We start from the raw sequence: 72,089 nt of genomic DNA, 5'->3' as shown, positions 1-72,089 counted from the left end.
TATATGTCAAGAATTCAGATAATTATGAAATAAAAATATAATTCTTAATAGTATTCTATTTTTAATTAGACAAAATATCATTTCATATCATCCATGCCCAGATGCCACGACCTTTTGTCCATATTTTAAAAATATAAGAATCATTTATGCTCTTCAATTATAATTTATTTAAGATTATGATGTAAAATAATTTGTTAGCAAAAAAAATGCTATAAATGTGTTATATTTAAGAAATAATATTTTAAAATATGGCATCAATTTGAGATGCCTATTATTTTAATTTTAATTTAAAGATACCATTTTAAATGAAATGAAAATGAGTAATTTCATGGTTATGATTAATGTTATTGCATCTAACGGTGTAAATAATGTCACATTATTAAAAAAAAATTAAATACTATGCCAACATATTTATCACATTACATCATCTATGTTGTTAAATACAACGGCATTAAATTTCCACCATAAAATAAATTTTCTCATTTTCATTTAAAAATGAGAGGATCCATTGTCTTCTTGAAGGAGAAAAATAATAATAACAATTAAAAAAAAAAAAAAAAACCCGAGATCAAATTATAAAGGCTACTACAGTAATTGACTTGACAAATCATTGGGTGTGTTTGGCAAGCAACACATGATTTCCTTCCTTTATTTTTTATTTTTCTCAAAAACAATCTACTTCAAAAAATCTATAACTTTTTTCATTTTTTATATTACATCAATAATTTTTTATAATTATTCAAATAAAAAAAAAATCACCACATGAATACAAATTTTTTTATTTTTTCATACAAATTATTTCTACTTCACATCACATTATTCACAGACCTTCTAACCTTTGGAAAGCCCCAAAGGAAAATCACTTTCAGTGCTCGTGAACGGTAGCTCGCTTGGTTGTTTATATATTATATTTATTGATGAATAAGGTTAGAAATTACTTTTATTTATTTATTTTATAATTATTTTACAATATTGATGTTGCAATCTTAATTAATTTTTAGATTAGTTTGAATTGTCATATTAGTATTGTGAGATAGTTATGAGATAAAAATATGGTATATAATATTACTATTTATTTATTTTTCTTTTTCAATACAAAGTGACTAAGGTGTTAAAATTTTTATTTTCTACCTTTCATTTTCTCTTCTCAAAACAAAAATATTAACAAACAATCAAAACACAAAATACTCTTACAATACAATAGAATCACGCAAGAATATTATCCTTAAAGATTTATTTGTGTCTCTTGGAGTATATAATTCGGTGCAATTGGATTTCCTGTTACGCAACCTCTTAATATTAGATTATAGCATCTACCTTCATTAACTACGTACTTTCAAATACAAAGTTCAAATGAATAATTCTTTGATTTGCTTGATAAAAAACCGCAAAGAGAAAATACAAGGAATAAAAGACACTTGATGAATTTTTTTAATTAGTTATATGCTGTAACTTCAAAAAAATCCGTAAACTAAAGAAAAATAAAAAAGAAATAACATTGAAATCTATTTTCATAGACCTAGCTAGAATAGGACCAAAAAAAAGAAATGATCCTTATACTCATTTCTCACAACAGCCCCACAACAAGCTGACGTGGCTGGTAATATTTTATTATTTTTTTACAAAAAGAAAAGAAAAAAATAATAAAATATTACCAGCCACATTAGTTTGTTGTGGGACTGTTGTGAAAAATGAGTTGTGAGAAATGAGTGTAGGGATCATTTCTCCCAAAAAAAAAAAAAAAAAAAAAAAAAAAAAATAGAATATAATGCATATATCTTTTAAAATACTCGTAGGTGAGCTCTTTTATAGAGATCATGAGTGAGCTAATCGGTTTCTAAAAGCCATAAAAAATAAATAAATAAATAATGACCAAACGGTCATAACGGTTAAAGAAGAATCTAATGCATATATCTTTTAAAATACTAGTAGGTGAGCTCCTTTATAGAAATCATGAGTAAGCTAATGGGATTCTAAAAGCCATAAAAAATAATAAAAAAAATAAAAAATAATGACCAAACGGTCATAACGGTTAAAGAATTAAAAGTCATAAAACTTATTAAAGTCTAACAGTCAAAACCGTAAAACTATTTAAAGTAGATTTAAGGCCCCGTTTAATAACACATTCTTCTTTACCTCTCTTTATTTTTATCTCTCCCAAAAAACATCAATTTCAAAACATTTTTAACAATTTTTACTTTTTATATCACATCAACAATTTTTTATTTTTTTTAAATAAAAAAATTCACTACAATACAAATTTTTTTTACTTTTCCATATAAATTATTTCACATTTATATTACATTAATCACTTTTTACTTTCACTCAACAAAAAAATTCTCCCATAAAGGAAGGGGAGAGGAGTGGAGGGGGTTTATTAAACGGGGCTCAAACTAATGAAGACATTTTTATCAAACAAAATAAAAACGTTTGAAGCAATTTTAATTACCAACGTTTAAAATTTGTTTGTAACAATACAACAATTCTTTGGTGTATTTTTTTTTTTTTTTTTTAAATAAGTCTAAAATTTACTTAAGTAGGCATATGGTGGATGCTAGTAAACATTTTTATACAACCAAGTTTTAAATCTATTATTAAATTTGTGTGACCCAATTTGTATCATTTCTCAACGCCATATATAAATAATATAAATACATTTCTTACATATGTTACTATCAACTTTATCTTTCCTTCTTTAAGGTTCCAACCAAGGAAGAAATCTTGGAACTTCCATTGACATGTCTTATTTATTAATATATTATAATAGTTATGTTTGTTAATATGAATTTTTTTTTTTTTTTTTATCAAAATGGTCCAACAAGCCAATGGCTTATGGCGGCAGAACAATAAAGATGAGCATATAATCGTACCAACCTTCATACAACACGGCATGTCGGCATCGGTAAGGGGCCATAGTTGCTAATTGGACCAAATGGATGGCATGGAGCCAAACACGGTGAAGGGATTCCCTTCATCAAATCTTAATGGACAAATCCACAACTCCATCATGGGGAGGAACTAAATATCAGTAACAAGGACACATTCTTTTCTTTTCTTTCCTTTTCTTTTTTGTTTGACATGTTCATATCAGAGGAAATGAGAAATTTAAGTTAGTAATATCTACTTTATAGGGCATGGTCTCAGGAAGTAATTAAATTTGCTTACCTAACCATTTTTATTTTTTATTTTTATTTAGAAAGCAAAATACCAATTAACGTGGCTGTTATTATGCTCAGCCATAGTGCCATGTCATCAACTTTCGCTGACCAGCAATTTTGAAGGACTCTTTAAGGAAAATGATATAAAATACAGTACAGGGAAATGGGACGTAGAAGATATCAAATCTATTATTGCAAGTGTTCTATCTTTTATGTATGTGTATCAAAGTAAATGCGTAAGAAATGTGTGTATTATTTCTCTTAAATACAATTAAGGGATAATTTCATTTAAGGGTATTGAGCTTTCACCTTTTTTGAAAAAAAAATACCTGAATTTCAAACCGTCTCAATTTAGAGTATCCATTTTTCAGAAAGTTTCAATTAGGGGTCATTCGTTAGGATTTTTCGTTAAATCCTATCAAAATTTTCAAAATAACCCTGTGTTTATTTATTTATTTTTAAAAAAAAATTATAAAATTTTTCAAACATTCTAGCATGGGTATTTTTGCAAATTTCGTTAAATTATAACCGACACCTAAATCCTAGCAATTTCTTTTCTTTACTTTTTCCTAAAAAAAAAAAAAAAAGAATGGTATTTTTAAAATGTTGATAGGATTTAACCGAAAATCTTAACGGAAGACCCCTGATTGAGACTTTCCAAAAAATGAATACCCTAAATTGAGACGGTTTGAAGTTCAGGTATCTTCTTTCAAAAATTGTGAAAATTCAATACCCTTAAGTGAAGTTCTCCTTATAATTAATGTTTATACTTCTGCTTCTCAGATGTAAAGAACACCCTAGTGTCGTTGTCTTTAGAATTTAAATGTAAAGCTTTATAAATAGCATTACATTGACTTGGTTCGGGTTAGGTTTTTTTTTTTTTTTTTGAACAAAAATTCCATCGTCATTCGAATAGAAAACCCTAAATGGTTAAATTACAGTGAACGAAAAGACTTTTAAAAAAAGACTCCATAAACACAAAGCCAGAAACTGACTTGGGAGCAGTTACCAAAACAAATACAAAGACTACAAATACAACAATAGAGAACCAGTCTTCACAATGAAGCTCACTAAAAAACTAAGAGAGGGCAAATCTAAGATAAAAAAAGCCATAAAAACCAGCAATCCTTGAACATGCAACAGGCAAACTGCAAGATCTAACCTAAAAAAGCAAAAAACAAGACAATAATAAAACCTAACAACAGAGGTCCGGTTAATGGAGGGGAGGGGGTGTCGCCATCAAGAAAACGTCGGATCTGCCAAAAGATGCCGCCAGCCAAGGTGGGGGGAAGACGGGAAGGTGGCGCATGACTGCCACGTGCCATAACAGATCCTGGCGCATGCGTGCCAAGCGCTGGTGTGCCAGGGTTGGTTGGGGGCACGATGGCCAACAGAAGACTTGGAGGAGTATGGCGAACCCAATGGTGAGGCCCGTGTTGTGAGATAATTGAGAAGGAAGCGTAAATTTAGATCCAAATATTTTGACTTAACAACCCTCTAAAAAATCGCACAAAACATCGTGAAAAAATGAGACCATCAGTGAGCTCATTGTTGGGAAGGGAAGAGGAGCCTCCGAAGAGGCGGTTGGTACAAAAAGATGGGGGAGGGAAGCTTGCCCTCCCATGGCCGAAAACCAGTGGAGTCCTAGAGATTCTTCTCTCTCTAATACAATATTACATAAGTTTTCTTGATATCAGAGCCATACACTAACGCATCAATCTTTTCAGTGTCTTTTATTTGGCTGAATGTAGCTCTACTTCTACTGTTTTCAATCCTCCAAACTTTGCCCAACTAATCTAATGTCAAATTAGATGAGACAAATTATTTGAATTAGGTTTCTCAATTTGAGTGAGTTCTTCACAGCAACACTACAAAAAAAAAAAAAAAAAAACAATATTTAATGCCTTTTTTTTTAATGACGTTTTAGGCTATGTAAATGGCACTAAATACTTAATGTCGTTTAATTAATGTCGCTTCTCAAACGGCATTAATGTAGCAGTTTTAAATTAATTTAATGCCACTTAGGACGCAAACGGCGCTAATTTATGCCTTTTTTGAGAAGCGGCATTAAATGTATAAATGTTGTGCTTGGTAAAATTTTTACTTGATTTTTGGATCAGTTTTTATTTTTATTTTTTTTTAAAAAAAAATAATTGATAAACACTACGACAACAGTTCAATAGAAAAAAGAAAAAGAGAGTAGTATTTAACAATAAATTTACTATTTTGCATAATAACAAAAGCGTTTTGAAAAGTATCGAGACTGATAATCTTCACCAGTCTAACTCGCATATGAAAATGAAGTGAATACACACTCTTTTCATGGATGATGGTTCCTTGTTTTGTAATTTTTATTTTTTTTTCCCTAAGCATCCTTGTTTGGTATTTATAGTCCACTCCTTGTACAAACAATTCAACGTTTCGCATGCATATAGCCTTTAATTAGGGCATAATTGTTCCCAGAAAAAAAAATTAAAATAAAATAAAATAAAATTTGGCAACATCAAAGTTATATGCATGATAAATAAACTTATATTAATCTCCAAGGTCTGATAACAATAAGCAAATTACAATAGAATAACCTTTTTAACTAATGGTGATCATTCTATAAGGTATTTTTAATTGGATTAATTTGGTTTAGTGTATGTACTATGTACTTACTACATTGCATCCTACCAGTCTACTTAATTGGATTTTGGTTTAGTTCTGTGATATTCAGCCAAGGCCCGTGGCCCAGAAAACAAATGGGATACAAAAAATTTAGGATAAAGTCCACGTACCTTCTTAAACTACTACTCAATTGACAATGTCCTCTCAAACTTTCAATTTTGACAATTTCCTTCCAAATAGGGGTGAAGCCAGCATTTAGAATTTGGGGGGTAAAATTGAAAGAAAAAAAATTGGGAGAGGCAAAACTTTTTTAAAAAAATATATATATTAGGAATTTTTGAATTTTTTTTCAAAAAGCTTGGGACGGGGGGGGGGGGGGGGGGGGGGGGGGAACTTGGGGCTTGAATTTATAGGGGTATTTTTGTTTTATTAAAAAAATTATAAAGTCATTTTAGTCTTTTTGCTGGCGTTGGAGGGTACATTGACAATGTTTTGGTAGTTTGGGAGACATTGTCTCAATTAAAAGTTTGGGAGGTACATTGTCAATTAGGTGGTAGTTTGAAAGAGTACCTAGACTTTTTCCTACCTTTTTTTTTTTTAAAAAAAAAAAAAAAACAATTATTTCCTACCTTTGATACAATAATTGTTAGCATAGTTTTCTCTTTAATGTTTCACAAAAAAAAAAAATTAAAGCTAAGATCGGATGTCACATTTAATTAATATAAATCAACTAATGAACAATAGCTTCTGTGGGCATATATAATTCTAACATGGAGGCACCATCGGCCTCAGAGATGGTTTAAAATCAGTTCTTAAACGCTAACACATCTGTTTAATTTCTCACTTTGTTCATGTCTCGCCAACTCAAGGCCCGCATAACATCCCAAACATACTTGTGAAACATGAAGGCTTGGGTTGGGTAGTTGGGTCCATGTATTGGATCTCGGTGAGCTGAGTGAACTAGTAAGTCAGCTCTACAAATAATAATAGGAGACGAGATACAATGGATAACTGCTCTGCTACTTCATTCCTATCAACCATTTATTCTCATTGGGAAAATAAGCAACGTCCCTAGTTGGTAAGTTGGAATGAAATTTTACCCAACAACACATAATGGTCGTAGCCCTAAAATAGGTAAGGAATTTGGCGCCTCAATCAGTCAGGACTGCACTCCTTCAGCAAGCAACACTTGACCAATGGAATGCCTGGCTAGGAGACACGGATTAGACATTATGTTTAGCCAGGATCATACCCTATCATCCAACGACATCTAACCGAGACCGTACACCATTCACAGCCCCTCACACAAGAAGAGGCATGTAGCCCATGTAGGTACGCATATACTGAACGATTCATAAGTGATTTTTCCATCTAAGTTATTCGTTATATACAGGGTCATCAAGAACTTTTATTAACTTAAGCATCAAATATATTTTCTGTCAACACTGTTGACAAGTCTCTAATCTTATTTTCTATCAATTTTGCAAGCATTTATGGTATGGGGTCTGCAGTGCAATCAACCGCAACTTGAACAATTCATTCCTTTTGATTACATGTTAGTTGATAATCAACTATGATTATTAAAATTGACTATTTTTGCTCCATTGACACAAATGCATGCTCTAGTTGCAATAATAATATTTGCCTAAGAAAATGGAACCAACCTATTATGCATTGTAAATATTTTAAGGTTCCTCCTCTTTATGGTCTACAAACACATGCAACCTCTTCCTGTGACCATTTATGATCCCAGTTATCATATTTTCATAATCTTTGTTTGAATTTAGACCGTGTATATCTTCGTTGCTTTGATCGTCGTACTTGTAGTACATTGCCGGTATGTCATTGTATCGGTACTTTAAGTACCATTCTAGTACATTTGTAATGTCCCAACTGACAAACTTGTTTGCATCCAGTTGTTGAATTTCTATAATGTCCCCTCCTATATACTACATCCTGTGTTCGGACAGGGACCCATGATGGTAAATGATTAGATCAAACATTGTATCCATTTTTGCACAAAGTACAAAAATTATGTTATGGAGAATTAAAGCAGCACTAAGTTAACAAGTAATTAGCACACTTTTATACAATAAATACAATCTAGGACAAGGACAATGAGATAAATACATAAACAGTTCATTCCGCAGCAATTTAACAATGTCCTAACAAGTTTCAATGTTTTGAAAAATTATAGTCTCCCAATTATCAAAAAGTTGGAAGTTAATGAGCATATTCCAATTGCAGTACCAGGCAACAAGTTAGCACACCATATTGCACAAAACATCTGGCATCCATTATTTAACAAGTGCTACTTAGTATTGAATGTGTGGATGAGCATCCAATTAATTAATAGAATTTGTATTCTTGGGCACTTAACTCTAACAAATTGAACCTAGTAACCAAAATATCACTCATTCCTCACTACTCACTTCTCATTATTTACTTCTCTTTCAGAAATATTGATAAAATTAAACAACTAAACTAAGAGTAAAAAAGCATAAACTTGCAATCATTTTCACTCACAAAAACAACAGAGTGACTCCTCTGTTCCAAAAGAAAAGAAAAAAAAAAAGAAAAAAAAAAAGCCAGATTCGAATGAGATTTGTCCTAAATAGCCTGTCAACCAATAATAACATGTGATATATATACTCTCTTTATTTTAATCTTAAGTGTAAAGTAATGGCAAGATTGGGATGCTAATCTAACACAGTACATTGGGGACCATATGACATACGAATTTAAGACCTTTTATTCTAATCTAACACAGTGCACTGGAGACCACAAAACACATACGAATTCAAGACTTTTTAAGAAACATAATGTTAAACCTACCATACCCACATTGTCAAAACTAGCATCAATGAGTGGGGACCTTTTAGAGTCTCTCACTCAACTACATTCAACTTTTTGGAAGTTGGAAGACGTAAAAATTTAAAGCCCAGAATCCAATTCTTTACATATCGTTCCCAACAACATTCAGACAAGAACATGACAGAAAATGGCAAAAGCTACAATCGACAAAAACACATAAAACACAGTGCATTGGGGACCCTACATAAAGCTCGACACTTTATGCTTTGCCCACAAAACCAAACTCATATATATATAAATTACTTTACCTAACAACCAACCCCAACACAAAAAATGTATATAAAGCTCTTTGGGTTTCCGCATATCACAAAGAAAGTTCACACAAAGCATCAAGAAATATCACATTCGGGTCTCAGAAATACCTTATGTCTTTTGTTGGTACTCTGTCGCAAGTGGGTTTTGAGAAGGTTAGCCAAGTGGGTTCCTGAAAAATCTAATTGCTGCATCCGACAACAAATTCGGCCTAAATGCTGGAACTAGCTTTGGGGGGAGATTGAATGGGGCGAGAAGGAACAAAAGAGATTTGGGGGAGAAAGACGAACTTTGAGGATTTAGAGCTATAAATTATCGGAAGTTAAGAAAAATGGTACTCTCTGCATCGAAAAGAAATATTTTTACTCTTTGTTTTTTTGAAAAGTCCCAATTTTTTTGAAAATTCCCTCTTAAGTGATGTGGCAGTGGAGAGAGGCTGACATGGATGTCTCTCTCACGCTGAGGTGTGCACGGAGACAGGTGTCGGCGCATGTACGCCGACACCTGCAGGATGACGTGGCTGGACGTTAGTTTTAGACAAAAAATTGGACGGAAGTACCATTTCCGTCTTTTCATATACCACATTTATCAAATTTGATAAAAAGTAAAACTGATGGGGCAAAAAATAAATGTTGTAAAACACAGGGGGCAAATATATATTTAACCCTTCAGTAAATCAATTTTGTTAATTGAAGATAGACTTGAAGTAGCTGACATTTAATGCTTAGTAAATTGTCTTCCCCTTTTTGAATAAGAAGGCTTTGGGTTTGAGAGAGACCTTCTAACCTTTGGAATGCCCCAAAGGAAAATCACTTTCAGTTCTCGTGAACGGTAGCTCGCTTGATTGTTTATATATTATATTTATTAATGAATAAGGTTAGAAATTACTTTTTTTTTTATTTTCTAATTATTTTACAATATTGGTGTTACAATCTTAATTAATTATTATATTAGTTTGAACTGCCACATTAGTATTGTGAGATAGTTATAAGATAAAAATATGGTATATAGTATTACTATTTATTTATTTTTCTTTTTTAGTACAAAGTGACTAAGGTGTTAAAATTTTTATTTTATCTTCTCAAAACAAAAATATTAACAAATAATCAAAACACAAAATACTCTTACAATACAATAGAATCATGCAAGAATATTATCCTTAAAGATTTATTTGTGTCTCTTAGAGTATATAATTCGGTGCAATTGAATTTCTTAATACGCAACCTCTCAATATTAGACTATAACATTTACCTTCGTTAAATACGTACTTTCAAATACGAAATTCAAATAAAAAATGCTTTGATTAGCTTGATAAAAAACCGTAAAGAGAAAATACAAGGAATAAAAGACACTTGATGAATTTTATCCGTAAACTAAAGAAAAATAAAAATGAAATAGCATTGAAATCTATTTTTATAGACATAGAATAGGACCCAAAAAAATAGAATATAATGCATATATTTTTTAAAATACTCGTAGGTGAGTTCTTTTATAGAGATCACGAGTGAGCTAATCGGTTTCTAAAAGCCATAAAAAAAAAAAAATAAATAAATAATGACCAAACGGCCATAACGGTTAAAGAAGAATATAATGCATATATCTTTTAAAATACTCGTAGGTGAGCTCTTTTATAGAAATCGTGAGTGAGCTAATGGGTTTCTAAAAGTCATTAAAATAATAATAATAATAAATAATGACCAAACGTTCATTAGAATTAAAAGTCATACAACTTATTAAAGTCTGACAGTCAAACAATGAAGACATTTTACTATCAAACAAAATAAAAACGTTTGAAGCAATTTTAATTACCAACGTTTAAAATTTGTTTGTAACAATATAACAATTCTTTGGTGTAATTTTTTAATTTTTTTAAGAAGTCTAAAATCTACCAAAGTAGGCATACCATGGACGCTAGTAAACATTTTTATACAACCAAATTTTAAATCTATTATTAAATTTGTGTAACCCAATTTATATCATTTTTCAATACTTTATATAAATAATATAAATACATTCCTTACATATCTTACTATCAACTTTATCTTTCCTTTTTATAAGGTTCCAATCAAGGAAGAAATCTTGGAACTTCCATTGACATGTCTTATTAATATATTATAATAGTTATGTTTGTTAATATGAATGTTTTTATTTTTGTTCTGTCCCATTGCATTCACATAGAAAAAAATAATATATATATATATAAGCTACGTACTAAACTAATCAAAATGGTCCAATAATTAAGCCGACGGCATATGGCGGCAGAACAATAAAGATGAGCATATAATCGTACCAACCTTGATACAACACGGCATCGGTAAAGGGCCATAATTGCTAATTGGACCAAATGGATGGCATGGAGCCAAACACGGTGAAGGGATTTCCTTCATAAAATCTTAATGGACGAATCCAGAATTCCATCATGGGAACTAAATATCAGTAACAAGGACATATTCTTTTCTTTTAATGCAATTATATTTGCTTCCCTGACTTTTTTTTTTTTTTTTTTTTTTTTTTTTTTTTTTTTTTTTAAAGGAGGTAATTACCTTTTCCCTCGTGAACTACCAAAAAATGCGTGATGCACCATAAACTACCAACTCGACCAAAATAAAGCATTCAACTACCAAAGACAACCATTTTCTCCCCTTCTGTCAGTCAAAGTGGTTAAAACAAACGGTCAACATGGCACGTGACCGTCACATGCCGTTTTACCCTCATTTTCTTCCTCTTTTTCTCCCATGAATTACCACTATTTTCCTATTTTTCTCCATGAATTACCACCATCTTCCAACATGCCCCCATGTAAAACGGCACTTGACCCGTTGACTGTTTCTTTTAACCCCTCTAACTGACGGAATGGGGAAAATGGTTGTCTTTGGTAGTTGAATGCTTTATTTTGGTCGAGTTGGTAGTTCATGAGGGTATCGCGCATTTTTTGGTAGTTCATGGGGAAAAGGTAATTAAAAAAAATAAAATAATAATAATAATAATTTAGAAAGCAAAATACCAATTAACGTGGCTGTTGTTATGCTCAACCACAGTGCCATGTCATCAAATTTTGGTGACCTGCAATTTTGAAGGACTACTTAAGGAAAATGATATAAAATACAATACAGGGAAATGTGACATAGAAGATATCAAATCTATTATTGCAAGTGTTCTATCTTTAATGTATGTGTATCAAAGTGAATGCGTAAGAAATGTGTGTATTATTTTTCTTAAATACAATTAAGGGATAATTTCATTTAAGGGTACTGAACTTTCACTTTTTCTTAAAAGAAGATACCTGAAATTTAAACCGTTTCAATTTAGGGTATCTATTTTTCGGAAAGTCTCAATTATGGGTCTTCCATTAGGATTTTCTGTTAAATTTTATCAAAATTTTCAAAATACTACTGTGTTCATTTTTTTAAAAAAAATTATAATTTTTTTTAAAGACTCTGGCATGAGTATTTTTGCAAATTCTGTTACATTCTAACCAACATCGTATGTTCAAAATGTTGATAGGATTTAACCGAAAATCCTAATGGAAGACCTCTAATTAAGACTTTCTAAAAAATAAATACCCTAAATTGAGATGGTTTAAAGTTTATGTATCTTCTTTAAAAAATGGTAAAAATTCAATACTCTTAAGTGAAGTTCTCCCTATAATTAATGTTTATACTTTTGCTTATCAGATGTAAAGAACACACTAGTGTCGTTGTCTTTAAAATGTAAATGTAAAGCTTTATAAATAACAATACATTGACTTGGTTTTGGTTAAGTTTTTTCTTTTTTTTTGAACATAAATTCCATCATCATTCGAACAAAAAACCCCAAAGAGCCAAATTACAGTTAACAGAAAGACTTCTAAAAAAGGACTCTCTAAACACAAAGCTGGAAGCTGACTTGAGAGCAGTTACCAAAACAAATACAAGGATTACAAGTACAACAATAAAGAACCTCTCTTCATAACAAAGCTCACTAAAAAACTATGAGAGGGCAAATCTAAGTTAAAAAGCCACAAAAACTATTAATCATTGAACATGCAACAGGCAAACTGCTAGATCTAACCTACAAAGGCAAAAAACAAGACAATAATAAAACCCAACAACAGAGGTCCGATCAAGGGAGGGGAGGGGGTGTCTCCATCAAGAAAACGTCGGATTTGCCAAAAGACGCCACCAGTCGAGGTGGGGGGAAGACAGAGAGATGGCGTGTGACCGCTACGCACCAGAATAGATCCTAGCGCGTGCGCCCCCCACTTCGATGTGCCAAGGTTAGTTGGGGGCACGCTGGCCAGCGGAAGATTTGGAGGAGTCTGGCAAACCCAATGGTGAGGCTCATGTTGTGAGATAATTGAGAGGGAAGCGTAAATCTAGATCCAAATATTTCGACTTAACAACCCTCTCAAAATCGCACAAAACATGATGAAAAAATGGGACCACTGGTAAGCTCATTGTTGGGAAGGGAAGAGGAGCCTCCAAAGAGGCGGTTGGTACAAAAAGATGGGGGAGGGAAGCTTGCCTTCCTATGGCTGAAAACCAGTGGAGTCCTAGAGAGATTCTTCTCTCTCTAAAACAATATTACAGAAGTTTTCTTGATATCAGAGCCATACACTAACACATTAATCTTTTCGGTGTCTTTTCTTTGGCTGAATCTAGATCTACTTCTATTGTTTTCAATCCTCCAAACTTTGCCCAACTAATCCAATGTCAAATTAGATGAGACAAATTTCAATAAAAAAAAATAGAAAAAGAAAAAAGAGAGTAGTATTTAACAATAAATTTACTCTTTTGTATAATAACAAAAACGTTTTAAAAAGTATCAAGACCGATGATCTTTACCGGTCTAACTCGCATATGAAAATGAAGTGAATACACACTTTTCATGAATGATGGTTCCTTGTTTAGTAATTTTTATTTTTATTTTTATTATTTTTTTTAAAAAAAAAAAAAAAAAATTCTCTAAGCATCCTTGTTTGGTATTTATACTCCACTCCTTGTACAAATAGTTCAACGTGTTGCATGCATATAGCCTTTAATTAGGGCATAACTGTTCCCAGGAAAAAATAAAAATTTGACAACATCAAAGTTATATGCATGATAAATAAACTTATATTAATCTTCAAGGTCTAATAACAATAAGCAAATTTCAATAGAATAACCTTTTTAACTAAAGGTGATCATTCTATAAGGTGTTTTTAATTGGATTAATTTGGTTTAGTGTATGTACTATGTACGTACTACATTGCATCCTACTCGTCTACTTACTTGGATTTTGGTTTAGTTATGTGATATTCACTGTCTTATTAGGCCATCTCCAACAGACATGCTATTCTAACCAAAATGGTTAAATCTAACTATTTTGGCTCTTTTTTGCTCTCCAGCAGAATAGCCAGAGTAACCATTTTCATCTAACATTGAACAGTGAATAGGCAGAGTTGCCTATTCACTGTTCACACAAGTCAAAATATTTTATTGATATTTTCTCTCTCCCCCCTATCCCTCTTTGTCTCTCTGTCCCTCTCCATCGATCTCTCCGTCATCCCCAACGAGCAGTGGACAAGGAAAAGGCCAATAGCTTCGTCGCCCCGGACGCACCTCCGACCTCTCTCAGCCTCGCCCTCTCCACCGGTGAGGCGTTCTGATCGTTCTCCAGCTTACTCGGCACTGTCGACGAGTCGATCGACGCGAATGGGACCGTGGAGGGGACTCACCAGCTCGCTTTCTGGCTCGTAACCGCACCACCGACAAGGGACCTTTGACTGCACTAGCCACTATCGACCGGTTATGGGTCTTGGGTGTGGGTGGGCAAGGGTGGTTTGGTTGTGGGTTTGATGGGGTTGGCCGATTGTTGGGGATGGGGACGGAAGAGATCGATCGGTTATGGGTCTTGGGTGTGGGTGGGCAAGGGTGGTTTGATGGGGTTGGCCGGTTGTTGGGGATGGGGATGGAAGAGATCGACCGGTTATGGGTCAGCCTCTCAGATCCCAAAGAATATTACAACTCAGATTCGACCAATCGCCACCTCCATGTTCTTCTTTTTAATAATTCTTCCAGCTTCAGGGCAAGATTTCTCGGAGAGCTTTTGATCCATGGCGTCTCTTAGTTTGACTCATCTCTGGGCAAGAACTTGGTGCCCGAGTTCGCTAGGACTCGCCCGAGTACGAGCTGGGCTCGGCCGGAAGTTGGTGGTTGGGGGAGATGGGTTGGGGTTGGGGGAGACCGGAGAGTGAGAGGGAGAAGCGAAAAGAAATAAAGAAATAAAGAAAATATTAAAAAATAATATTTTAAGAAAATGAAGAGTGGAATAGAGATTATTGTTGGAGTGTTTTTAAGATAGTCAGTGGTTAAAGTAGAGATTGACACTTTTTGAGTAGCTATTTTAACTCCAACTGCTGGAGATGGCCTTACGAATCAATAAAGACCCTAAGGTCAAAAAATATGGACAATGAACTCCCTAAGCACAATGTAATGACATTAGGTGGAGTTTCCTCCAACCAAATAGAACCCCTGACATAAAGAAAAGCCGCTTTAGCTAGAACATGAGCAGCTGAATTGGTTTCCCTTCTCACATTGACCATACAGATAACGACCGAAGAGTATTCAACTCTGATTTAATACCTTCTCTATGAAATGCCCATATCTATTCTAGAACTGGTTACCCGAGTTTATCGTGTGATTATTAAATATGATTATTATCTGCGCGCTGTCCACATATGAAGTAATGTGCATTTTCGATTATTATTTAAATCCATATACAAGATTAAATAATACAGTTATTACTATATACAAGTTTAAATAAAAATTTAAAATTTAACTTATTACACAATTTACAATTTAGCAGTCATATAGATATTTATTTTTACAACTTACTAAATTTTCGATTTTTATTTTTTTTTATTTTTTGGGTTGATCTACGCCTCTCCTAGGGGCAGTCTCCATCAAAAAAGTTGGCTGCATTTTTTAAGCGTTTTGGACCTTTGGTACTTGGATTCAGTTCGGCCCTAATTTTTGCAACAGCAGCCTTCCTCTTCTCTGCTATTGTGTTCCTTTTATATATATATATATAAACTGGGGGTACTTTTGGGTATACGTAATTACGTACCTGTATGTATCTCATCAGAATGGCCATTAAATGACCATCATAACTCTGGTTGACAACTATGAGACAGTACCCCCTTTTTTTCTTAGTCAACATTATGGGAGTATGGGACAGTACTTTTTTTTAAAAAAAACAAAAAAAATTCTTCTACACAATACAGGGAAAGGGTAGGGGCCAGGGGGCCATTATGGGACAGTACTTGGGACAGATTGAAATGCATTAGAAAAAGAGTAATGCTATACATCATTCCATTGTTTTCTTTTTGTCCCTTCAAAATTGATGTGGCTCTTAAAATTACCATTGAATTTATGATAGATCACTATTGAATTTTGATCCAATGGTGATTTTAAGAGCCACATCAATTTTAGGAGGATAAAAGGAGGACAAATGGATGATGTGTAGCATTCCTCTTAGAAAAACTGGCATAAATAAGTGATAGGGAAAGGCGTGACCGGGGGACAAGGATCCTCATATTATTTAATTATTTAATTTTGTTGCATGAGTGTAAATAATGTTACATCATTTATTTATTTAATGATATGCTAATATACTTATTATCATGGTGTGTTATCTACCGTCTTAGGAAATAAGATCTTCTTTCTGGTTTATTTGAAATGGAGAAAAGTCATTTAGGCAAAAATAATATTAAAATTGGAACAAATTTAAAAAAAAATAAATATATAAAAACTAAGGGTGGCCAAATTTAAAAATTAAAAGAAAAATTAAAAAAAAAAATCGTTTTTTTTTTAAAAAATAAAAATTTCGTTTTTTTTTTCAAGTAAAATTTTTTCATTTTTTTTTAAATAATATATATATTTTTTAATTTATAGGGGTATTTTTGTTTTATTAAAAAAATTATTTTTGTCTTTTTGATGGCGTTGGGGGTACATTGACAATGTTTTAGTAGTTTGGGAGATATTGTCCCAATTAAAAGTTTGGAAGGTACATTGTCAATTAGGTTGTAGTTTGAGGGAGTACCTAGACTTTTTCCTAAAAAATTATTTCCTACCTTTTTTTTTTGAAACAATTATTTCCTACCCTTGGTACAATAATTGTTTTTTTTTTTTTTTGACATGTGGTACAATAATTGTTAGCATAGTTCTCTTTAATGTTTCACAAATAAAATTTAAAGCTAAGATCGGATGTCACATTTGATTAATAGAAATCAACTAATGCACAATAGCTTCAGTGGGCATATAAATCCTAACATGGAGGCACCATTAGCCTGAGAGAGGGTTTAAAATCAGTTCTTAAACGTTAACACATCTGTTTAATTTTTCACTTTGTTCTTGTCTCCAACTCAAAGCCCGCATGACACCCCAAACACATGAACAAACAGATCCAAAGATGACCATTCCTCCCACCCCCCTCGTTTTGTAATCAAACATAAGATAATCATTAATTACTTGTGAGAATCTACTCAACTAGCCTTGTGAAACAAGAAGGCTTGGGTTCGGTAGTTGGGCCCATGTATCAGGTCTCGGTGGGCCGAGTGAACTAGTAAGTCAATTCTACAAATAATAATAGGAGACGAGATGCAGTGGATAACTGCTCTGCTACTTATTTCTTATTAATCATTTATTCTCATTGGGAAAATAGGCAATGTCCCTACTTGGTAAGTTGGCATGAAATTTTGCGTAACAACACATACTGATCGCAGCCCTAAAATAGGTAGAGAATTCAGCGCCTCAATCAGCCAGGACTGCACTCCTTTAGCAGGCAACACTTGGCCAATGGAATGCCTCGCTAGGAGACATGGATTAGACACTACGTTCTGCTAGGATCATACCCTATCATCCAACGACATCTAACCGGGACCGTATACTATTCACAGCCCCTCACACAAGAAGAGGCATGTAGCGCATGCAGGTACGCATATACTCAACCATTGATAAGTAATTTTTCATTCTAAGTTATTCGATATATACGGAGTCTTCAAGAACTTTTGCTAACTTAAGCATCAAATATATTTTCTGTCAATACTCTCGGCAAGTCTCTAATCTTATTTTTTATTTTTTTTTATCAATTTTGCAGGCATTTATGGTATGGGGTACGCAGTGCAATCAACTACAACTAGAACAATTCATTCCTTTTGATTACATGTTAGTTGATAATCGACTATGATTATTTTTTTTTTTTTTTTTATAGATACTTGCTAAACAGATTACATCAAAAAGAAAAATACAAAATAAAACACGATTGGGCTGGGCAACCCAAGAACAACGCTAAGAATGAAAGTACGCGGGGGCAATGTTTCCGAAGATGCGGGCCCTTTGGCTTGAGGCACGGATGCCACAAAGCCTGGGTCACCAGTAAAGGTGATTTGAAGAGTGTATTGAATCACAAGGACCCAAACACCTCGATTACAGGGGTAAACATAGGAAAAGTAGAACAAGTAAACCCAAAAAAAAAAGAAAATAAAAACAAACACAACAGAAAAGCAGAGGCAGAAGGCGGTGTGGGAGCTGTCCCTGACGGCGCGTGAGACACACGCGCCGCGAAGGGAGAGCCTCTCAGCGGCCAGAGACGCCGGCGAAGCCACGAAACACCGGTGGAGGAGGCGGTTGAAAGCGGGGAGGCCGAACATGGCAGCCACGCGCCGAAGAGAGCAGAAAACCCTCTGGAGCGTGTGCACCACGCACGGCCCAGGGAAAGGCGGTGGAGTGAACGGAGACTGGCGGTAGATGACGGAGACGCCGAGGAAGCCGGTGGTGAGGAGCGTGTCATGTAGAGGTCGGGGAAAGAGCACAGATCTAGAACGGAAAAATTGAAACAAAACTCGATCCCAAAAATTACAGTAAACACGGTGGAAGGTAGAGGAAGTGTGCTGCTGCTGTGAAGACACAAACCAAGACAAGACAAAGCAAGAGCTGGAAAGATAAGTGGGTAGATGGAGATCGGGCCTTAACTCCAATGGCCAAAAGCACGGAAAAACCTTAGAAATAAAGGTGGATAGATGGAGATTTGGCCTTAGCTCCAATGGCCGAAAAGACAGAAAACCAGTAAGAAAGGCAGAGAAAAATATGGCTGAAGGTATGAAAGATGGGGGTATATGTGGAGGGGTAGAAGGAAATATTAGGGAATGGGTAAAGATGTTTGGGAGGGAAGCAATGCTTCCCTACCTTTGAGCTTCTTACATAAAGTTTCAGGAGTTTAGAGAGAAGGGGGACGTTCTCAAACTTTAAGATACTCATCAAATCCAACTATGATTATTAAAATTGATTATTTTTGCTAAACTGACACAAATGCATGCTCTAGTTGCAATAATAATATTTGCCTAAGAAAATGGAACCAGCCTATCCTGCATTGTAAATATTTTAAGGTTAACACCATTTTTGTGTGGGGCTTCATGAAATAGTTTTTAAGCTAATATAATTGCGTAATAGAATGGGACACAAAAAAATTCTTTGGGCAGGCTAAAAAACCAGGATAAGGCGGAGATTTTAACGATTATTTCCTTTTTATTTTTATTTTTTTTTCAAACGCACAAAAATATAGATAAATTTTCAATTTGATTTAAAAATCCATTATTTCCAGACCTACAGGTTGCAAACAGTTGAGTAAAAAGGGAGAAGTGGGAAAAATGGTCCGCTAGTGCATTTGTAGTTTTTTGTCTTTGTTAATGTATGGTTGTTGTTGAATGTAGTTGCTGGGTTGTTTTTGTAATATCAAAGCCTGGTACTCAAAGCTATTTTATAGTTTAGTTTGTGTGCCCTCTCCTAGATCAAGTAGGGTTTTATGGTGCTGTAGAGGCATCTTTCTGTAGTTTAAGTTTTTTGAGCAACTGTATTCTGTAATGGTCTTAGTCTATTTTGCCTGGGTGGAGAAACTCTCACCACTGTGCTGTGACCTGGTGTATTAAGGATTCATTGGAACCCTACTCGCTGTTGATCAGTAACATTAGTTGGTCTCTTTTAATATATATTAGAAGGGATTTTCAAAAAAGAAAAAGAAAAAAAAGAATAACTTTTTAGATTTGATCGTAACGTCTTAATTTTGAACTAAAATCATCTCTGTAAAAGCACGCTAGCAGGGCTAATGATTTGTGGGGACGAAAAACCGTCTCCCATCTCTTCCTTTTTTATTTTTAAATAAAAAAAATAAAAAAGTATCATATGATGTAATACTTTTTAAAATTTTAAATTAAAATGAAGGGATGAGGGACGGAAAATCGTCCCCCATGTATCAGCTTTCCACCAGCAGAGTCTGAGAGGGGTAGTGATTGGGGGGACACTTGACCGGCTCCCTCTCCCTTTTCAATATAAAATTCCATTTTACTGAAAAAGAAGAAATAAAATAACATAAACAATTAATTTTGAAATAAAATAGGATTTTATATTGAAAATGGGAGGAAGCCGGTCAAGTGTCCCGACCACTGCCCGTCTGAGGGAGAATGTTGGCCACTGTTTTGAAATTCGCGCGTTTTCGTATTTCAACGATCAAAACCCTCCCAAGTCCCAGTAACCCTAGAGAAACCTCACACAGACTCTCTCTTTTGCTCACTCTCACACATGCAGGTCTTAGACATGAGAACTCTGCGAATCTTCTACACCCACAAGCACCTCTTCAATCTAGCCGTTCCCAAATCCCTCTCAATTCCTCGATTCTCCCGCTACCTCCACTCCACTTTCCCCCTCCGCTGCGCCGAACCTTCCGAAACCACCCCTCACGTTTGGAGTATTTACGGTCGCGCCCCGGATAGGCTTCCCAGCCAGACGGTGAGTAGCAGTAGCGACGGGAATGAGGGTGCGAAGAGGCCGAATGATAGGAATAGGAAGAAAGGGAAGGGCAAAGTTAGCTGGGTCTGCGCCGAGTGCGGGAACTCGGACGGCCAGTGGTGGGGCTCGTGCCGCGCGTGCAACGCTGTCGGCACGATGACGCGGTTTTCCGAAGGGAATTCGTTGGTCTCGGTCTCGGAGGCTGCGTCGGGGTCGTGGCTCCCGCAGCAGGCCGGAGAGCTGCGGCCGTTGCGGTTGACGGATGTGAACCGAGGGATCAATCGGCTGGATTGGCGAATTTCTCTGTAAGCTCTGTTTGGTTGCTAAGAAAGTGTTTCGTTCCGAGAAATTCTGGTCTCCTTTGGGATGAATTAGATGATTAACTATTGCAAAACAATTTCATTGCACTTATTTTGTAATGTTAACTTAGAGATGTATCATTTTGTTTAGTGTGATTCATATTTAGGTATGGACCCTTCGGGGCTGAAGTTTCTAGGGTGCTCGGCGGTGGTCTTGTACCAGGTTTGTTTCAATTTCACCTTTCATTACAATTTTTACTTTTTTTTTTTAGTTCAATGACTTTGAAATTGTTGCTATTGTTGCCCACCTTTTTTTGAGTGAGATGAAGCTAAAAGCTGTTAGAAGCAGAATGTTGACATCGTGACATTTGATAGACATGGTCGGTCTGCTCTAGTTGATATGATTGCTAATTTTTATAGTTATGAGTTAGTATTCAAATTGAATGGCGTCAATTGATCTTCTTGAGAGGTTTGCTGTTTCTCTTTTCCTTGGGTGGTGTTGGGTTTTAGGGTTTATGGTATTCAATAGCCTATTAGTTATGAAGTAACTGTCCCAATGCTTTTAATTAAGTGAAGATAATTTTTATTTATTTATTTATTTTTATTTTTTATTTTTAAATCAGTCCATTTTCTTTGAGTTAAATTGTTTCGTCGCTGTGGACACCTCCGATTTGGAGTTCAGGTTAATTCTTTAAGTTGAATAATTGTTGGCGGCCAAATTTGATAGCTAGAATAGTTTTAATTAAGCTAATCAATGGCATGGACGGCCTGAAATCAAAGAAGATACAATATGAATCTAGATGTAGCTTATTTGGCAGCTAAATGGCTGTTAACAAAAGGTGCGAGAGCTTCAAATTAGAAGTCCAGTTGCAGTCTTTAAAGTCGATCCATTGGAGTTCCACATACACTTTCACTTGGTCGCTCTCTTATTATCCTCCCCCATATGGTCTAGGATTGATCGTTTTCTTGTCTCCCCAAATTGGGAAGTTTGGTTTCCTGTGGTTTCTCAGAAGAGGCTTTCTCGTCTCTATTCGGACCACTTTCCAATCCTTCTTGATTGTGGTGATGTTTCTAGGGCGAGCAGACCTTTCAAATTTGAGAACATGTGGCTTAAGGCAAAAGGTTTTGTGGGGCTGGTGAAATAATGGTGGGATTCTTATTCTTTTCAAGGTACGCCTAGCTATGTTTTGGCATGCAAGCTCAAGGCTTTGAAACTGGATTTGAAGAAATGGAAAGAAGAGGTTTTTGGTAATGTAGTGAGGAACAAGAGGAAGCTTTTTGAAGATCTTCAAGCTTTCGATCCTGTTGAAGAAAGTAGGGCTTTAGTTGAGGAGGAGCTACTAAGGAAGGCAGAGGTTGGAGGCATAAATCTAGGGTGATGTGGTTAAAGGAAGGGGATAAGTGTACTAAATTCTTCCACTCAATAGCCAATTCAAATTGAAGGTACAATTCGATGGATTCCTTATTGATTGGCGATACTCCTTCTATTCAGACAGAAATAGACGAGCACGTTGTAAAGTTCTATCAAAAGCTCTTTACCGAGCCGTGTAGGTGGAGGCCTATGGTGGATGGTATTTCCTTTGATGCCATTTTGGAGTCTGAGGCCAGTTGGTTGGAGAGAGCCTTCGAGGAAGAGGAGGTTAGGAAGGTAGTGTTAGCAATGAATGGCGATAAGGCGCCGGGTCCTGACGGCTTTTCTATGGCTTTCTTCCAAGCGTGCTAGGATGTTTTGAGTTTGGACATTATGAAGGTGTTTTATGACTTTCATGCTGGAGGCTTGTTTGAAAAGAGAAGATTAGCATGGTCCTTGCTCAAGGATGACACGCATAAATCGAGAAATGGTTCAAATCATGTTATTTTTTGCTATCTGTTTTATTCATCAAAAAAAGAAAAGAGCCTTAATGTTTCCTTCATTTCGCTTATTCTGAAGATTCCAAGTGCTAGTTCCCTCAAAGACTTTTGGCCAATTAGTCTTGTGAGAGGAATTTGCAAGATTATTGCTAAAGTTATAGCAAATAGATTGAAGTTGGTTTTTGAGAAGGTCATTTCCAAATCTCAGAGTGCCTTCATCAAGGGTAGGCAGATCCTCGATCTGATCCTTATTGCCAATGAATGCCTTGATAGTAGATTAAAATCTAGGGAGCTAGGCGTCATCTGTAAAATAGATCTGGAGAAAGCGTACGATCATGTAAATTGAGATTTTCTTTTGTATATATGCCGAGGAGGTGTGGCTTTGGGGGAAAATGGTGCTTGTGGATAGCTCATTGTATTTATTTTGTGCGGTTTTCGGTATTAGTCAGTGGCTCTCCTAATGGTTTTTTCAGTAGCTCCCGTGGGCTGAGACAAGCAGATTCTTTGTCACCCCTGTTGTTTGTTTTTGTTATGGAGGCTTTGAGCCTTATGATTTTTGCTGCGGTTAGTGGGGTCTATTGGAAGGTTTCAAAGTTGGTAATGCTACTTTTTCTCATCTTCTGTTTGCCGATGATGCATTGATTTTCTATAGTGCTCGTTCTTTTCAACTGCGTTATTTGCGAAGTCTCTTACTTCTGTTTGAAGCTGCTTCGGGCTTGAAGGTTAATTTGGCCAAGTCAAATTTAATTCCTGTGAGGAATGTAGATCAAGTGGGAAGGGTAGCCGGAATCCTAGGGTGTGGGGTTGACACTTTGCCAGTGAAGTATCTTGGTCTTCCTTTGGGGGCCTCCTATAAGTCTACTCATATTTGCGACGGTGTTATCGAGAAGATAGAGCATCGATTGTCTAGTTGTAAAAGGTTATACCTTTCCAAAGTGTAGAGTCACCCTTATTAAGAGTACCATCGCCAATTTACCTACGTACTATTTGTGACGACCTGTTATTTATTTTTATTTTTTTGTAAACATACAAATGGATCATCATAGTGGCACGACTACTTGTCGCTCAGCCAATATACGGTACACGTCCCATAACATGTACCTGATAATCAGAGTTACATCTAACAACGGAATACAATAATCAATGTGCAGCGGAACACATAACAAAGTGGAAATACATCTACATAAACATAACTATTAACCAATAATAAAAGCCATTTACACGTCTATCTGTTTAAGGCTTCCATACATATTAATCTAATTACATACCCATAAGACCAGCTCTTCAAAATACAAGTGTCACGTAAGACATGAGCCAACGACAAAAGACTACCAAAATGGGACATCCGAGTCCGCATCACTATAGTTCCAGCTATATGCCTCAGTCGCAGTACCCCAAATACTGTGCTACGGGGTCATCCTCTACATCCGCTAAACCTGCAGCCAAAGCATCAATATCTGTATAATCTTAGGAAGAGGCATGCTATCATAGTGGACAGATGCTGCTTGTGCAAGAGCAATGGGGAATCGGTGGACCACCTTCTTCTTTACTGCGATGTAGCTTCCGGTCTGTGGAATGCTCTCTTTACTCGATTTGGTATGTCTTGGGTTATGCCTAGAAGGGTTATTGACTTGTTTGATTGTTGGTGGAATTCTGGAAGGCTGAGGAGTGTTGCGATTTGGAAGATGATGCCAATCTGAATTTTCTGGTGTGTTTGGAAGGAAATAAATATTAGGTGTTTCGAGGATTTGGAGAGTTTCATGGAAGATATTTTAGCTTCGTTTTTTCATACTCTGTATCTTTAGACGGTGGCATTTTTGTTCCCACTGTTGCTTAGTTATGTCGATTTTCTTGTTCATATTTTTTTTTAGTTAGGTGATTCCTTTTATACACTTCCGGTATACTTAGGGGCGCTTTACGCTTTCAATAAGACTTGATTTACTTATTAAACAAAAAAAATTCTTCTCTATTTTTGAGACCATAATTAGAAAACTTAGGAAATATTGGGCAGTCCATTTCTAAAAGTGAGAACTCATGTTTGGCATTGCGCGCGGGTTATGGTATTTGGCTCACCGATAATGAAATATTGTGCAATGTTTGGTTCTTATATGTCCCTCTGTTGCTGGGTGACCAGCTGCTCGTGTTGCTGCCTCAAAAAAAGAAAAAGATATATGCTCAATCCTGAAAAATAGAATCAAAAACTTCCTTTCTCTCTTCTTAATTTCCAGTTCATACATCACCACTTCTTTTAGTTTCTGAATGGGAAAATCCATTCTTGCATTCTGACCTTGTCTTGCTTTATATGATTGCTATCTGATGGCTAGTTTTCACATAAATTTTAGTGTTGAATTATAAGGAAATGTCTTTCAACTAGTTTTTGTTTTTGTTATCTCAAATCTAAGTTGTTGCTGATGACATTCTACCTTATGTTTAAAAGAACAATTTATTTGCAAGCCTCTGCCATGGTTTTTTGTCCAGCAAATTGAATCCTGCTCTGCTATTTTCTGGCCTGTGACAAATTATGGCACTGTCAAGTCTTTTGAATAATTTTAGTTCTTACTTTCAAGTTCTTGCTCCTTGTGAAATAGAATTTCAATGCTTATTTTAGCTGTGGTTTAAATTTTTTATTTTATTTTATTTATTTTGGGTTTTTGAAGGTTCTTTGGTTTTAGTTGGTGGCGATCCTGGTGTTGGCAAGAGTACACTGTTATTGCAGGTATACATTTTTTGTAAGGATCAGATTTTGTCATGAACATTGTGGGCATACATGACCTTTCTTGCTTAAAATTGCTAAGGATCTTGACTTTTGTACAACTTTTGGTTTCACTTGTAATTTTATCTATTAATAATTCTGTTCTGATTTCATTTCTTACTTTTTGATTGGAAGATTGCTGCATTAATAGCTGAAGGGAATGATCTTGGTCGTCCAGCACCCGTTGTGTATGTTTCTGGTGAAGAGGTCATTTTCTGCTTTCTGATTCTTGTTAAGCATATCCTTTTCTTTTTTTAGTTAGTTAAAAAAGTACATGAAAATGAAACCATACTAGTTTGTAAGACTCTTTCTTCTTCTTCTTCTTCTTCTTCTTCTTCTTTTTTTAATGCTATTCAGTTTTATTGTATTATTTTACTGGTAAACTTTATTCTACTAAATACTAGATGATATAAGGTAATTTCTTAACTAATGGTTTAACTAATACTCCATTAGTTGGGGAATATGCTTAGAATGCTTTTGAAATGAAGCTTAGGTTCTTGTATTCTGGAATATCTTAGATAAGCCTTTGAGGTGTAGACTCTTGGCGGAAGCACATCTTCAACCTAGTGTTGTTAAAAAGTGGAGTTTGTGAGACCATGTTTGCATAGCACCATTTCACTTTCCTTGGACCTTACTATGTAGCTTATATGTAACTTCACTATTGTTTCTTCCTTGTGGCAGAGTGTTGAGCAAATTGGAAACAGAGCAGACCGGTTGAGGATTGGAGCAGAAGAACTTTTCTTATATTCTAGTACTGATGTTGAGGTGCATGATTTGGGACTTATCAATTATTGTTCATTTATTCTTGTGATTTTTCTTTTTCATTGCAGCTATCATGTCCTCTTACTCAGCTCATTTTTATGATTTCACTTTTTTATGACTCAATTTTGATTTGAATCATATCCTTGCTGAAAATTATCTTCTGATAATATCTCTTGGTCACATGTTGATGTGCTTGCTTGTTATGGGTGTGTTATTTCTCTGGTTCCTTTCCTCTAATTTCCATCATGGTTTATATCTTGGGCCATCATTAGTTTTTGTTTTTATGGAATTGTACTTTGTCACAAATTCCTCTTGTACTTTAAGCTTCAAAACCTATGTTGTTGGATTTCTCCTTTGGTAATTAGGTGGCATACCATAGAAGTCAGTTATCAGCATCATGTTGCAGAAAAAAGACAAGGAATTACAAAGTCTGGTACATACTGTTATTGATACTTGGTGAATGTTTAAGGAAGAAATTGGTGCTCAATAAATAGTCATGTTGTGTTAAGTTATGGTGCTTTATTTCTAGTATGGGATGTTTAGGAACTGCTAGTAGTAAATAGTTGTCAAATGCTTTTTGAAGTTATAAAAATACTGGTGGTCCAGATCTGAGACTTGGGTGGATGTAGCCTAAAATAAGTGGTTTTTTTTTTTTTTTTTTTTGTTTGCCTTCTTTCAGGACATTTTAGCCAAACTTCAGCCTCTCTCCCCTCGGGTTCTAATTGTTGATTCAATTCAAACAGTTTATTTAAAAGGAGTGATTGGAAGTGCTGGAGGCATCTCACAGGTTAGAATTTTTACTCTTTATACCCTTCCAGGCAAAAGGATACAGTTTTAGCTCAAGATGTTTGACATTCATGGGCTGCTTCTGTTTTGATTCTTTCAGGGTGATAAATACCATGTCATAGTTCTTGCTCAGTCTTTTTGTTTGAACATCTTATGTCTAATTGGTAATGTTTACATGAGAAGTACTTCTGCTTTGCATTTAAACTCACACTTGATTTATCTTTCATGTTGTTGACAACTCAAAAGGCTTTCTATCTAAAAATGGTTTCTTTTATATGCTCAAATGTTTCTAGTATTTGAACATAAAGGCTCACTTTTGTACCAGAATAGAACTTTTCGAGTGTGTTGATTGCATGTATATTCTGTGATGTTATATGGTGGTTTCTGGACTTTACAAAGCTGTGTACTGATACTGCTCTCATCCGTGCAGGTGAAGGAATGCACATCAGCCTTGCTACATTTTGCAAAGAAGACTAATATCCCCGTTCTTTTGGTGAGGATACATTGTCCAAAATCTAATCAAGTTTCAGATTTTTTTTATTTGATTTACGTTTGCTGAAGAATGGGATTTCTTCCAATTAATGCTGTTGGATTCAATACGGGTCCATACTAGTTCTGTGCCTTTCAATACTCTAAAATGTGAAGGGAAACCAAAATTGAAATTCTTGGGGTACATACTAATTATCTTCATTCTTCACATCTAGAACGAGTGTTAATGTTTTTTTCTTGAATCCCTTACTTGCATTCTCCCATCAGCTGGGGGCTAAATTTTTTTTGGCAGGTCTCCTGTTTCTTCAAAAGTCACGAAATCTATGGTTGTTTTGAAGGATAAGTGCTTGATAATGGTGATAATAGACTGTAATTTGGAAGCAGATGGCTCAAACAGATGCTGGCTTTGGCAGATGATCAGTTGGTCATTTTTGCTTCATTATTTGGTGGTTTGTCACATGTGGGTGCCAATGATTTTGTTTTTCTGTTTGAATTTGAACTTTTATTAGTTGCCAAAGTAAGAAGATAATTGTGATCGTCAATCTTCAGTACATGATTGGAATTGTTTCATGATTCTCTTGTTCTGTGACTTTGTCACTTCTTTGTTTTTTTTTCCTCTTTACTTTAATGCATGCATTTCTTTTTTCAGTATGATTGGCTGATTATAATTTGGAATAGACTGATCCTATAGGCCTTTCTTCAGATATTTTTCTATCAATTTCTTCAACTTTTCAACTTCCATGATAATTGAATAATGTTCTTTTGCTTTTGCTCTTCTTTTTGTGTATTTCAGATTGGACATGTGACAAAATCGGGAGAAATAGCAGGGCCTCGTGTCTTGGAGCACATTGTCGATGTTGTTTTATATATGGAAGTTGGTACCTTGTTGCCTTCTCTTTTCTGGATAGTTAGTCATGTTATAGTCTGTTTTTTTTTCTTCTATTTTTGCCTTTTCTTTTATCAGCATAGAGTATATTTTTGGATCCTTTATATACTGCATATATTAAATTAGAACCTCGGCCATTCAGTATCCTAGACTTTGTCAAGTTAGTTGGAGATAAAATATTCCTTGCACTGGGAATTTTATTTTATTCTCAGCTGAGTGTTTTAATACCTGTCTTGCATATGTATTAGTAAATTACTTAGCTTCATGCAATCTGTGGATTTCATGATGAGCTGGAGGTTCCAACTTTGATGAATGTACTAAATATGGTTATGATGCGGGAAATCGACCACTTATATTTGTATATAAATGTTTAGGGGGAGAAGTGTTCATCTCATCGTTTGCTTCGAGCTGCGAAGAATCGTTTCGGATCCACTGATGAGGTATTTCATTGATAGATGCCATTGCTGCAATTTTATTTTATTTTATTTTTTTTTAAAATTATATGCATCCTATATCATCATACTCTTGTTGAATTCTCTCTGTTCAAGCTTCAATTAATGCTTGAGTTGCGTTGCCCTAAAAAATTGCATGCAGAACAATCAGGCATTAACTTAATGGTCATATTGTCCTTCATTCCTTAACCTATTTCGGTTGATAGTTTTGGTAGTGATGATTGTTATGACAACTGTATTAATTTAAAATTTAATGTCTGAAGGTATTTGTTTCGAATTTTAGTTGTACTTTCTTGTCTGCCCATGGCTACAGTAGCTGACCCACTCAACAAGTCATCTGGTGTTCTATTTTTTAACTGAACAAATTTTACCCGTAGTTGATTGATATTGATTGAAAAACTGATCTTTCTTCCATGGTGTAACATTTTCTGTTAATGAAAAAGAATATGTTGACACAGTGAAAAAGTAGATGAAGTTTTACCTTAAATTCATTTCCTTTCAGATCTCTGAGAAAGTCCAAATGCAGGATAAGCTTTTTTCTCGATGAAGTCTTATTTTCCAGTGTAGTGCTGATATTACTCTGGCAATTGTGTATAATTTTGGAGCCCTGAAGCGTTTTAGAATAGGAGCTAGAGGACGCATATGATTTTTTAAGGAATGGTATCTATCAACAAAATGAATGGGAGACTTACATAATTGGAGTTTCTTACTCCTTATGGAATACAACTGGAAAATATTGTATAGTATGTATTGATGATAGGATTAATACTTTCTGCCAGCTTGGAGTATTGGAAATGTCACAATCAGGGCTGCAAGCTGTTTCAAACCCCAGTGAGATGTTTTTAAGTGAGCAATGCACAGATTCAGAATATTTAGCCGGACTAGCTGTTGCTGTAATTATGGATGGATCTCGAGCTTTCCTTATTGAAATTCAGGTAGTTTTCTTTAGTTTTTGTACTTTTTTTAATCCTTGCATCTTACATTTGATTCAGCATGTTTCTGTGAAATCATATGACTGATAAAATTATCTAACTTTAAGTGTGTTATGAGAATACTTCCTTTTTTAGGAATCGGGAAAGTGTAATGGGATTGATTGATAACTGTACTGGGGGATTCAAATTTCTTGTGCTTGTCTGGAGTATTGATGCCAGAGTTATATATGAAACCTCCTGATTTTTTATGGAAATTTGGCTTAAAAGTTTACTGCAGTATGATGCCTGCCAAATCCCTCAGTTTTCACGGTTGATATAGGGAATACATGTTACTGTCCTTAGAGTAATACCTTATGTGGTATCAAAACTATTGACTATAGTAAATGGATGCTATTCCTTATTCTAGACGTGCTTTTGGATAGAGAACAATATTATGGTGTGAAGGCCCTTTGATGTTCTTTCCTTCTGAAGCAGGAGTTTTGAGTTCATATCAGCTTAATCCTTGGAGCAACCATATTTTTGTCATGGTTAGTGAATGATCTATGGTTCACGTTGCATTAGCCTTTTCTTTTGTTACTTTATTAGGTCCATTGTCTTGCAAATACTAAACCAGATAGTGGTGCTTTCAGTGAACCTCCAGGAGGTCCATGATTGTTACCACGTTAGATAGGTGGGAATATTCCCAAGCATATTGACAATTACGAAGAGCGAATTTTCTTGGCACTTTCTTGGCTCCTAATTGCTTGGCATCTACTCGGTTTTTTTTGTCTAAAAAGCTCATTGACTTTTGAATTTCTGTGTAGGCATTATGTGCATCCGGGTCAACGGCTACAAGGCAAGTTAATGGCATTCAAGCAAGCAGAGCTGACATGATTATTGCTGTAAGTAATACGCTGTATGTTCTTGTAACATATCATGCTCATGCAATCATTATGATTTTGTTCTCTATGCTTTTTCTTTGCTAATTAAAATTGATTGCCTCTTAACTTATCAAAAAAAAATATTTAGTAATAATTACATTAAATAATCTGTCATGTCCTGTGAGTTATAAAAACCACCTTGTCACATTGTAGTTTTCAAAATGCTCATTGTCATCCTGCTGTGTTAGTCACATGGTACTAGTGCTTGGCTGGTTCTGCTTTGTTCCTATGGCTCGTGTTATCACAAGGATTAGATCGAACCTAGTAGCTGCATTTAGCACTTGGTTCAAAACCAACCTTTGATTTGGTTATAGGATCAAGTAGGCCAAAGTGGTTGTCCATGTACCGACGTTTGGAAACATAGGAAGCACAAAGTGGGCTTTGTTTCTCCTCTCTCATATGATTGGGGGTTGGGAATGGGCAAGTATACTTGTCTTTGGGGGGGGGGGGGGGGGGGGGGGGGCGGGGTTTGAAGGTTTGGAGCATGTGGGAGGCATTGAAAAGTGTGTGTGTGTCGGGGGTGGAGGGGGGGAGGGGTGATATTTGTGTATGTGTTCGCGCTGATAGGGAATTGTAAAATCATTTAATTTAAATTCTAACACTTTTCCTTGTAAGATCATTTAATTAATATTCTAATACCCTTTCTCATATGTGAGCTCAAACTCTCCCTCAACAAATGAGGCCTAGCACATAGAATATTTAATTGAAATATGTGCTAAATTACGGAGACAGGGTCCGAACTTAAGACTACTGCTTATATATCATGTTAAATCATCACTTGTCCTAAAAGCTTAAGATGATAAGAAATTATAAATTTAAATATTTAATTAATAATCTAACAATGATATTACATTTCTTGATTTATGTGTGGCACCCTTGTGCTTTTAATAAATTTGCTCTACTTATAAAGAAAAATAGATATTACATCCTTTGACAAAGTGACTGTTGAATATTATGAAATTTTGAGATTGATACAATAGATTTTTTAACCTGACAAATTGAAGATTATTTTTTATTACTAATTCTTTTCAGAACTTCCTTGAAGAAGATAAAAATAGCCCAAGTTTTCCAATTCAAATGATATAGGACGGCGAAACAATAGTGCAAAAATTTTAGGTGGTAGGAGTTTCCATCACTTTGAATCTGAGAAATAAGATCTTTCCTCAGCTGTGAGACAACTTTTTGGCTTACTTGAATGTTTTAAAATTTGGAGTAAACAAATGTTGTCTTCAATCCCTTTTTCCTTTTTTTTTTTTAGTAAAATATATGTCGCCCTTTATTTTTCAGCAACCAGACATCCCACTTTACCATATTAACTTTTTTTTTTTTTTTTTTTTTTTTTTTTTTTTTTTTTTTTTTTTTTTTTCAGTCAGTTTATCTTTCTAATCACTATTTTAGATTGGTAAGACCAAATCATAAAGATGACCTTTTACTTCTTAGCAGAGAAGGTAAAAGGTTGCCTTATAAGTGGTCCACAATTGTGAACTTACCATCTTAATTTTTTAAATTATAGGTTCTGATGAAGCAAGCTGGTCTAAAGATTCAAGAGAATGTAAGTTGATATTTACGTCAATAGTTATGCTTCCCAATATAGTTTTCTTCTCTACAATTATGTGGCTGATATTGGGTTGTCATTTTATTGTATCATGTTTTAAAGTTCTTTCAGGAATGCGGTTTTCACTTGTAAAAAAGTAAAAAAACCTTCAGAATGTTTCTATGACATGGAAATGAGGGAAACCATCATGATTTTTAAATTATTTGATGCACTACACAAGAGGGTCGTGACATATTTTCCCTAATTTTTAAATATTAATTATCCTTGGTGCTTTTCTATTCAGAGTACAATTTATTTCAGTAAATAGCTGGTATAGTTGTCATTGATAATTAGTGAAATGAAATGTTTCATTGTCTTAGGTTATGCTTAGATGTGTAGTCGACATGTATGTTTGTTGGTGGACTACCAGTAGCACACTGAGTGTTGTTGTGTGGAAGATGATGCCTACATGCCTTTATTGGTGTTTATGGATGGAAATGAATGACAGAAGTTTTGAGGACCGTGAGAGGACTTTTGAAAAGACCAAGTCCTTTTTCTTCAAAACTTTTATATCTTTGAACAACTACTTGTGGTTCTCCTTTAACAATTAGTTATAGTGATTTCCTTGTTCTTTTTGCTTTTTCTAGTTAGGTGCTTCATCTTGTATACTTTTTGTGTACTTAAGGGTGCTTTTACGCTTTTAATGATATTTGTTGATTACTTATATGAAAGAAAAAAAAAAGTATCTATTTTGCCTTGTTATTGGTCTTTTTCCTTTATTTCATTAATATGTTATAACTCAATGGTACTTGTGTTTACTCTTTCAATTGATTGGTATTTGTTGTTGGATGGTGCTTGTTTTAATGTATATCTAACTCATCTTCTTTTTTCTTTTTTGGTTGGGGGGGTGTGGTTGTACAATAGGCTATCTTTTTAAATGTGGTTAGTGGGGTGACTCTGACAGAGACTGCTGGGGATCTTGCAGTAGCGGCAGCAATTTGCAGCAGGCACGTGATTTATGATCTAGTTCACCTTATTTACCTTTTCCAATGGTTATGGCTTATATTTTTAAATTAAATATATGATTTAACTTAATTTATGATAGATTTCTTAGCATTTCTTAAGCATCCTATGATGCATATGTTAACATGCCTCAGCACTAACACAAGCTTTGCAAAGTTGATGAAAAGATTTTGCTTTTTTCTTTTTTTCCTCCCCCTGCAGTATTTGTTGCTTTCTTCTCATCTCTCTAGCCTCTTGCATGTACTTACTACATGTGATTGTCTGTTTTTTGTCTTCAGTTTCTTGGAGTTTCCTATTCCCAACAGTATTGCATTCATTGGTGAAGTTGGCCTTGGTGGTGAGCTTCGCACGGTAAGCACATGCTTCCATGTTATTGGTATTAACATTCATGTAACATCTTGTAAAATCCAAGTGAGTTCCTGTAACAACATTGCAGATGTGCGATGTTTATCAAAGGGCCAGATTGATGGCATTTCTTTTAATATCTTTCTTTCCAGTCATTGAAGCTGCTTTCTAAGTTCTATTTCATTTGTGATGCTGTTACTTTTGGTGCTTATATTGCTTTCCTTTAGAAATTTTCTATGTACAAAGTATATCCTCTAGCATTTCCTTTTTTTTTCTCTGCTGGTACTTTTGGGGGAAAAAAAGAAACTTAAAAATGAATTCAGGCAGTGATAATGCTTTTTAGCCAAGTTATGAAACTTGTTAGGGGAGTATTAGAGTATGGGGGTATTTTAGTCATTGTCATATTTCTCAAAACCTATATAATAATATTGTGATGTAGGCTATGTATGAAGAATAAGTGTCCTCTTTCTCTCTAATATTTTTCATCCAAACCTATCAACATGGTATCAAACCAAGGTCCTGTGTTTGAACCTTGTCTTCGTCATTCACCTCCGATTTCAATTAAATATTTCACGTGTTAGGATTCACCTATTAAGGAGAAGTTTTAGCCCACACTTGAAGGGATCAGTAATGATTTAACATGTTGTCCTCATTGCTTGTCATCTCATTAATTGCATGCCCTCCTCGGTCTTAGATGGTGCCTCTCCTCACTCTTATTTTCTTCCTCATCTCCGTTCTCCTTGACACTGAAGGTTTTTGGGTGTGTTTTTTATGTTCATAATTTGGGTCTTGGTTATGATAAGCTTGACACTCGTGCTACTAAATGTGTCTTTCTTGGTTATTCCACAACCCAGAAGGGATATCGTTGCTATAGTCTTGTTCTTTGACACTACTTCACTAGTGCCGATGTTACATTTGTTGAATCTACCTCATATTTTCTTGGTGCTACTTCGTCGGGTGATTCTATTCTTGAGCATGAAGTCATGCCTATTTCGTTGCCTGTTCCGATTATGTCTGAGTTTGTCTCTCCTTCTCGTCCAATCTCGTTGCCTCCATGCCCGCCGGCTCCTCTCAAAGTCTATACATGTCGCCCTCGACCATCAACTCTGTGCCTCCACCATCATCCTTATCGTCTACAGATCTAGTGTTCCCACCTGCATCTGACTCCATGCCTATTGCTCAGTGGAAAGGTACACATTCTTGTACTACCCAACATCCTATCAGTCAGTTTGTCTCCACTAGTTATTTATACCGTCACTTTCTTGCTTTATTTCCAATCTCTGTAGTGTTTCTATCCCAAAGACAATGCAAGATGCATTCTTTGACTCTGGTTGCAAGCAAGCTATGGAATTGGAAATGGAGGCCTTGCATCAAAATGGAATGTGGGAGCTTGTTCCGTTACCGCCTCGTAAACAGACTGTTTATTGCAAATGGGTTTACATTGTTAAGTTTAATCTTGATGGCTCAGTTGAATGGTTGAAAGCTTGCTTGGTTTTTAAGGGTTATACACAAACATATGGTATTGATTACGATGAAACTCACCCCAAACATTTTTCGGAGAAGCCTTCCTTACTTTTTATCCAGTTGCGAAAATTTTTGTCTATTCGTGTTCTCATTTCTTTTGCTGCTAATCTTGATTGGCCCTTGTTTCAATTGGATGTCAAAAATTCCTTTTTACATGGGGATTTACATGAAGAAGTTTATATGGAGCAACCACATGGTTTTGTTGCTTAGTGAGAGTATCATGGTCGTGTCTATAAGTTAGAAAAGACATTGTATGGTCAAGCAATCACCGAGGGCATGGTTTGGAAAATTCTCTAATGTAGTATTGGAATTTGGTCTTCAAAGATGTCAGACGGATCACTCAGTATTTCACTCACATACTAGTGCAGGCTATATTCTCTTTGTGGCATATGTAGATGATATTGTTTTTGTTGGATATGATTTAGGAGGCATTGCCCAATTGAAACAATTTTTGCAGCAACAGTTTCATACAAAGGATTTGGGCAAACTTCGATGTTTTCTAGGTATGGAAGTCACTAGATCTCATACATGTATTAATTTATTTCAGAGAAAGTATGTACTTGATTTGTTAGAAGAGGTGTGTCTTCTTGGTGCTCGTCCCGTTGGGGTTCCAATGGATCCAAATCATAAATTATTGAAGGATGAATGGGAATTATTTGAAGATCTTGACAGGTATTGTCGTCTAGTTAGAAAGTTGAACTATCTTACTATCAATAGGCCAGATATTTTATATTTAGTTAGCGTCGTTAGTCAGTTCTTGGAGATTCCTCGGGTTTCACATTGGGAAGCAGTTACTCACATTATTTGGTATTTGAAGAGAGCTCCAGGTCTTGGGAAACTGTATAGACCGAATATACATCTTAAGGTAGACGGTTTTACTAATGTAAATTGGGCACGTTCTCTTTCAGACAGGCGGTCTACTATAGGATATTGTGCATTCTTGGGCAGAAATCTTGTAACTTGGAATAGTAAGAAACAAAAAGTAGTGGCGCGATCTAGTGTTGAAGCAGAGTACAAGGCAATGGCTCATACTAGTGAATTGACATGGTTACAACATTTTCTTCAGGAAATTGGGTTCTCACCTCCTACTCCTATCCCTTTATTTTGTGATAACCAATTTGCTTTACATATTGCATCTAACCCCAGTTTTCATTAAATGACAAAATATTGAGGTTGATTGTCAAATCATCCAAGACAAAATACTCAATGATGATATATCTAGAACATTCGTGAAGTTTGGAGACCAGTTAGCTGATATGTTTACAAAATCTTTATGTGGTAACCTGTTAGAGTTTGTTTGTTTCAAACTTGGTTTATATGATATATATGCTCTAGCTTGAGGGTGAGTGTTAGAAGAGTGTATTAGGGTTTGGGAGTATTTTAGTCATTGTTATATTTCTCAAAACCTATATAATAATATTGTGAGGTAGGCTACGTATGAAGAATAAACCTCCTCTTTCTCTCTAATATTTTTCATACAAACCTCTTAACAAAAATCTTAGTTGAGTAAGTTGGGCAAAGCCCAAGGAAGCTTTCTAATATTAGTGAGCCTGGAGCTAGGCAGGATCTAATTCCCAGCATGGACATTGTACCTTTGTGAAACATTATAGAACATTGTTGATTGATGTTTAGAATTCCTTTGAAAGATGTGAAATCAAAGTTTACACGTTGACCTCATGTTAGTTCTTCATACTTTAACTAAAGCAAATAATTCTGCCTTGTGCATGACAATATAAGAAATTTGCTAGCTTTGCACCTAACATATGTCTGTGTTATAATTTTTTCCTTGTTTGTTTATTCTTTCTTGCTTAGACGGGATTTTTGATTCTTTAAACATTTTCATTTCAATATCTTAGGTACCTAGAATCGAGAAAAGAGTAGGCACAGTGGCAAAACTGGGGTACAAACAATGTATTGTTCCAAAATCAGCTGAGAAATCTTTAGGATCTCAAGTTTTTGAGGGAATGGAAGTCCTAGGCTGCAGGAATCTGAAAGAGGTAATCAACAATGTGTTCAGGTCGCACTGAAATGAAGCTGGTTATCAATCAGTATATGTCAGGTATGAAAAGGTTAGACATGAAAAATATTGAAATAACGTTACAACAATGGCATGAAGATGTTGGATATAGTGTACATTTTCTGGCCCTTTTCCTGATCCCTAATGAATTATTTTGGGTTTCCTTCACATATGTTTTGATGTGCACAAGTACACTACATCTAGTGGAGAAATGAAGCTTATGGGGGGCTTTATGCAAACACTTGAGTAATGAAGGAAGCACAAATGGAAGCTGTGGTAGTTTTGCTTAAAGCCCCATAAGCTTCCTTCATTACTCACGCATTGGTCCGTGTACAGAAAGTGTGAGCTACACTAGAGTGAAAGAGGCCTTGATACTTGAATGTGATTTTCAGAGCGTGGTTGACCTGTATTGCTACTCATCACCGGGGTCCAAACAGATGGCCTTGCTTAATAGAGCCCCTTCAAATCAAAGGGCTAGGATATTTTCATGGAAGAGGCATTTTGATTTGGGTAAATGACTTTATAGAAGGAAAAATAATATGCCACTAAAGGACCAAAAAAAGAAGAAAAAAGAAAGAAAGAAGAATAAGATAGCAAAAAAGCAAAATGGAAAATTAATGGCCATGTAAGGTATTGCTAAAGGTCTCACGTTCGTAATATAAAGGGATGCAGTTGCTCCCATGCCCAAGCTTAATTGAGTTCCAATGTGGCCTACAATTAAGTGTAGACATGCACTCTAATCTTGACAGTAATCCACCCACAGCTCTGATGGGAATTCTTGCTGATGGAGGAGGCGAATGAGAATGTTGCCAACAAGGCTTGCTGTATTGGCCATTGGTGGTTGTTGTAGGTGCAAATAGGTGGCACCAATATAAACTTAGCTTATGTTCAACTTTTAAGGGAGTTGAAAAGACTAAGATTGGCCTTCGGTGGTTGTTGTAGGTGTAAATAGGTGGCACCTATATAAACTTAGCTTCTGTTCAACTTTTAAGGGAGTTGAAAACCCTTTTCCCCCACCCCCAATTTCCCCTCCAACCGATAGGGCCCACTCGGCAGCATTTCCCCATATTTCTTTCCCATTTTAACCTTTCTTTTGTTTTTTTTCTCTGTTCTTTCAAAACATGAAACACCAAAATTCCACCTATATTCCTAAAATACACTATTTGCATCTTCTTTTTGCTGCAGCAGAGTTCAAACTGGCAGGCGAAATGAAAAAGCCACGTGATGGGTTGAACCTTTTGAGAAGAGCTGCAACGGGCTGAGGTGGTTAAATCTCGATTTTGCCCTCACTTCAAAAGCTTTCCTCTTCTATTTTCATTTTCATTCGTCTCAACAATCTCCTCTCTTTTTTCTTCCTCAAGCTCATCTCTGAAACTAAGCTTTCATCCTCCATTTTCATTTTCCTTCGTCTCAATCTCCTCTCTTTTTTCCTCAAGCTCAACTCTGAAACTGAGCTCGTTTCTCCACTTTCTTTGAAATTCTTTCTGTTTGTCTACTTTTCTCAGCATCCAAACAGGCTATCATTTATGAATAAAAGGCATGTCATTTATTTTTTTGGTGGAAAATCGTGTATTTTTCAATGATTTAAAGGGCTACATTTTTGGTATGTTCCAATATGCTATATGGAAGCATAGTTGATCTGTTTCATTCCCTTATCTCTGTATTTTTCAATAATTTATTGGGCTTTTTCATTTCGCTTGCCAGTTCGAACTCTGCTGCAGCAGAAAGGAGATGCAAGTAGTGGATTTTAGGGATATAGGTGAAATTTTGGTGTTTCATGTTTTGAAAGATCAGAGTGAAAAAAAACAAAAGAGAGGGTAAATTGGGAAAGAAATATGGGGAAAGCCTGCCGAGTGGGCCCTATCGGGTGGGGGAAAAATTGGGAGGGGGGGGGGGGGGGGGGGGGTGTGGTGGGGGAAAAGGGTTTTCAAACAGGGTACCTTGGTGGTTGTTGCAGGTGCAAATAGGTGGCACCTATATAAACTTAGCTTCTTTCAACTTTTAAGGGAGCTGAAAAGACTAAAAGGTAGATGTATAATAGAGGAGGCTTCTTGGGCGGTGTGGCAGGAAACCATCGAGATCAGTTTTTTTTAAGGCTTCCCGAGCTGAAATTTCTTGGGACCAAAAGAGCTCTACAGTAGTCTACATAATAGAGCTAGAGAAACTGTGATGGAGAAGATTTGTTGCAGGAGACCAAAGGAGGCGGTGGCACAAGTAGTCCACGTGGGAAAGAACAAACTAGATTTCATGGAATGGAATAAGGCAGAATTTAGAACAACAATCCCTTGGAAGGTGAGATGCTTAATCGGGAGAGAGAGAGAGAGAATTTAGTTTATTTTTGTTTGGCGTACATACATATAAATTTATTTGCAAACATATCTGCATAGTGCTTGAAATGCTCAGAGATTCTTAAATATTCTTGAAGTAATAATAATACCAGAACCACTGTTGAGAATAATATACAATGGTCCTTTATGAGAGTATGGTGTGAACAAGCACACGTAGCCCCATCCATAGGTAGGGTAATTTCACACTAAAAACCTTATGAACCACCATTGGGTACTATAGGATGCACTTGGTATAACTATTATCACCATGCACTTCCAGGGAAAAGAAAAAAAGAAAAGAAAAGAAAGGATACGCCAAAAACACACAAACTCCAAACTAGCAGCTGCGAAAATTGGACTGAGCTGCGGCTAGTCTCTTTGCATAGCAATTGTAGCTTCTATACGGTTGGTCCCATTTGCTAAAGGGGTTGGTGGTTCCTCTCTGTTCTTAGTGTCTCTAGGCTTAGCTGTTGTTGCTCCTAAATGGCTCTTCCCATTTACTGAGTGCGTTTGTCGTTCTTTCTCTTTATCTTCCTCGATGACATGTTTCTGGTCCATGAAGCTCGGCTGATTGGTTGAAGACAGTAGCCTTGCCCACATCCTGTCAGTTATCACAACCTTGTTCTGTTTCTCCTCAAGCACTCGCTGCACATACAATATATGTATTCACATTAAGCAAACAAGTCGAGATGACACAGTCACATCATTTCAGTTGTATGACACTTGTATAGCAGTTTACTAAATATTGTTTCTCCATATACAAATGCAAACCCAAAACCCAGAGACATATACACGTAGACCCACAGAGATTGTTAAACATGGTCAACAGGAAATACAAAAAATTCTTTTCAAAATCATAAAGGAACTCACGTGGAATGGTATGTAAGCATGTCTCCCATTAACAGGGCCAACTATGAAGCCCGTATACCCTGCCATTGCACCATGAATGACACTGTGTGCAAGGAGGGTGCAGTAGACATTATCAGATGCATTGCTCGGAACGGCACGGATCATGTAAGTGGGATCTGCAAGACAAGCAAACAAAATCTTGGTTAAATCATTTCCCATCAGATTTCACAACAAATAATATAAAGACAAAATATTTCAATATACTAACCTATATATTTGAGATTTATAACCATCTTCTTCCTTTTGAAGTGATCCTAAAGCAACAAAAAACACGTGATTAATATCAAAGAACTTTTCATGTCTGATATCCGGTCACTAGTAATTGATAGTATTTCTCTGAAAAAAAACCGTTATAAACCTCCGCATGATGTTCCCATAATCAAATAAATGGTGCTTATGTTCACATGTATTGTAAGGGCTAACAGTTCTAAATGCTGCCAAATGCAATCTTGTAACTAGGTTTACTATTTGTCAAACTGAAAACGGGGCACCTTAAGCAGTTGAAATTACTTTGTACATCTCCGGTATTATGTGTAGAAGCTGACATGCCTGCAATTGCAAGGCATGGGAAACAACACATTCAACATTAAAGCAAGATAATATATCCTAGCATCTATACCTTAATCCTCTGAGATATACACAGACCCACATCCTGGAGTAGCTTATTTCCGGAAGCATCCTGCCGGTCTGTGGTGCACAGGCTTTCCGAAACAAGCTCTTGGCCTGCACCCTCGGCTATTACTATAACCATGTGCCCATTTTCTTTCAGTCTTTTCTCAATGTATTCAAATAGTCCACCGGGTCCTTCAAGATAAAAGGGTGACTCCGGAATCAAGCAACAGTCCACATCTCGGCTAGCAAGAGTAGCATACATTGCTATGAATCCTGCAGATACAAGAAGTAGGAGAAGCTAGTTCAAGAAACATATTTTTCTCTATAATTGGTTTATTTGATCAAGACCACTAATTTACATGGGTGCTTAATGACTGGATGGCCATGCCCCATTCAGTACCCTGGATTGACCAATGATGATCATTCAAGGGTTGTTTGAGGTTTGTTTAGATAGAAAGAAAGAAGACCAAGGAGAAAAGTGTGAAAGTTAGAACCAAAAGCCCTAAGGGAACAAAAATATTGATATGGGCATGGATTAGAAGGGGAAAAAAAAGGGACTTTGAAATGCAAAAACATGCATTTTTACCCAGAATGTTAAGATTTGCCACATGAATCAATGGTAACATAAAGTAGCAAATCAGATATAGCTCAGCTATCAAGTAATCCAGGGTTTACACATGGATTCAATGGGGAAAAAAATAAAATAAAATAAAAACAAAATCAAAGGAGACAAGAAAAGAGAAAATGCTCCTAAATTATGTAGGTATTCCATGCATAGATAACCAGAAGCCAATGAAAACAAATGAAATGGAGCAAAATAAACCCTAAATGGTTTGCCTTGTTGTTTAGCCATGGTTGTTGATGATCTGTTTGCGGTTTTACCATTACTAAGCAAAATATTTAGCTGTCTTTTTCATGTAAGCTCAATTCACTGGAACATAAAGTACATTAGTACAGGTTCAAGCTCAACCCAAGATTTTTTCAGGGGTCAACATTTTTGTTCTGTTAAAATAACCAGTAGAGGAATCAAGCATACCACTGTAGCGGCCCATTAACTTGACGAGACCAATACCATTCTCAAAGCTTTCTGATTCAATATGGCCTGCACTAATAGCTCGTTGAGCCTCCTCAACAGCAGTGTCAAAACCGAAGGACTTGTCTATAACCTGAACCAGAAAGAGCACAATATTCAATATCAAATCAAAGTTTTCCATCAGAAGATGGATATGTGTATTTCAAATTTAAGAAGTTGAGCATGGCTTGAGTACCGGAATGTCATTATCAATTGTCTTTGGTATTCCTGCCACTGCAACTTTAAGGCCACGCCTTCTAATTTCCTGCATTAAACAGTGCTTTATAAAAAAAACTAAATAATATGATTGAAAATCATTTCTCACTCAATCTTATGATCATTTCTGTGAAAATTTCACATAATCCCACTAATTTCAAGACTTGGATTAAATCGTTGCATCGTTGGCACTGCTGATCAGCGTTAGTGCCATATTAAAGTCAGTACCTCAAAAATCACAGAAGCCCCTTTCTGAGTTCCATCTCCTCCAATTATGTAAACCTGAACAACATCAAATAATCATAATTTTCATGTCCACATATAAGGGTTGTTTGCAAAGTAGGTACAACAATGTAGGATCTATGAATGGAAATGGCAGACAAGTTAACCTGATTAATGCCCCGGTCCTGAATGCTGTCAACAATTTTAGAGGTATCATGGCCCCCTCGTGATGTCCCAAGGATCGTGCCGCCACGTTTATGGATGTCATTCACCACTTTTGGTGTCAAAGGAATAGTATTTCGGGCATAAAAACCTCTGTATCCTCCCTATATGTACAAAGAGACCTCTTTAGTTGATGCCATTTGATCATCCATTCTTTTAACACCCAATTCTGAATCTGTTTTAAACACTATCATGAATAAAGCACAAAGCAACCCAAGAGTCGAGCAATAAAATCAAAGTGTTGGTCAATTTTTTGGATGTCAGAAGGTTCGACAGGAAGGAAAGCAAAATAAGAAGCATTTTCAAGCAGCTTTGCCATTCTCCTTTCATTTTCCTCATATCTATTTTTTTTTCCTTGTACTTTCCAAGATCCAAACGGAGCCCTGGAATGTGTTTGATTGTAATGAGAGATGCATTTGCTCACCTCTATCCCAAGAACTTTGTGAACACCGTACATGTGGTATAAGCCACATACTATTTCCCTAATCACTGTATTTAGACCAGGGCATAGGCCACCACATGTTACTATGCATGCATACACTTCCTCTGGTTCAAAATACACCTGAGAAACACGCAATAACATGTATCATTACTCTGAATAAGATGGACACAAGAACAACAAATGAGGGAAAAGATTTAAAAAAAAAAAAAAAAAAATGTAAAAGTTTAAAACCTTTTGACAAGGTCCAGCACGTCGAAAATGTGTCCCTCTTGGACTATCCTTCTCAACGACAATCTATACAAAGGAAAAATAGTGGAATTAGAAATTGTATTCTATCATAACTCAGATCCTGAAATCAAATATTTATGATAAAAAAAAAAAAAAAAAATGTAAGAAAGAACAACTAGTAGAGATCATTTACCTTTTGGGCAACAGCATCATCCACATTAACAAAATACTGCCTGGTCAATTCAGAAAACAACTTTGATTGAAATATCAAATTTGTTGATAGCATCCGTCAACACACTAACCATCAAAAAATGCAGCAGAAAGGAACAGTTTATACGTAAAAACTTACTTAACAACCGAATAGGCAGGATTGTCTTGTAATGGATTCGGATATGTCTACACAACAACAACAACAACAACAACAACAAAAAATTAAGAATTGGGATTTGATTCATACACAACACAATCACAACAACCCACAACACCCTCTCACATAAGGGTGGACCCCAGTGTGTGAGCCCCACATTCTTGTGAGGGATTGTTGTGTGATTGTTGTGTTAGTGTTGTAAATTTAACATTTTCCATAAGAATAAGCATAAAAATATCCCTTCCTCTTCACTTGTTAATCTAAGTCAAACCCTCTATAAAAATGCTACTCTTTGAAAATTTTGCTATTTTTTTTTTTTTTCCTTCATGCTTTATTCACTCAGTTTCTACGCATTAAACAAAAAACACGTACAGTATAAAATGAATGCATTTCAAATACATGGAAAACTACAATTAGACAATTCCTGATATAACGAAATTTCTCCAAAATTTTGTCTTTGACTCACTTCCCCAGTCGCTTACATTTGTTTTTTCTTTTCTTTTGTTGCCCAGTTTTCATAAAACGAATTGTTCGTATTCTACTCCGTTAGGAAAAGATCACAAATATACAAAAACGAAAAAGAACTCTAGCTGAATTTCGTTTTAAGCCATTTAGTTTTTCCCGTAAAAAAAAAAAAAAAAAAAAAAAAGATAAACTAATTTTACTCTGGATGTTGAGTCTTTTTGTTCCCGAGAATCTAAATAACAATAACACGAAAAACTTTTTAGTCAAATAGTCCTTTTCCTTCCCTTTCACTTAGTTATCTACGCAACCAAACAGACCTTTATGAAACTCGCGCGCGCGCGCGCGCACACACACCGACACAGAGACAGAGACTGTGGAAGTAATAAACTCTAAATAATTCCATCAATCCCCTTTCCTCTACTTTCCTCTGTTTTCTTTGTAACCAAACAGACTCTCACGCAATATTAGAGCATAAATCGAGTCTCAACGTTATAAAATTTCCTTCTCCGTTTCTTCCGCTCTGTTTTTCTCAACAACCAAAAAGACCCTGAGAGAGAGAGAGAGAGCGAGAGAGAGAGAGAGAGAGAGAGAGAGAGAGAGAGAGAGAGGGAGAGAGAGAGAGAGTTACAGGGAGGTCAGGTATGTAATCGGTGAAGTGCGGAACATCCTCGAGAACGTAACCAGCGTCGCCGGTGACAATTTTGGGCTCGGAGTAGCTCAGATTTTCCATAGAGCCATTCCTGGAGGAGGTGAAGTAGGAGCGAGGGCTGTGATTGGGGGACGTAGCGGAAGAGAGCGGGTCGAAGCACCGGAACCTTGGAGCGGCAAGGTAAGCAGAGCTAGAGATTGGGGAGTCCATGCAGCCTGATGGAAGTGCGGAACAGGAGAGCCACGCCAGATATTTGTAGGCCGTTGTTCTTTGATGGGGCGGCGGGTGACGCTTTTGAGTTTGACTTTAAAATTACATGTCACCCCCACAAATAATCTCCTTTCTAATCATTTCGTTTTTTATTGTTTTTAATATTTTCTTACAACTATCTATATATAAAAAAAAAAAAAATAAATAAATTCTTACAACTGGTGGGATAATAGTAAGTTTCAGGTTTACTCTTTACTCCAAGGTGGTGACATTTGCCTTAATAAATATTAAATTCAATTTATTTTTGTAAAGTTTTTAAAAGTCATATATAAATGTGAAAGATTTTAATTTATAATGAGTAATGCTACACATCATCCCCTTGTCCTCCTTTTATCCTCCCAAAATTGATGTGGCTCTTAAAATCACCATTGGATCAAAATCCAAGAGTGATATATCAAAAATTCAATGGTGATTTTAAGAGCCACATCAATTTTGGGAGGACAAAAGGAGGACAAGGGGATAATGTGTAGCATTATTCATTTATAATAGCTATTGTCACGGTACAAGTTAGTCAAGGCAATAGCAACTGCCATACCGGTTTTTCTAATTTTATGTCGTATTAAATTTATTATTTTTTATCAATCACATGATATGAGGGCAGACAGCTTAGTAAGTGTAGATCCGTCATTTAACAGGCTGTGTGGTTCGGGCCGGGCGGTTATGCAGGTTTGGGCGGATTATGTCTATTCCTAGCGGACGTTCTAAATTTAAATTCTAAATTCATAATTAAGAGAAATGATAAGCAGGGACGTTTGATCATCAGCTGTTCGTCGTTTAATAATTAAAAAATATATTTTATTAGAAAAAATGAAAAAATGTATAAATGATAAATGAAAAAAAATTATATATATATTTTTTAATTATTAAATAACGGACAGGGGACTGTCAAACGTTCCCTGTCTATCATTTCATTTTAGTTAAATATTTTACGTTTTACTTCACTTATTAATAGGGAAGTTTGAGCTCACATGTAAAAAGAGTATTAAAATATTAATTAATAATAAAATTCACATTTTCTTATTAACTTAAGTTTTTAAAATAAAATTCTTCCAAATTAAATTGAAGTAAATTCTTCAATCCATTAGTTATCTATGTTATGGATGGAAACCGCTCCTTTTCTTATTGAGAGTGTTGGAAATATTTTGAGAAAATTGTAATTTTTAAAGATAAATATAGGGATTCATATCCTTCCATTTCTTTTTCATTCTTTTTTTTTTTTTTTTTTCGTTTTTTGATGAATGATTATTATTAATTTATTATCTTCCAAACGTCGTGTATGTGACATTTTTATTTTTTAATTATGCTTAGGTAACATACACAATGAGGGTGAAATATAATTTTTAATATTTAATTTGTTGGCATCGTATTATATGTTTATATTTCTCTGCAATTATTGGCTCAATAAATGGAATATTCGTTCAACAAATACGGTACCACTTACGCAACTTGGATCCATTTTCTTTTGCATCTCTTGGTTTTGCTTTTGAGCCTTTATTCAACAAAATACATAAATAATTAACTTTGATCCTTCCTTGCTTACATCAGCAACTGCAAATAAATATATTGATAATTAATTGTGTGACCCTTCTTCAAAATATAAACCAATAAACCATTGACTAACCGCCTCTAAAATGTTAAAAAAAATCTTTTAAATTGTATTTTGTTTAAAAAAAAAAAAGTAAATATTTTAAAATTAATTTATTGCATCGCCCCTTTTTATTAGAATTATAATGCATCAAGGTAACATTCAAAGTAAGATCATGTGGTAAAGGTGTCAAACACAAGATGTTAAGGTTTAATTAATAAATTCATGAAATATTAAGAAAAAAAAATTAAAAAATAAAATAAAATTCATGAAATATCGAAAGAGCTCACGAGACATATGTGCATGAGATTTGGAAAAGGGAGGGACTTGTAAAGAGATGGTCCGGTGGATGAAAGCCACTAATTGTAATCTTTAGGCCTCGTTTGGTTCGCGTAATAGACCACTGAAATGGAACGGTTATTCCTATGGAATAGTCATTCTTTTGTTTGGTATGAGTCTATTCTTTAAAATAGGTATTCCAATGCCATTGGAATACCTATTCTTTTATGAAGAGGAATACCTTCCTCTAAAAAATGAGAGGAATAGCTATTCCTTAGAGTAAATGCAATATTTTTCAGAAAAAAAAAATATATATTTATTTTATATTTTATTATCTAAAAAACAAAAAACCAAAAAACCAAACCCTTCACTGGCTGGTCGGCCACCCCAGCCAGTGAGCTGGGGGTGGTGCGGAAAACCTCGCGATGGATCCCGGAGGCGTTCCGGGGGTGGTGCGACCACCCCTGACGCTTTTGGGGGTGGTCGGGTTGGCTTCAGGGGTGCTCGCGGCCACCCTCGGAGACCACTCCGGGGGTGGTTGCGGCCACCCTCGGCTCTTGGTGGGCGGCCGACCACCCCAATGGGTGGTCGGCCACCCATAAGTTTTCTTCTTCTTCTTCTTCTTTTTTTTTGTTTTTTTAATAATTTGATTTTCTTTTTAATTTTTTTTAAAAAATATGAAGTTTTTTTAGTAACTTTGATTGAATTCCAATTAAAACACATGTGTTCTTACTAAACTAAAGATTAGGAATAGCCATTCCATTCCGCCACCTTTTATTTCTAGGAATAACTATTTATTTTCCTAATGAAAAATAGCCATTCCGCAAACTAAACGAGGCCTTAATATTGGACCAGACAATTTCTACAGATAGTAAATGCTAAAAATTATACTTATTTTCAATTTATCTCTATTTTATTAGGCTAACGTAGCAATGTTCATTAGCTTTTGAATCGGACTTTATTAAAATAATAAAAAAATAATTCAAGGGTTGATAGACACGGCTAGTACTGTCACATCAGCTCAATAAAATAATAATGAAAATAAGATTGTAGTTTTTAACATTTTTCTTCCACAAAATCTCATGAATATAAAAAGAATGAGTACCACACTTTTATTACATTTTATTGATGTGACAATGCTGATCAATTCTTAAATTTTTTATTTTTTTTATAGCGAAAGCTGACCTAAAGTATGATTTGAAATGGAGCAATAGTATAAAAAGATCGGGGAACTTTGTCCTAACGTGCAAGTCAAATATGCTACTGTCATTAATTGAGTTAGAGTTACTGAGTTAGGACTAATTGGGATGTATATAGTCAGGTGTAGACCCATGGTTTGATACGAGAGGGGACAAAACTAAAAATTAAAAATTTTTAAGGGTAAAAAATTAATTTTAAGAAATCGAACTCATAAATATACATAAAATTTAAAAGAATTTTTTTATAATTTTAAATATTTTTTATAATTTTGAGAAAACATTTGTGCCCAATGCCAAGGCAGTTCCGCTAGTAGAGTCTGATGCTTTACATAAGCATTTTCAATGTAACAAATTTTAAAATCGTCATATTATGTAAGAAAAAAAGAAAAGAGTACTTTATCTTCGGATAGTAAAACCCCATATTTATATATTTATTATTTATAGGTAAAAAAAATTTCCATATTTTTGTATGTATGTATGTATAACATATATTTGTCTAATTATTCAAGAATGTGGCATGTAAACGTACGTTTCAATATGTTTAATTGAAAACGCACGGAACATCCCAAGTCATGCATGTGCGTCATGTTTCACGCTCGCGATCGATGTTTTATTAAGCCGGGAATACAAGTGAGGTAATCAGACAGACACAGCATGCCTACCCAAATATTTATATTACATAATTGGCTCCTAATTACCTAATCCTATATGGCTATAGTCCTCCTGCATACTACAAAGGTCAACTTGCAACAGTAAAAAAAATCAAAAATTATAAATAAATATTATTATTATTTTTCATTGCATATGATTCCTCTCTCTCTCTCCTGCTCACACCCTAATTGATTAGGTTAGAAATGAGTTGAATAATATTAAAAGGAAGACTCATGTTTTTTTAAAATTGACATAACTTTTAAAATTATCATTAAATATTATATGATAAATTATTATTAAATTTTAATTTAATAATAATATTAAAAATCACGTCAATTTTAAAATAATTTGAGCAAAATATAATTCTTCTTTATAACATTAGTAATTGACTGATAAGTCGTTGTAAATGGCAAACACTCTGCCAATCTATACCTTCCTTTGGAGAATACGAGCTTTTGAATATTATAATAGCTTTTCCCACTTTTCTTGGGCCGAGTAGCTCTTCAAATATCATTTCTGAAAACTTGTTTTTATTAGAAAGAAGCCCTAATTTCACTATTAAAAAAATCCTCATTTTCTAGGTTGCATCCTATTATTTTATGGGTTCATGTTAAAAAAGAAAGAAAAAAAAAATGCAGAGAGTAACAAGTTGACGTATCTTGAAAATGGCTCATTTTTGGGATTTTTTTTTTAAATAAATTATTTTTGCATCATCGTCACTCTTTCCACCGAAAATAATAACAATAAAAAATTATATGTAGCCATTTTGTTCAAAGTGATAATCTAAATCCTAGTAATGAAAGTTGTTGGGGAATTATTATTCCCCACTCGAGAATATATGGTTGGTCGGGAATGACCGAAGTTTCGGGGTTATATGGTTGGTCGGGAATCACCAGGATCCTTAGCATTTATTAGGATCTTGGTATTTGTCAAATAAGGTCAGAAATCAGTATGGAGCACCATGCATAATATCTTCACACCTTACCGGTCACCGTTCACACTGTGCAATAACAAGACTTTTACTATGCATCAACAATAAAATGGAACCTAGGTATATATACCCATCATCTAAGAGGTATGGATCTATCTAATAAAAGGGCATCTCTTTCTCTCTTACTTTTCCTACTAACTTGGGCATCGGAAGAGGCTTCGTTGGCTAACCCCCGGCGGGTCTTTGCTTTGTTGCAGGTTATGCATGAAGGAACGAGTCAGAGGCTGCCACGTCACCGGTATAAAAATCACATCAACAAAAGTAATGGCTTAGAAAAAAAAAAAGAAAAAAAAAAAAAAAAAACTTCTCTAGCTAGATCCTTTCTGTTAAAGAAAAATATTAAATATAAAAAACCAAAAGAATAAACTTATTTACGAGGGCATATTGTCTTGATAGGATCTAGTAATTTTAGCTTATTTCTTCTTCAGCTTTAAATTTTCAAACCAAAAGAATAAACTTCAAATAGTTCTTGAAAATAAATACAGTATACACTAAAGCTTAGGTCTCGTTTAATGCGCGTAATGATTATTCCATCAAGAAAATGAATAATTATTACTAAGAATAAAAGATGATAGAATAGACTAATTATTCTTATTTTTTAGTTTGATGACAACACATACACTCCCATTAGAATTGAACCAAAATAACTAAAATATCCATTTAAAAAAAAATTGAATGAAATTTTTTGTTTTTCAAACCTAAATAAATAAAAATTATAAAAGAATAAAACCGATTTCTTATGGGTGGCCAACCACCAAGCACAGAACCCCGATGGCTGGGCACCACCCCATCGCACCTCATGGTGGACCCCATTAAATTAGTGTTCTGCACGTGCACACTTCACAACACCTTTAGAAGTGGCTTTTGATTTTTGTTTTTGCACAATTCCTTTGTTATGTGATGCCCAAAAAAATAAAAATAAAAATAAAAATTATAATTATGGATTAAGACAATGATATTGTGGTATATATATGCATTCACACCGTACCAAGTTTTGATTGATTATTACGGGGGATGCTAGCTAGATGGAACTAATTATGGGCAGCACTTGCAGCTTCGAGGAGATCGAATTGTTGGTGTTCTTTAACTTTGAGAGAGAAAGAAATCATGTTTGAAGTACGTGGTTTCTTCACCGACATAATGTAATTAGGGGTGGTGAATCTTTTACGTTTAGGTTTGTAGGAAGGCAATTTTTATTTATTTGGTTTGAAAAAACAAATAATGGACTTTTTTGAAAAATTCATCCAATACCTTAAGGAATAATTATTAATTTCAATTTTTAGAGTATTCCTCTTCGTAATGAAATAATTATTCCTATGAATGATACGCAACCAAACAAAAGAATGACTAGCTATTCTCATGAAATAATCATTCTATTCTAATCGGTACCTATTCTGCAAACCAAATGAACCCTTAATCTATTGATCTACAAGATTCTTATCGGCATCTTATAAATTTGGAGACTAATTATACATGGATCATGACCCACTTGGGATATTCCATATGGATCCTAGCTCATTCATTGCAATGTCAAAAGAGTAGACCAGGATCGATGGTGCATATGTAAAATCCGGAATTCCCATCCCAATATCGCCTAGCGATGCCCTGTTGACGCTCTCCTAGTGTTGTTTTTCCACACAAGAGCACAAATGGATTTTCTTGTCTGCAACCGTCACTGTACACAGCACAAACTAAAGCACTTCGAGCGGGTAAGAGGGAGAGAGTCAACCATTTGTTACCAATGTTGCACGTAATATTATCGGTCCAAAAATCGAGTTAGAACTGAGGAGGGGTAAGTTTTCACGCCAAAAGTCAACTATACGGTTTCCAGCCAGTTACATAGTGGTCCAGAAGAATCTTACCTCCCATGAGTCCCATGGATCTAAGCTAGTCCTCATTGTCCTCTCTGAGTCTTATCGACATAGATTTAATGGGAATGATATATATCCTAAAGCTCGATCGGGCATAAGTGTTTCAGTGGTATTTATTAAAACTTTATTTTGTGCAAAGTGATATGAAATCTCAGAGGGTACAAAAATGATATATCAATAGGTTATCAAGGAAAATAAGTAGTGAACAAAGTTACAGTGTGTTAACTTTGGTTCAACTACAGAATGATTCTATTGAGAGATAATATGTAAGAAATAAGTATATCACTGGGATTGATTCATTAATTTGAAAATATATATTAAAGTGTAGTCACATTTGTTTAATGGAATCAATTGTGATTAAATAGTGTCGTGTGATATTGTCACATACCTATTTGAAGCTAATTGTATTTTTTCTTTTATGTCACTCTTTAAGCTGATGTAAATTGACCATTTGTTTTGTATCTTGGTTATGCATTTATTTATTTGGATTGTTTTATTTGATAAATCATAGTTCAAAGGACTATGATTCCTGAGTAGCTTATTACTTAGAGATGATTGGGCTTAGAAATTTATTTCTTAAAAACTTAAGCAATTAAAGAGCTTTGACCTCTTGGAGGCATAAGTGGAGTTAAAGGAGCATTGGACTTAAGAGATAAAACCAAAGTCCATGTTTAATAGTGTAGTAATGGGCTAGGGTTAAAACCCTAGCCATAGTTTAGATACAGCTCAAGTTTATCTCATAACTCTATCATGATCGTAAATTCAAGTTTATAAATAGAGGACCATAGTGAAGCATAATTCACCAATTCATTGTATCAAAGTTTGTGAGTCCACACTCAAAGTCATATTCAGTCATCAAAGAGAATATTTGGAGGTTTAATCAAGAACACGAAGAACATCAAGAACGCGTTCTTGATCATTCAACATGCAAGGAGAATCTTAACCAAAGTCAAATAGCCCTAAATGCTTTGGAGATGCTGAATTCGATTGTAAGTATCTTGAACGTGTTTATTTATTTTATCTAGCCTTATTTATCTTGAAGAAAAAAAATATCCTAGGATCGGTTTTTCGTTGCGCCTACTATGTACATGAATGATCCCTAACATAATATTCGTATCGGATCACCCCAGAGGCAGATACGTCTGGGTTACCATGACCGGTGAGTATACCGCAAATTAGTATCGTATAGTAATATTCCGGGACAACGGAAACAACTTGTTCAGTACAGCTTGATCTAGATTGGTTCCGGGATAGGTGCATCTCGGGTTTCCAAGAGGTGACTGGAATAGATGACATACGAGATCCTTATTTCGATATGTTAAGAGAGATTTGCAGGGAGAATCGACCCTGAGATCCCAAGGAAGGTTGTTGCGAGGTCTCAATTTCGGATTCTCAGGGATCAACTTTTATCCAACACGATTTTCGATAAGTGCCCTATTCAAATTCAAAATTGAGAACAGTCCAAGTTGAACAAGACTCTTTGCCTACAAATAGGCCCATACCACAGGTTTGAAAATTACACCGATTGTAACACCCAACAGAAAACAATTGTGAATATAAATAATTAATGAAAATGTACTAATTAAATTTAAGTAGTATTTATCCTGGTAATATTTGGATTAATTATTTTAGTTAAGAAAATTGTTAGTTATTTAGTTTAACATTAGTAGCTAGTAGTTAGAACTAGTAATAGATAATATTTTGAAGTACTTAGAAAATAATATTAGAAGTTTTTTGTTTTTTAAGAAGAAGAAGAAGAAGAAGAAGAGAGGTTATCACAGGGGTTTTTATTGAAAAATGAGGTCTTGACTTTGTACCTCTCTCCATAGAAGAGAAGTGACATACTTTGAAAAAAAGAAAAAAAAATTATAGGTGGAAGACTTTTGTAGCATTTATGACTACAATAAGCTCTATTATTATTGTACTTTCAAAGCTATCTTTTAGCCTTACTTCTTTTTTTCTTTTTTCTTTTTTTGACATGTCCACATAAGAGGGGGGAGAGGGGATTCGAACTAGTGACCTCTGTTTCATGAGGCGTGGTCCCCAACCGATTGAGCTACCCATTAGGGACATCTTTCAAAGCTATCTTTTAGCTTTACTGTGTAGCTTTCAAAGCTACATAATTTTTTACTTTATGAATAATAAATTTTTTTTGCTGCTAACGTTTATTATAGAGAAACTTTCTGTTAGTAAAAAAATAAAAGATAAAGCACGCTCCTCTCTTCATTTAATTCATCTCCACGTTTTGTCTATAAAATGCACCTCATTTGTCTATGTATTGATAAATTCAAATTATACACGCCACCTATAGGCAAGATGAGAAATAGAAGGTAGGCTGCATTAAATGTTTGGCAACCAAAGAAGCCAAAGAAGATCAAATATAGGAGGAACAAATCTCAGCAAAATCGTTCAATAATTTTAAGCCATCGGCTAGCTATAAGAGTAACTGTTGCTTCTTCCTATATTAGCTCCCATTTGTTTAGTTTTTGATGTTATTTTTCAAGACACAAAACAAAAGTATTTTTTTTTCTTTTCTTTCGTTCATTGTACACACAAATAAAGAAACTAAGAGTGAGGATTAGGAAAGAGTAGTGATTCTTTTAGCAAGAGGGACTATGTAGTAATTATACAAAAGGTCATTTCAGAAGATTGCGTGAAAGTGGTAAGTATAAAACTTACTAACCCTACACTTGATGTTTTATTGCATAAATTGTACAATATTCTTAATGTGATTAAGAGCCTATATATTTTGGAATATGATTATGATAAATTATGTTGATATGATATATTTCATGTGTTTTAAGAAAATGGATTTTTAAAGTAAAATGAGTTTCAAAGGAAAATGAGATATCATTATATGTGATATGTGAAAAGTTTGTAAAAGATGGGTACTCGGCGGTTAAGTGGGGTTATACACTTAGCACCCCAATGCTAGTAAGGGGGAAATAAAAATGACTAACCAACCTAGCAGTTAAGTGGGGTTATACACTTAGCACCTTGAAGCTATAAGAGGGATAAATTGGTAGCAATCCAGCGGTTAAGTGGGCGTATACACTTTGCAAACTCCAACGGTCAAGTGAGAGTATATAATTGACTTATGGAAAGATGAAATGAAAAATGAATATCTAAATGTGTGAAATGTGATAAACGAACTTGTTAATACATTTATTATGTGAATCAAGCATGTGATATGATATATATTGTTTTATGTTTTTAATTATCGTTTTTCATTAACTTGCTATAAATTGTTTTAATACTCCATGGTATGAGATATGAGTTTGATAGGTATTAATTGCAAAAAAAAAAACATTTGGGGTGTTTATTAAGTATGTATTAACAAAACTCTAGGCTTGATTTACAAAACGGTTATGAAATTTTAAAAAGTAAATACTTTTGTGAAAACCTTACAAAGATAACCGTTTAGTGAATTTAAGATAGAGATTTTCAAAGGAAAAAGAGGGGCTCACATCACACATGTATGGTCAGGATATTTTATACTTACTGAGTGGTGGACTCACACATTTTCCCTGTAAAATTGTCGTAATTTTACAGATACTGCTGAGGAGGAGATAAATAATGATCATTATGTTTGTCTAGGATTTTGTTTATGAAGTTTACATAAGGCCTCTCACCTTTTGAAGGGCTGACTCATGTTGAGTCAATATTTAAAATTATGAGTAGAAATACCGTTGTGGCATCTTTGATTTTATCTCAAGAGTCATCTCAAGACAATAGTAGTTTCATATTCTTGTAATAATATCATGTTCTATTTATAATATGTTATTTCGGATAGAAGCTCTGGTATTATATGATGAAGAGTGAGATGTGATCCCTTTTAAAAAGAAAAAAATTATATATGTTTTCTTCTGCTGCCAGTGTATGTAAAGGTAGTAACGTCATGTGGAATTATGATATTTCTACTTTGCAACTTATATAAAAATCAGGGTGCTACACCGATTATTGTGTTTTTGCTGCTCCAAATGAATTGTCTTCAGAAACTTGACTTAGGCATTAGAGTTTGACCCTGTCGGCACAATCGGAAAGCCCATTTGTTTGATTTCTTTTGTCTTGCAACACTCGGAGAAAGGACTTGAAAAGACATATATCACCAATCCAAAATTGTCCAAACATTGCCAACCTCAAGGGATGCCAACTGGCCCCAATGCGCGACAAGCCCAAGAAGGGATGCCACAAGAGATCATTGCTCAGCCAGATCATTTTGACTGTTCCTAACATTCTTGCCAAGGATGTTGGAGGCACCCATGCTGAAGTAAGGATAAACACATAGCAACTAATTGGCACCTGACAAGAGTAGTATGTGACATTTAATTCAGCATCAACACTCTGTTAGGACTGTACTACATCAGTAGATGACACATGGCTAAGGACACTCCTCACTAGAGACAATAACCAAACATCATGCCTATAACGCCCAGGCCCATAAGGGCCCAATTTGTCAGCCTCAAAGCCTTACAGGCGCTAGATTACTTATTAGGGCGCTAGAATACTTGTAAACTATTACTATGCATGTCATGAGAAAATAATATTTTTGCGGAATTATAAGTTCTTAACATGATGAGTAGATAATAACATAACTTAATAAGATGAGTGGTACTTTTTCTTTTTCTCTTTTTTTTTTTTTTTTTTTTTTAAATTTTTTTTTAAAATTTTTTTTTTTTATGTGCGCTTGAGGCACTTACTAACACAAATTAAAACATAGATGCAAGAAAAGTTACATAAGTGGATGATATGATTCCCTCCAAAAGTCTAAGCATCCCAACTACCTATCCATCCAGGGGCGGAGGCATGTCTAGCTTGGCCCCCCCAAAAAAATTCAAAGCCTTGAATATATATATATATATATATATATATATTAAGCATTATGGCCCTGGGAAAAATAGAATCTAGGCTTCCCCCCTCCCCAAAAAAAAAAATTACTCCAGTAACTACAAATATAATTTTTTTTTTTTTTTTTTTAAAAAAAAAACCCAGCAAGTCTTGATATTAAACTATAAAGAGAAAGAAAGAAAAAAGAAAAAAAAAAAAAGAAAAAGAAAAAGAAAAACCCACAGACGCAACAGATAAAAAATAATAATAAAAAAAATCAGCAATCAAGTTATCAACAACCAACAAATCTACTCCAACATGTCAACCCAATCTCAATAAAAATTCACACTGCACAAGGAAAAAGGGGGGCAAAATTTACTTTACTATAACTCTCAAATTTCCCTAAAACCCTCAATCTCACATTGAACCCCAAGAAAAAAAGAAAAACCTAGTGCTTGAAAATATTCGCATGTGTGGATAGCGGATGCGAGCGATTATTACTATCCACATTTTCACCCCTAGTCTCTAGAGCTTACTTGATCGCTTTATTTGCAAGTACTCACGGTTTGGAGCATAGATGAGACCAATTGCATCAACAATTGATGTTGTCTGTGAAAACCTTTAACAAGTTCCAAGACAAAGGCCGCATGCCGAACACCAGATTGATGAATGTTTAGAGGAATGAGGTTGGCCTCTAAGGCTAACCAAAACCACATGACCAACGAATCTTCACCATCAAACTCCAACTAAAACAGATGACTCATAATATGGGAAAAAAAACAAAAAAAAAAACTAAGCAATGATGTTGTAGTTTAACTAGCGGAACACATAGCTATCATAGCATAGCGAGTGGAGGTTAGACCATGTCACTAAATTAAGAGAAAAAACATGGATGGAGAAAGCGGCACAATAAAGGGTAACAAAAAGAACCAAGAGAAACCCCATGACCATGATTTGAAGGGAAAGCGAGTCAAGTAACATGAGACGGGTAGCCGTGCATTGATGATTTCCAAGCCATGTTAGACAGCATGGTGAAGACTTTAAACAACAACTGCCCTTCCCCCATAGATGGTCTTTTTCAGGGCACAGACTTGCCCTTCTTGCCAAGATTATGCAACTCCCACTCCCACCAAAGTTTAAAATGCCTCAAATCGAGATGTATGATGGCTCCAAATATCTTGTGGATCATTTGGAAACCTACGAAGCCCATATGCACTTGCAAGCAGTCCTCGATGAGACTATGTGTAGAGCATTCCTCACCACTTTGAAAGGACCCATGCATAGGTGGTTTAGCAACTTGCAACTAGGGAAGGTTACTTCCTTTACGGAGTTGTCAAAGCAATTCGTAGGCTAGTTTGTCAGTGGGAAAAGACATAAAAGGCAATGTGCATACCTCCTCATGCTCAAGTAAGGCGGGGTGGAGACCCTCATAGATTTCATATCGCAATTCAATTAGGAGAATTTGTTGGTAGATGTGTAGGACAAGAAGCTGGTTCTATTTGTCCTTTTAGGGGGAGTTTGGCTGGATAGCCACTTCATGCAATCGCTAGCCATAGAGCCCCCTCCACCTTGTTAGATGTTATGGAAAGAGTCGAGAAGTTCATCCCATTATAGATTTGCAACTCTAAGAGCTTAATAGTTGTTTTGATGAGGTGAATATTGAATTATTACTTTGTGTTGTGTGCTTGAGTATAGATGACTCATTTGTTGCTTTTAACAAGGAGAAATTAATTCGGCTTGTTTAGTTTTGTCGTAATAATTTTTTGTTAGTTCAACTTATCATCTTGAATAACTTTCTTGAAACATACATCACTGACATGCGTTCTAAAGATGAATTTGCAACACTCAAATGGATTGAACAGCTTTGTGAGAAGATGATAAATATGAAAAAGGATATTGTGTATCCATTAGTTTATAAATTGGTGATATTGTCATTTATTCTGCTAATTGTGACAGCTATTGTTGGAATAACATTTTTAGCAATGAATGTTATTAAAAATAGTTTATGCAACCAAATGAGAGATCAGTGAATGAATGATTATTTGGTTACATATATTAAGAATGATATATTCGATGCTATCATCAATAAAGAAATCATGTTGTGATTTCAAAATATGAAAATTCACTGAGGACAATTGAAGAAATTAATTCTAAACATGGAAAAATAAATTAAAAGTTACATTATATGTTTTAAACGATAATTAAATTTTGGGAAAATTAACCTTTTACCCCCTCTAAAGTATCCACTCCCTGGCGAATTGGCCCCCAATATACAAAATTTGGTAGATGACCCCCCCTCGAACTTGCCAACATGTGTCAAGTTTAACCATCTGTTCACTCACCCGTCTATTTGGACGTAAAGTTCGTCACTTGCATTGCACGTGACTGTTTAATGCATTTCCCCTTTCCAAAATACCCCCGTCCCATCAGAGAGGGTGAATAATACACTAGTCATCGAGCCAGGCCCAACAACAAAAATGAGAACCGCTGACATTGACACTGCGCCGCCAAAACTCATCGAGCAATACCCAACAGCAACCCCCTCCGAGATCTCTAGGACCAGACCACCCATAAGAGAAACCTTAGTCAAAACTTGGATGACCGGCGTTACCTGGATGACTTCCAACAGCAAAGTTGCGACACTAGACCACCCATCGATGGAGCATTCGTTAAGATCTCTGACAAAGGCTTCGACGTCCTGGTGACTAAAACCTACCTGTAGCGTACCTTTCGGCTTTGCCGAAAGGTATTGGTCATGACCAAATCAACTTTCTTGAATATTTGGAACTTCACCTAGAATTGCTACTAGAAGGGATGATTTTCCTTAGCCAACTTCTTCACATACAACCACCTACTGACGCAGCACAATCGTGACTAAAAGTTCTAGTTTTAGAAGTATTAGGACTACTTTAACTACTTGGAAAAGAAAAGGAATCCACCAACTAACAAAAAGAAAGGATTCCACTGACTAACAAAAAGATGTTGGACACATGCTTCGTCACCTTTTCTCCAGGTCTAACCTCAAGATTTATGTTTCGAAGTGTGGACTTTGCCGAATTCTCTTCCCATGAGAAATTGGTAGACTTGATTGAAATCGTATGGTTTACACTCTCCACACTGGTCTTCCTCTGGACATTGGCACTCTGCAGCTCTGGCGCCTCAAGAAATTTTCAAGCATGATCAAATCACGACAAAAAGTCGGCAACATCCACTCTTGGATGAAAGGTATTTGATAAAGCATCCATCGATCAGCATCATCTTGACAAATTTGTCACTTTTAAGTTGGATTTCCTCATAGTAGCATATTCGAGCTTCTTCCTCCAGTTTGAAGGTATCTATCCCTCTCTCTAACTCGAGTCAAGGCTTCCACTAAGATGAAAATTCCATGGGTCTAACAGATGCTCGACGTACGTGTTCTGCAAATTTGGCCGTGTAAACATGGACTCGAAGCTCAGTCCCACGCTGGACTCGAAGCTCTCGAGTTGTCCGGTTAGGGCAAGGGTTTCGGGGAGCATAGAGGAGGCAAGGACGATCTTGGTGGCGTACTTGGAAATCTTGAGGAGCTTGTCCACGCCATCTCGTTTTGAGAGGTAGGCTTCGAGGTGGTCCAAGAAGTCTTTGCCTTTGGGTGTTGACCGAGTTATGGTTTTGGGGTTTTGCGGAGGAGTTTGAACTGTTGAAGCTTTGGAATCCATGGGAAGTTGCAGAGAGTTGGAGACCACCTGGGTTTGGTGGGTTTGAACCATCTCCTTCCCCATAACTCGGTGGTACTACAATAGACGCATGTGCGGGTATAAAGGCTGGATAGGGGTATTTTGGGAAGGGGAAATGCATTAGTTCAAACTAACAGGTGAGTGGACGAATGGTTAAACTTGACACATGTTGGCAAGTTCGGGGGGGACCGGGGGTTATCTACCAAATTTTGTACATTGGGGGCCAATTCGCCAGGGGTGGATATTTCAGGGGGGTAAAAGGTAATTTCCCCTTAAATTTTGTTGATTATTTATTTATTCCATTAGTTTTTTAATATCTTTAATAAATTTGTGTGCAATTATATTTTAAACGATAATCGTTTATTGATGTGACTTTTACAGAATTAATAACTAAATTTCTTAGAGCACTCACAACAGATTTCCTTAGTTTCAATCCAAATTTACCGAACCAAGCTATTTTTTGTTTCTCTATTCAAATGTACTCCATAATAGTTTTTATTATCTTTTCTTATACCATTTAATATTCTTTCTTTCCAAAATGCAAGGTTGCCAAGGCTCTATGTACCCTCACCCCCTTTTTTTTTTTTTTTTTTTGGGTTAAATACCCTATTGGTACTTGAGTTTTAAACTTTTTTAAATTTAGTACTTGAGTTTTCATTTGTTTCATACGTGGATATGAGTTTAGGGGTAAAAATCACTTTAGTACTTCTATTACGTTTTTTCGTCCAAATATTAGCAGTTTGCCACGTGTCAACCACTGAGGTTGACACGTGACACTATATAAAAAAAATTTAAAATTAAAAAAATTAATTAAATATAATAAAATTAAAAAATTAAAAAAAAAAAAAAAAAAATTGAGAAAAAGAAAAAAAAGAAGAGGAGTGGCTGGCTTGGCCACCCCCATTTTAGCCTTAGGGGTGGTTGACCGTTAATATTTAGATGAAGAATGTATTTATCAAAAAAAATATTTGGACGGAAAATGTAACAGAAATACTAAAGTGATTTTTACTCCTAAACTTAAGTTCACTTATGAAACAAATCAAAATTTAGGTACTAAATTTAAAAAAACATAAAACTCAAGTACCAATAGGGTATTTATCCCTTTTTTTTTTTTTTTTTTTTTTTTTTTTTTTTTTTTAACAAAATCCCCACATTTCTTCCCTTCTCATACTAAACCCAGTCGACCTTTTTCTTCCGCACCCATTTTTGCTGACTTGCAGAACCTTCTCTCTCCCTCTATGTAGCTTCGATCGAGTATATATCTCTTGGTTGGCTGTTAAATGAGCAAACTTTGGGTACAAGCACGCATCGTTCAGAGCTTTGTAAGTGCCGAAGTGCGCGTGAAGTCCTTGGACGTGGTCTCTGCTTCAATCACAGTTGAGCTGTTCTCAGCATGTACAAATAGTTTGCTATAGTGCCCCAGAGAAGTGATAGACCGCCCTCTCAATCCAATATCTATGCTATGACATCGATTTTTTGAGCCCAATCAGCGATTTCACGGCACGGTTAAGCTCGGACTCGACAAGTCGAGCACAATCAAGGAGTTTTCTGAACAATGGCTGTACAAATTCGATTTTCGGTGAGGAGCTATACGAGACGCCAATGACGTCGTTCTTGTGTGGGCTAGGTGGCTTGGATTCTTTAATTACGTTCAGTGGTGACGGTGCTAGGGCTTGCAGCATTTGCGTGAGCATGGTAGTCAGTAGGGCTCGCAGCACCAGATTAGAGAGGTGGTATTGACCTTGGATTTGTTTGGTTTGGTGTTTGTATCTTCAACAGAAACAAAAGAGAGAAGCGTTTTTTCGCGATACAATGCCACCCGATATATAAGGTGAGCTACAATGCCGCCCGATATATAGGGTGGCGCTGTATCTGAATGGTAGTTTATGGAAGGTGTAAGAAAGTTGCTGGAAGCAGGTTTTTAAGAGTTCTTTTCTAAATTTAAGGAAACAAAGAGGGTTTAAAGAAGTTGTTGGAAGTGCTCTTACTTCATTCGCTTGATGCAATAGAACTCTTAAATTTGGTGAAACCCAAAAAATAAGGTGAAAGTAAATGTTTGTTCTTTAGAAAATCACCAAATTTTAAATCTGTATTTTGAAATTTAAAGGATCAAATTGGTATAGTTTTCAAAAATCTTTTCTTCAATCTTCTTTGCACACAATGACAATTGAAGTAATAAAATTGATGCGTCAATCTCACTTGCCAGTAAGTGTCCTCCACGCGTCGGTGTGCGGATTTCCCTCACCGGTGTTGTAGCTGTATTTTGGCGTTTTGTTGTATTTCTAATGTTTTTTTTTTAGTGTTTTTTAGCACTTCCATCTTTTTTTTTTTTTTTTTGTTGTTGTTTGGGTTATCGTCTACCAACTCCTTTGAAGTCTGATTTGTTAGTGGAGACTTTTGTAATTGGGTTTCATTCTTCCTCAACGGATTCTTTTCGGTTTTTTGGCAGTGTCTCTCTTGCAACAACTATCTCACAGTGGTTGTTGCCTTTACTAGTTATGAATTTTCACTGAGTTCTTTTGCCATTTGTCACCGCTTTGTGCAGCCCCTATAAAGGCCCGGCTTATTTATAGTTCTTTTGGAATCATAGATGGCCTGCCTATTGTTTTGTGCTTGTGTCTGTACTGTATTCTGCGTTTGGGCTCTGTTGTTAGGGTGTTCGCTCCTTTATGGCTGTTTGATCCTTATAACCCTTTTCCCATATTTGAATAGAAAAAAAAAACAAAATAAAATTGATGCGACTTTTTTTTTTTAAATGTAGGATAGTTTCAAATTAAAAAGGCCTAATTAGCAAAATAAAGCACTTAAAAATGGACCAAAAACAAGAAAGAAAAATGAAACAAAACTAAAGAATAGAAAATAAACGAAAAAAGCACAAAATAAATAAATAAAATAATTCAACGGTTCAACCAAACCCAAAGCGCGACTACTACTTCCATTGCCAGGCCAGTTCTCTCAGAAACCTCAAAAAACCTCGAAAGAAAAATACGGAGACTGCGACCTCCGAAGGTTTGTAGGGCTTTAACTGTAAGCAACCTCACCATGTACCGAACCGCAGCTTCACGTCTCAGGTCTCTCAAGGTCAGTATCCACTGCCAATCTCTGTCCCCTCTCAAAACCCTAACTTTCCGTTTGGTTCCCTGGAAAATGTCGGAGAGGAAAAAAGGGTAATGGCAATACTGATACAGCTTCTGAATCTTAGTCACATGAACCTAGACTAGAACATCATGAAGTAAGAAGATTGAGAAACTATTTTTATTTTTTTTTTCTTTAAGACGTCGACCTTTTCTCTGTTAGATCTGATTTTGGTATTTTGGTTTGTTGAGATTATGATTGTTTTGGTGATTGGATATGATTTATGTTCTTTTAGTTAATGATTTTCTATTGGAGGAGAGCATGGTAAGCGATTTGGTTTTGTTTTGTGTAGGCTACGAAGCTATAGGATTGGATTGTCTTTGTGGGATTAAAAAGAGAAATGTGTTACAGTGTTCATTTTTCTCTGTTTGGTTTCTGGGAAAAGAAAGGGATGGAAAGGAAATCAAATTACGGGTCTCGCGTTCCATGTTGATTTTGTGTTTTCGGGGATTTTTTTAAGCAAAACCATTCAGCTTTAAGCTCATTTTTTTTTCCACATGATTTGTTGAGTTTAACGTAGAAAAGTTTTAAAATTTAAAATTGAAGTACTTTTCTTAGTTCTTTATTTATTTCACATTTACCTGAAGTCCTCTAATTTGATTCAATAGCCTTTTTTTTTTTTTTTGGTGTATGTGTGTGGGGTGTGGACATTTTCACTTGCAACTATACTCTTGAATGTGAAATAGTCCGTTTTCTTCTTACGTGGGGAGGCAGATAGGGTTTGCTTTTTATGTAACTGGACAAAGATAACAATTCTTATTGGATTCTGATGGTAGCTTTTGTAGTAGTGACCATACATTTGTATATTTAATCCAATAAGTTTTGTATCATGTATCAAAATATGAAATTTACTGGTATAAAATTCTTTGTTGCCTGGTATTCTACATTTATGGCTTACTAATTACTGATGTGTCATCCTCCATAACGAAACTGCTTGAGTAGGGTCGTGTGGGAACTTTGGGGGCCAAGAGGTTTGCGACTTCAAGCGCAGTTGCTGCAAAACCATCATCAGGGGGTTTCTTTAGCTGGCTGACAGGGGAACGGACTAGTACTCTACCTCCTCTGGAGATCCCACTTGCAGGCGTTACCCTCCCTCCTCCACTACCTGATTATGTTGAACCAAGTAAAACTAAAATTACAACTCTCCCTAATGGTGTCAAAATTGCATCGGAAACGTCAGTGGTATGAAACATAGTGTTGCAACTTTTGTATTCCATGATTTGACTCCATCCTTATTTTAAAGTTCAGCACTGGGTGTTTTCGTTGTTTGTAATCCTGATCAAGGTTTGGCTGGTTGGTCTTAAACAGAATCCTGCAGCATCCGTAGGTTTATATCTGGATTGTGGTTCCATTTATGAGACACCAGAGTCATTTGGGGCTTCACATTTGCTGGAACGGATGGCCTTCAAGAGCACAACAAACCGGAGCCACTTGCGCATCGTGAGGGAAGTGGAAGCAATTGGTGGTAACATAGGAGCCTCAGCCAGTCGGGAGCAAATGGGGTACACTTTTGATGCTCTGAAAACTTATGTTCCTCAAATGGTGGAATTGCTTGTTGACTCAGTGAGGAACCCTGCCTTCTTGGATTGGGAAGTGAATGAAGAGGTAATATTTGTTATGTACTCATTCTTCAGTCATATTGGACAGATGATTATAGAAATCTTAGTATAAAGAATCCCCAGCTTGTACTAGCCTTTGTGGCCTAGTGGTACATCTCCCTCTTAGACCTTTTAGGGGAAGGATGGGATTTGGAGGGTTGGAGAGGGGTATGCCCATTCTTTATCCTCTATTACCAGTGATAAAAAAAAAGAAAGAAAAATATAAGGGCCTCTATATATATATATATATATATATATATATATATATATATATTTTTTTTTTTTTTGTTTTTGTTTCCTTACAGGTTTTTCCTTTTCCATTTTATGTTGTATATATGCTAGTATTGTTCAAGTGGCATATTGAACTCTTGTTGTTACATATTTACTCATGATTGCTTGAAACCAGTGTGGACACTTAGAGGTGGTAAATTCTATTGATTAAAAGATTAGGTGAAGAAAAATTCTCTATTGCTCTCTTTTTACTGTCGGCTTCATTCTGAAGTTATGTACATTTTATTAACATTTACATAATAAATCAGAAACACACGTGTCTAGATTTTGGAGCTTCCATGTGTGATACCCTATGTAGTTTCAGTGTCCATTGATCGTAGCCAATCCTCTTGTCTATTTTACTAATAGTTGACTACACCAAATTTCTTCATGCAGCTGCAAAAGGTGAAAGCAGAGCTCGGAGAACTTTCTAACAACCCTCAAGGGTTACTATTGGAGGCCATTCTCTCTGCTGGTTATTCTGGTGCATTGGCAAATCCTCTTCTGGCTCCTGAAGCTTCGCTGAACAGATTGGATGGTACCCTTTTGAAGGAATTTATTGCTGTAAGACCAAGATACTCTCTGAATAGTGCATGTGCACTTATTCTTCATTGAATATAGAATTTTGACAATTCTTGGTTGACTTTCCATTGCTTTGATTATTTTTCTTTATCTTCTTTCTCCCCCCCCACCGTGCCCCCCAATGTTTATGCTTAATGAATGGTGTTTGATGCCGTTATTTCAGGAGAATTATACTGCTCCTCGGATGGTTCTTGCGGCATCTGGGGTTGAACATGAGGAGCTTCTGTCCATTGCAGAACCACTTCTCTCTGATTTACCAAGCACGCGCCCTTCTGAAGAGCCAAAATCTGAATACGTTGGAGGGGAATATCGTCGTCAAGCTGATACAGGGGTGTGTATCAGTAATCATCCCCTCCCCTTCCCCCCCTTTGTCTTACCATATCTCTTCATGGGTTGATTGCCCACCTAAAAAAATAAGTTTCTGTTTATTGGGTTGTTACTTACATCATTGACTCCTTGCAAGACCAGAACACACATATTGCTCTTGCTTTTGAAGTTCCTGGCGGTTGGCGTAAAGAGAAAGAAGCTGTTCTTGTGACTGTTCTTCAGGTGAGCATCTTAATGACATTGTGTTTTGGATATCTTTTCTCCTTATGTTCCTGTGTTTGAACAGCTATAGGATAACTGGCTTGTCATTTGACATCATAACCAGAGTACCCCCACCTCCACCCCAAAATAAATGTCATTGTTAAATGGCTGTGAATTAACAACTATGAGTGCTGCAGATGCTTATGGGAGGAGGTGGTTCATTCTCTGCAGGGGGGCCTGGAAAAGGGATGCACTCTCGACTATGTAAGTTTTACCTAGCTCTTTTGGGTTAATTTAGCTTGAATATCTGGTTTTATTTTGGTTGTCGTTGCTCCTATTTATTTTATTATTGTTTTTCCCTAGTCTGGCCTTCTTTCTGTTTAACTCTTCGTTCCTTGCTGACTTTAACCAGTTCTTTATGTGATTATAATCACAATTTTTTCTAGCATCTAAACTTTGTGTATTTGAACACAGATCTCCATGTCTTGAATGAGTACCAGCAGATCCAATCCTTTTCTGCATTCAACAACATCTTCAATGAAACTGGATTGTTTGGCATTTATGCTAGCACTGTAAGGCACAAACTGCTATGTTTCCCATAATTGTGATCAACTTCTTTGTTGGATATATACAATTGCTGTAGGGGTCTGTGCATGTGGGTGTACTTCTGAATCTATAGGACAATTTCCAAATATCAATGACCAAATGTCAATGATACTGACGTAAGATAAGCTAAGGTTATCCAATGAAGTTGGCTTTGATGGCCATCTGATTATTTATCTTAATTTAAGGTCCTTCAATGGTGTTGGTGGGGTCTGCTTGAGGATGTTAGAGATGATGCTTGTCTGCTGTTTGTCCATATTATACTCTTAACATAATTTTTTTGAAAGGGTGGCTAGGAAAAATCCAAAGATACAAGCTGGCTTCAAAGAATTTTAGTAGAATGTAGCCTTGTGCAAGAGGATAGCTTCTATTAATGCATATTAATGGAATGGAAATTCTTTGATAATTAGCTGATTGGTAATAACTTAATAGTTCCCAGAATCTTCTATTAGTCTGTAATTTTGTAAGGCGCACTCAAATAAATGGGTTATAATGAAAAAAGAAAATATCATTATGCTATAAATGCAAGATCTCTTCTTTTCTTACATAAATTGTTTATATATATGGGCTATATGCAAGATTTTCTTTTTCCTTTTTGTTTGGTTTGATAATGTGTTTACATATATTGTTATATAGTATTATTTCTTTGTATCTTCTGAAGATGTGTGTTTCTAAGACAAAGTTTGGATACTGTACTAGACTTGTCATGATTTAATTTCTTTTTGACTAGGTCTGTAAACTTCTTATTGTCACCATTTAGTTTTATTTACTAAGCATGAGGGTCTTCGATTTGTGGACTTAGGGCCCTGACTTTGCGTCAAAAGTAGTTGATATAGCAGCAGCAGAATTAATCTCAATTGCAACACCTGGACAAGGTTTGATTTGCATCCGTCTCATCTTGTGTGTTACCTTAATAAGATTCCTGATACTGAGTCCTCTATATTGTCTTTGATTTTCCATCTTTCTTTTTCTGCCTATGTGGCAGTCACTGAATTGCAGCTTAATCGTGCCAAAGAGGCCACAAAATCTGCCGTCCTGATGAATCTGGAGTCTAGGGTACTCTCTCTCTCTCTCTCTCTCTCTCTCTCTCTCTCTCTCTCTATATATATATATATATATATATATATATATATAGAAGTCATTTCTGTTTGTGATTTGTGTTATGTTTTGGCATTCTGTTTGCATGTGCCTTGGAGTTATATTAATGTTGGAACATCATGCATGCGGTTCTCTTATGTTCTAGTTTTTCTTTTTGTTAATTGTGTTGTTTGGTGCTTGTTTGTCTTTTACGGATTCATAATTGTTGTACTGTGCAGATGATTGTATCCGAGGATATAGGTAGGCAGATTTTGACTTATGGAAAGAGGTATGTCATGAGTATTTGGACTCTTTTTTCACTCTCTATGCATTCATGCATAAACATTTTCCCTTTATATTCTTCTTTCTGCTTTCAGGATATAAGAAGCATGTGAAATATTAAGAAAACTCAAAATCATAGCTAGTAATACATGTAATTTTTTTTTCTGAGGAAATGAATGTTGCAACAGTGTAAAAACAAATGAAGGAAACGAAAGTCTTACGTTTTTAAAATGTCCATTTTTCTAGTGACATTCTTAACAATGACGATATTTGTTTCCTAAGAGCAACATACAGCCATTATCTGTGCTATATTGGTGATCTTGCCATCTCAAAATGATTGTAGAATTAGTCTTTATGGTAGGTTTTTTACCTTTGCAGGTTGCCTGTGGAGCATTTCTTAAAGGCTGTCGAAGAAATCACTTTGAAGGATATTACTAGCATTTCACAGAAGATAATTTCCTCACCTCTAACACTGGCATCATATGGGGATGGTAATCTTTTATTCTTTATAGAATTATCCGATCTTGCTTTTCTGGCATTGGTTAATAAGAAAGTTTCCCTTTCGTGCAGTTATTAATGTTCCCAGCTACGGATATGTTTCCAGCAAGTTTCGTGCAGAGTGAGTTCCTCTTCATTTCAAGCACTTTTTGAATAAAGGTTTGAAGAAGAGATTTTTGGTGAATGTTACACAATGTAACGCTTCAACAAGTTAAATGTCATTTTAGCATGTTATTGTTGTTTATGACATAATAATAACATGCGGCATCATTTATTTATTTTTGTTCGTGCCTATAATGCAAACAGCAGAACTAGTTTTGTAATAAATAATATCAAATTAGGGTTTCACAAAAGAGAAATGATTCTTTACCACCTAAATATACAACTTTTCACCACCTTGTCTATGTGGCAAGGTGGTCCCCCACTTTATTTTATTTTTTAAAAATAAAAAAACTCTAAAGTTAGTAGGGGACCACCTTGCCACATAGACAAGGTGGTGAAAAGTTGTATATTTAGGTGGTAGTGAATCATTACTCTTCACAAAAACAAACTAGAGAAACCATTCTTTAGAGCTTCGAGGTTTTGGTTTCTGACAGTCTAGTGGGGATCCACTTGTCCAAAAGTGTTTGTTATGCAATAGGTTGGGTTTAGTTCATCAATTTGTTCTAAGGAAGCAAATCATTATTAAACAAAGATTCAAGTTGGTATTTGTTTCAGCGTGAAATGTTTTTCTTTTTGGTCATCGGAAAATATTGATGAATATAAGACTTTTTTGGCATTTTCCGTTCAACACAAAGGCATCAAGGAAATTTTATACAAGGGTTGTTACGTGTAACCCAAATTCTCGAGCTGATTACCTTTCCCCGTCCCCAATCGAGTTGTGGACTCACGCACAAGGCTTGGAAGGCGTTGGAATGATCAAGTTGGACATGTAGGAGTCCTTGAAGAATACCAGGTCTAGGATATAGACGCTGAAGTGAGGGATAGGTGGTGACTGGTGAGATGAAGGGTATCTTTTGATAATGGTATTGAAAAGTGTTAAAAAGTGTTAACTTTTTTTTTTTTTTTTGATACTATTATTTTTTGTTTATTTTGGTTTGAAAAAGTGTGCTGTAAAGGTGAGAAGTATTTCTCGTTGGGGTTTACTTAGAAATTAAACGAGCTGGTCCAAGTCGAGTTTTGGCAATCTCGGACCGGCTCGTTCTAAGGAGAATTTAAACGAGTCAATCCCGAGCCCGAGCCGGGCTTAAGGACTTTTGTCTGGGATCGACTCGTTGGGGGTAATACCCTAACTCGGGACTGAGCTTGGGACTATTTAGTTAGTCCTCATGAGTCGATCCGAGTGCTCGACTCGCTTGAGTTGACTCGAGCTTGGATCAAACCCAAAAAGTTTTTTCAGGTTCGATTCGAGCCTGAGCCGAGCTTCGGGTTTAGGGCTCGGCCTGTTGAGCCCTAATTGGGTAGCTCGGCCCAATTAGGGCTTGTTTAGATCAATAATAATTGAAAAAAGAAGAAGAAGAAGACAAATTTGAAATTTGTAGTCTACAATTTACAAACAACTTCAAACTACATACATGAATCAAGATTCATTTAAAGCTAATAAGCTATGAATCAAAAAATGAAACAAGTTGTATCTACCTGCAACTAGGGTTGGCAATTTTTGACACGACCTGCGAACTCAACATGAACACGACACGAAAATTTAGGGTTTGAGTTTGGCATTATCGGGTTCGGGTCATAATCGGGTCAACCCGATTATGACCCGTTTATAATTGTGTCTGGCGGGTCAACCCGCGGGTTGACCCGCCAGACACGATTAGCTCTTTTTTTTTTTTTTTTTTTTTTTTTTTTTTTTTTTTTTTTTTCGGAAGTCAGGTCCAAAAGGACCGAAACCCTAGCTGGATCACGCTATTACCGTCTCACGCATCACCCATTTCTTGTTTTCTTTTCGCTTCGCGCCTTCACCCAGTTCATTGTCTTCACGAAGTTCACAGTTCACATCGCAACCCTCCTAAATGGCTGAGACGCCTTTCGGAGACTCGGATCCTCCCACGAGGTCTAGAGGCCCAAGCTCTCAGAGCCGCAAAAGCCGAGTTCTCAAAGCCGAGCTCCACCACGCAACCCTCCAAAACGGCGTCGTCCCCACCGGCTCTTTCCCTTCGATCTCCACCGGCGTCGTCCCCAATGGATCTTTTAGGGTCCAAGCCCAGTCGAACCTCCTAAAGGCTGAAGTCCTCGGTTCTAGTCGTCGGATCTGGAGGCCTGGGCTCGCTAGCCCTGCTCGGCTGCTCTACCTCGTCGATGTCGTGTCCTGTGGGATGTGGGGTGGGCACTGGGCTCGTTGACGTTGTGTCCTGTGGGTTGTGGGGTGGGCAGTGGGCACGCGTTACCGGGTTCAACAGGTTCGTGTCGTGTAACCCGGTTCACAACCGGGTCGTGTTCGAGTTATAGTGTTTGACCCGATTGTGCAATCGGGTCAGCCGGGTCGACACGAACCCGACCCGCCGACCCGAATTGCCAAGCCTACCTACAACTTAAATTACAAGTTTACAAATTACAACATACAAACTACAAAGAAATCAGATTTACATAGTCTGAAAAGAGATCAAATTTTATTCAAATACAAAGAGATCAAAATTAAAAAGATTACAAGTCTACAACTCTACAAGACAATTGAAATTACAGTACAACTGTAGCTTGCAAAATGTTAAAAACAATCTGAGTTGCCACTTGCCAAATGCCACAGCCCAAAGGAGTCACAGGATCACACTGAACTAAGACAAAAAAAAATTGTTAAACTATTTTTATTCTCTTGCATATTTAATCAAAGTTTTGTTTACCTTGATAAACATGTCAAGGGAGATTTATTATTTAAGATTTGTCTAGACAGACTATACATACCAACTGCAACTTCTCCAACAGAAAATGTATAAAATACAAAGAGATCAAATGGACAAAGATATCAAGTTTACATGAAGGATGAGTGATTCTCATTCGAGTGAAAGACTAAAAAACAACTTAAATAACGACATATTAACAATTTGAAAATGAAAAGTTCAAAACAATCTGAGTTGCCACTGCCAAATGCCACAAAACCACACTGCACTAAGACATTCTTGGGATAAAATAAAT

General features: G+C 35.7%; 4 protein-coding genes and 1 pseudogene across 4 annotated transcripts; 4 read left to right on the top strand and 1 right to left on the bottom strand.

Moving 5' to 3' along the window:
* The first annotated feature begins 20,356 nt into the window (after positions 1-20,356).
* On the top strand, positions 20,357-37,435 carry LOC133863817 (uncharacterized). The gene is made up of 15 exons (XM_062299925.1): positions 20,357-21,000; positions 21,162-21,217; positions 25,503-25,561; positions 25,733-25,804; positions 26,279-26,362; positions 27,039-27,146; positions 27,576-27,638; positions 28,428-28,508; positions 28,895-28,960; positions 29,752-29,907; positions 30,708-30,785; positions 32,338-32,376; positions 33,283-33,365; positions 33,660-33,732; positions 37,107-37,435. Exons 1-15 carry the CDS (start codon positions 20,489-20,491, stop codon positions 37,275-37,277), a joined length of 1,701 nt encoding a protein of 566 aa, XP_062155909.1. The 5' UTR covers positions 20,357-20,488; the 3' UTR covers positions 37,278-37,435.
* On the top strand, positions 22,756-22,847 carry LOC133865078 (U6 spliceosomal RNA; annotated as a pseudogene).
* Positions 34,650-35,276, top strand: LOC133862575 (uncharacterized). The gene is made up of 2 exons (XM_062298411.1): positions 34,650-34,916; positions 35,013-35,276. Exons 1-2 carry the CDS (start codon positions 34,781-34,783, stop codon positions 35,204-35,206), a joined length of 330 nt encoding a protein of 109 aa, XP_062154395.1. The 5' UTR covers positions 34,650-34,780; the 3' UTR covers positions 35,207-35,276.
* A 2,238-nt stretch (positions 37,436-39,673) lies between the features above and the next one.
* Positions 39,674-45,243, bottom strand: LOC133863640 (ATP-dependent 6-phosphofructokinase 3-like). The gene is made up of 13 exons (XM_062299678.1): positions 44,978-45,243; positions 43,867-43,913; positions 43,711-43,750; positions 43,521-43,583; positions 43,272-43,409; positions 42,793-42,951; positions 42,632-42,685; positions 42,384-42,452; positions 42,152-42,281; positions 41,123-41,388; positions 40,712-40,757; positions 40,465-40,619; positions 39,674-40,239 (listed from the first exon to the last, which is right to left on the bottom strand). The coding sequence occupies exons 1-13, from the start codon at positions 45,206-45,208 to the stop codon at positions 39,964-39,966; spliced, it is 1,674 nt and encodes a 557-aa protein (XP_062155662.1). The 5' UTR covers positions 45,209-45,243; the 3' UTR covers positions 39,674-39,963.
* An 18,055-nt stretch (positions 45,244-63,298) lies between these two features.
* LOC133864345 (mitochondrial-processing peptidase subunit alpha) lies at positions 63,299-69,235 on the top strand. Its single transcript, XM_062300643.1, has 13 exons — positions 63,299-63,465; positions 64,462-64,701; positions 64,828-65,124; positions 65,784-65,951; positions 66,133-66,300; positions 66,438-66,518; positions 66,695-66,761; positions 66,972-67,069; positions 67,903-67,975; positions 68,086-68,156; positions 68,417-68,466; positions 68,838-68,950; positions 69,030-69,235. Exons 1-13 carry the CDS (start codon positions 63,427-63,429, stop codon positions 69,080-69,082), a joined length of 1,518 nt encoding a protein of 505 aa, XP_062156627.1. The 5' UTR covers positions 63,299-63,426; the 3' UTR covers positions 69,083-69,235.
* Positions 69,236-72,089: the final 2,854 nt, after the last annotated feature.

This window comes from Alnus glutinosa, chromosome 3 (assembly GCF_958979055.1).
Source record: "Alnus glutinosa chromosome 3, dhAlnGlut1.1, whole genome shotgun sequence".
Taxonomy (NCBI): Eukaryota; Viridiplantae; Streptophyta; class Magnoliopsida; order Fagales; family Betulaceae; genus Alnus; species Alnus glutinosa.
Note: the sequence above shows the minus strand (reverse complement) of the source record. Positions and strands in the feature narration are given on the sequence as shown.

Coding starts and splice junctions, on each gene's coding strand:
- LOC133863817 (XM_062299925.1), top strand. CDS start 20,489: ATGCAGGTCTTAGACATGAGAACTCTGCGAATCTTCTACACCCACAAG. Junction 28,961..29,751: donor GTTTCGGATCCACTGATGAG/GTATTTCATTGA, acceptor ACTTTCTGCCAG/CTTGGAGTATTGGAAATGTC. Junction 30,786..32,337: donor GAGCTGACATGATTATTGCT/GTAAGTAATACG, acceptor TTTAAATTATAG/GTTCTGATGAAGCAAGCTGG.
- LOC133862575 (XM_062298411.1), top strand. CDS start 34,781: ATGCCCGCCGGCTCCTCTCAAAGTCTATACATGTCGCCCTCGACCATC. Junction 34,917..35,012: donor GCCTATTGCTCAGTGGAAAG/GTACACATTCTT, acceptor CAATCTCTGTAG/TGTTTCTATCCCAAAGACAA.
- LOC133863640 (XM_062299678.1), bottom strand. CDS start 45,208: ATGGACTCCCCAATCTCTAGCTCTGCTTACCTTGCCGCTCCAAGGTTC. Junction 42,686..42,792: donor AGGACCGGGGCATTAATCAG/GTTAACTTGTCT, acceptor GATGTTGTTCAG/GTTTACATAATTGGAGGAGA. Junction 41,389..42,151: donor GTTAATGGGCCGCTACAGTG/GTATGCTTGATT, acceptor TTGTATCTGCAG/GATTCATAGCAATGTATGCT.
- LOC133864345 (XM_062300643.1), top strand. CDS start 63,427: ATGTACCGAACCGCAGCTTCACGTCTCAGGTCTCTCAAG. Junction 66,519..66,694: donor TTCTTGTGACTGTTCTTCAG/GTGAGCATCTTA, acceptor TGAGTGCTGCAG/ATGCTTATGGGAGGAGGTGG. Junction 68,467..68,837: donor ATTTTGACTTATGGAAAGAG/GTATGTCATGAG, acceptor TTACCTTTGCAG/GTTGCCTGTGGAGCATTTCT.